Genomic DNA, 72,089 nt, shown 5'->3' on the forward strand with positions numbered 1-72,089 from the left:
GAGCCATCTTTTCGTACTAGGAGCTTCACCGGGAACCCCCATCTATACTGGATGTCGTTATCCCGAAGCGCCTTCGTAAGAGGTTGGAATGTCCTCCGTGTATTTATAGTATGAATCGAGAAATCAGGAAACAACTGTAGGTTATTAAGGACTTCCACATCTGTCGAATCACGTGCCGCCCTGAGTATCTCTTCTTTGATGTGAAAGAAGTGAAGTCGCAGGAGAACGTCTCTGGGAGAACCTGCTGGAGCTGAGCGGGGCTTAGGTAGGCGATGAATGCGGTCGATCAATAAGTCCCGAACTTCTACAGATGGCAATAGCTTCTGAAAGATATTTAAAGCAAAGGACTGGAGTTCTGAATTTGATACCGATTCCGGGACGCCTCTAATTTTAACGTTGTTCCTCCGGGATCTATCTTCTAAATCTGCCAATTTGTTTTTGACCGCCGTCAACTCCGTAAGGACCGAATTGTGAGAGGTTAGAAGGTCATTATGCGAGGAGACTAGTTCTTGCATCTTAGTCTCCAAGTTATTCGTGCGGTCTCCAATACCTGTCACTTCAGTAGTGAGTTGCTTAATAGACACTTGAAAGTCAGAGGTAAGGTCCGTGCGGAATGCCTGAAGCATTTGGTGAAGAGTGCGGACAGTAAGCGGAGCATAAGCAGAAATATCAAGGTTGACGTCAGGGACAGGAGAAGGAACAGCCTTAGTTGTCAGCGGAGATTTCCCAGTAGAGGAAGAATCGGTGGTTCTCTGTGCTACAAATTTAATAGGAGGCGCGAGAGTAGACAACTTGCCTCTTTTGTTGGGCATACTGGCGTCTTCGTATAGCAAATATGAGAAGATAGATGGTTACTGTTACTAACAGTGTAGTATTAGGTAAATATGGGCTGTGGAGGTCTCATAGGGATGAGAAAGTAAATCACTGAAAAAACATGACAGCAATGTATGCTATTATCCTGGTATGAGGAAGATATAGAGGAATGCAATGTTCATCCAATAGGGGGATTGTAGTATTGGAATGGATAGGGCATACAGAAAGTTGATAAGTGCAGAACCAGCAAGAAGCAAGTATGTTATGGGCATGTAGCCCTGATCCAAAATGGCGCCCTCGGCCTCCTCAGAGGCGTCTAATGGAGTCTGGTTATCAGCAGCCCTGGGAGAGGAGAGAACCGGCACAGCTGAGGAAAGCAAGGGCCAGGGGACGCACTCACCGCGACCAGGAGCGCCGGGCAGCGCCCGTTACAGCAGCGCCACGCGGGACCCCGCCGGAGCTCCAGGCCACGATCCGCGGCACCCGGATGGTAAGTAGATCCACTCAGAGGAATAAGGTCGGCCGGCAGGGGGACAGCGGCTAGTAGAAGGCGACCCGGCATCCACGGCAGCCGCAGGGCAGCTCCGTGTGGAGTTTCGTCAAGCCGCGCGGCACTCCACGATCCGCCGCGGGCAGATGACCCAAAATTTAGGCCGCGGCTTCTGGCGCGAGAAGGCCTCTGGTCTCCCGCCTCCGCACCAACGATTCCGGGAAGGCTAATTTCACTTCCCCTGCACCTAGCTCCACCACAGCCAGTATGTGGGGAAAAAAAAAAGTCCCTTTATATGCTGAGGAAGGGGTTTACAGGCTTCCTCGGACGGAGCTCCCGTACAGTGCTGCCACTCAGGTCTGCAGTCAGGCCACACCCCCCGTGCCTCCCACTTTTTAAGGGGCCAGAAGTAATGGGACTATCAACTCAAAAGCTATTTCATGGACAGGTGTGGGGTATTCCCTCGTTATTTCATTATCAATTAAGCAGGTAAAAGGTCTGGAGTTGATTCTAGGTGTGACATTTGCATTTGGAATCAGTTACTGTCGACTCTCAATATGAGATCCAAAGAGCTGTCACTATCAATGAAGCAAGCCATCATTAGGCTGAAAAATCAAAACAAACCCATTAGAGAGATAGCAAAAACATTAGGTGTGGCCAAATCAACTGTTTGGAACATTCTCAAAAAGAAAGAACGCACTGGAGAGCTCAGCAACACCAAAAGACCTGGAAGACCACGGAAAACAACTGTGGTGGATGACAGAAGAATTATTTCCCTGGTGAAGAAAAACCCCTTCACAACAGTTGGCCAAATCAAGAACACTCTCCAGGAGGTAGGTGTATATGTGTCAAAGTCAACAATCAAGAGAAGACTTCACAAGAGTGAATATAGAGGGTTCACCACAAGATGTAAACCATTGGTGGGCCACAAAAACAGGAAGACCAGATTAGAGTTTGCCAAACAACATCTAAAAAAGCAATTACAGTTCTGAAACATCCTATGGACAGATGAGACAAAGATCAACTTGCACCAGAGTGATGGGAAGAGAAGAGTATGGAGAAGGAAAGGAACTGCTCATCATCCAAAACATACCACCTCATCAGTGAAGCGTGGTGGTAGTGTCATGGCGTGGGCATGTATGGCTGCCAATGGAACTGGTTTCCTTGTATTTATTGATGATGTGACTGCTGACAAAAGCAGCAGAATGAATTCTGAAGTGTTTCGGGCAATATTATATACTCATATTCAGTCAAATGCTTCAGAACTCATTGGCCGGCGCTTCACAGTGCAGATGGACAATAACCTGAAGCATACTGCAAAAGCAACCAAAAAGTTTTTTAAGGCTAAAAAGTGGGATGTTATGCAATGGCCAAGTCAATCCCCTGACCTGAATCCGATTGAGCATGCATTTCACTTGATGAAGACAAAACTGAAGGGAAAATGCCCCAAGAACAAGCAGGAACTGAAGACATTTGCAGTAGAGGCCTGGCAGAGCATCACCAGGGATGAAACCCAGCGTCTGGTGATGTCTATGTGTTCCAGACTTCAGGCTGTAATTGCCTGCAAAGGATTTGCAACAAAGTATTAAAAAGTGAAAGTTAGATTTAGGATTGTTTAGTTTGTCCCATTACTTTTGGCCCCTTAAAAAGTGGGAGGCACATATAGAAACCATTGTAATTCCTACACCGTTCACCTGATTTGGATGTAATTACCCTCAAATTAAATCTGAAAGTCTGCAGTTAAAGCACATCTTGTTTGTTTCATTTCAAAGCCATTGTGGTGGTGAATAGAGGCCAAAATATGAAAATCCTGTCAATGTCCCAATATTTATGCACCTGACTGTATATAGCAGGTTTGTCCAGTGGTTCCCAAACCCAGTCCTTCTGGCACTCTAACAGCCTAAGTTTTAAGGATATCCATGGTTGAGCACACGTTAAATCAAATTGCTGAGGTACTAATTAAGTCACCTGTGCTCGCATGGATAGACTTAGAACCTAGACTATTATGGTGCCTTGAGTACCGAGTTTGGGAACCTCTGGGTTAAGTACCCAACACCCGGAGCAATATAGCAGGCGATACGATGGATTGGAACGATATCGCCGCTATATCGTTCCGTTTGTGGGTATGATATCGGCAAGTGCACGCTCCCGTGGGGTTGTCCGTCGCTCCCCCAGATCTATGTCTGCACGAGAATGCAGATTGGATGATGAAGTCAGAATGAGTGCAGTCACACAGTCTATGTAGCAGGTTATGGAGCATACACACGGTCAGATTTGTCAGATGAACGATTTTACCAAAGATTTGAACAATTTTTGACAGCATTAAAATGAATGGAATCGTCCAAGTCTGACTGCAAACACATCAGATGTCAGATATCGTTATCTGACCATTGGGAACGCGCATCGTCCATCGTTCAGGCATGTCAGATTTTCCTTCAGATCTGAACGATTGTTTAAATTGTTATCGTTCAGATCTGAAGAAAAATCTGACCGTGTGTATGCACCATTAGTCTGCGATTGCAGTGCAGTCACACAGTCTGTGTAGCAGGTTAGTCTGCGATTGCAGTACAGTCACACAGTCTGTGTAGCAGGTTAGTCTGCGATTGCAGGGCAGTCACACAGTCTGTGTAGCAGGTTAGTCTGCGATTGCAGTGCAGTCACACAGTCTTTGTAGCAGGTTAGTCTGCGATTGCAGGGCAGTCACACAGTCTTTGTAGCAGGTTAGTCTGCGATTGCAGGGCAGTCACACAGTCTGTGTAGCAGGTTAGTCTGCGATTGCAGTACAGTCACACAGTCTGTGTAGCAGGTTAGTCTGCGATTGCAGGGCAGTCACACAGTCTGTGTAGCAGGTTAGTCTGCGATTGCAGTGCAGTCACACAGTCTTTGTAGCAGGTTAGTCTGCGATTGCAGGGCAGTCACACAGTCTTTGTAGCAGGTTAGTCTGCGATTGCAGGGCAGTCACACAGTCTTTGTAGCAGGTTAATCTGCGATTGCAGGGCAGTCACACAGTCTATGTAGCAGGTTAATCTGCGATTGCAGTACAGTCACAGTCTGTGTAGCAGGTTAATCTGCGATTGCAGTGCAGTCACACAGTCTATGTAGCAGGTTAATCTGCGATTGCAGTACAGTCACAGTCTGTGTAGCAGGTTAATCTGCGATTGCAGGGCAGTCACAGTCTGTGTAGCAGGTTAGTCTGCGATTGCAGGGCAGTCACACAGTCTATGTAGCAGGTTAATCTGCGATTGCAGTGCAGTCACACAGTCTATGTAGCAGGTTAATCTGCGATTGCAGTGCAGTCACACAGTCTATGTAGCAGGTTAATCTGCGATTGCAGTGCAGTCACACAGTCTATGTAGCAGGTTAGTCTGTGATTGCAGTACAGTCACACAGTCTATGTAGCAGGTTAATCTGCGATTGCAGTACAGTCACAGTCTGTGTAGCAGGTTAATCTGCGATTGCAGGGCAGTCACAGTCTGTGTAGCAGGTTAGTCTGCGATTGCAGGGCAGTCACACAGTCTATGTAGCAGGTTAATCTGCGATTGCAGTGCAGTCACACAGTCTATGTAGCAGGTTAATCTGCGATTGCAGTGCAGTCACACAGTCTATGTAGCAGGTTAATCTGCGATTGCAGTGCAGTCACACAGTCTATGTAGCAGGTTAGTCTGTGATTGCAGTACAGTCACACAGTCTATGTAGCAGGTTAATCTGCGATTGCAGGGCAGTCTCACAGTCTGTGTAGCAGGTTAGTCTGCGATTGCAGGGCAGTCACACAGTCTTTGTAGCAGGTTAGTCTGCGATTGCAGTGCAGTCACACAGTCTATGTAGCAGGTTAGTCTGTGATTACAGTGCACTCACTCTACTATCACCCTCCAATTACAGACTGTGCTACACGCACTGACCTCATTCAGTCCATGTTCGTCTCTAATGGGATGGGGTCAGCCTACATCCTTTTTTATCACCTAAGGTCCCACTTATTGAATTTATTTCTGCGCTGTTTGATCTCTCACTAAGTATCGACGTATATATAAGTATATTTCTGCATAGAAATATTTTCAGAACACTTAAGAAAATAAACAGCAAAACATAAATCTGGGGTAAATACACTTTATTAAGGCACAGATACAGATCTTACAATCGTACGGTCAGGTATAGGCACAAGGTGTAGTAGATAGCATTGTGCTTTGCGGTATATAGAATACAGAACTCCGTAGACAAATATAATAAGAATCTTTGCCTTTTCTGCACTTACATCAACTCACTAATACAAATGACACTTGAACGTTGCTGTGAGACAGGGTGATTGTTCCCTTGGTCCAGGCACATAAGGATTACAATACATCTCAATCACCTTCATTACACAAAGCCGATTACCCCTGTGGATTGTCTCTGTGAGCCCTGCAGCCAGACTCTTATCCAACCCAGGGATAACAGCAAGAGACACTTAACATGAGAACTGTGCATATGTTATACTGACACCTCAGCCTAGATTTAAGGGAGGGTGGAGCTGCCATTGTCATCATTATCACTTTTCTCCCTGGGTGGCTGCATGGTGACAGGTGGCTGGGTCATCTAATTAGCCACTGGTACCTGTATCACTAGGTGTTTGTGGTATTCAGAGCTTGTAATATGACCCTGTCCTGCTGTGCGAGATGCTCTATATCAGGGATGGGGAACCTCCTGCCCGGGGTCCATATCAGGCCCTCGGAATCATTTTGGTCTGGCCCTCTCAGCTTTTTTTCTGCTGTCCTAATCTGGCTAGCATGGTGTCCAGAATGCCCTGCAGCCAGAATCTGTGCAGCAGTGCTGCCCGGAGCGTCCTTAGGATGCTTCAGACGGTCACACCGCTGCCCTCACAGCTCCCTGGAGCATCCTCGGGATGCTCCTGGCATTGCTGTAATCACTGGAAATCGTGGCCCTACCCCCGTGTGATATCACACGGAGGGGTGGGCCTGCACCGGACTTGCGAATAATGTTATATATCTCAAAATGGCCCTCGGCAGAAAAAAGGTTCCCCACCCCTGCTCTAGATCCTTTCACTAATAATTTTACTGACTGATGCAGAGATTTCCATTTTATAAACACTGATTACGGGGACACCCCCTAATAGTAAACGGGTGTAGAACACACACAATATGTAAAAAGAAATAGTTTCCCAGATGTTGCCCTTTACCTGTACAGTAATTAAGCGCTTCAGTCTTCCAGTGACCTTGATTATATTAATTTATATCTATAAAGTGCCACGAAGTGTACTCAGCGCTGTACAGGGTAAACAAACATTTCACAGTACCAAGCATTACAAAAACAGCAACGACTGGGAGAAGAATAGCAATTCAAGAGGAGGTTGGTACGCTTTTATGGGCGCATTGAAAGCTGGCGAGAGTTGCAAGGGCACAAGTACCAGAGAATGAGGGTAACCACAAGAAAAAACAGGGCCCTTCTCTGTGTGTTTGAAAGAGGGTTCTGTTACTAAGGCTAATTCCACGCTGTGCTGTAAATAAAAGTACAGTTACAACCCAGACTGTAATATAACATAGTGATGACCACTTTGGCTAATCTATTAGTATGTAATACATAGCAGCAGCGAGGACAGCTCACCGAATCTCAGCTGGAAGAGAATCCGTCAGCAGAGGCAGCCACTTCCTGAGGAACGGATGGCATCGCTGGGGTATGACAAACGCTGGTTCTGCCGGTGTCTGGTTAACAAGGCGATCTAAAGCTGCATACACACACAACGATTTTTTGAACGATTATCGTTAAATCGTTCACTTTCTGAGTCAAATGATGAACGATCATCGTTCATGCATGTTCACGTTTGTAGTTCAGTCAGACTTGTCAACTGAACGATTTTCATTAAGGGAATATGCAAAAATCGTTCTTTACACTTTAAAAAAATCTGACAGAAAATCGTTCATAAAAATCGTTGGTAACAAAATCGTTGTGTGTGTATGCAGCTTAAGACTTTCATACGGGATGTACTCAGGAAGCCGACGGTCTAAATACCGACCGCTGGCTTCCCAACTGTCAAATCCCGGCAAGGTACAAATGACAGGCATCGAAATCCTGACGCCTGTCATTAGACCTACGCCGGGAGCCCGATGCCCGGCATACCGAACGATGGTAAGCTGGGCGCGGACAGAGGGGAGGGTTAGGTATTAGAGCTTCTGGGGGGACATGGGGTTAGGCAATCCCCCCCCCTGTGAGGGATAGGTTTAGGCTGGGGGAAGGGGGAAATGGGGTTAGGCACTTAGAGAGGGGTTAGGTACTTGGGGGGGGGGGAGGTTAGAGGTAGGGGGCAAAATAGGGTTAGTTATACATACCTAATTAGCGATCAGTATCTTCACCTCTGCCAGGCTTCCGCTGTCGGGATTTGAACCGCCAGACCACTTTCATACAGAAAGAATTATTAGAAGACTTGTTACGTGTGAGATCTGGCGCTCTCCTGTATACATACTCCTTGACTGCGGAGGCACATAGGTAAAGGCCGTCACAACATACATGAGACCGAATGACCGCTTTCTACATGCTGATTCTATTCACAGAGGAGGAAACCTCTATCCTGGTACACATATATCACAGCAGTACTTGATATGCAGAGATATTATTTTGGATAAGGCATTGTATTTCGGCACATATGGTAAAAAGCTTCTATAAATTGGTCTACAAGAACATGGTGGAGGCAGTCTGTTGAATCATCCAGCTGTACGTTATCCAGGAGCGGAGTCGTTGATTTAAGTGCTCCAAAGGGCGTTTTGGTCATTCAAACAATGCTGGACGATTCTCGCGATTCCTTGCTGGGAAGCCGGCTGGTAACGTTTCTACACTTGTCCTTCTTCTCCCACCCTCTGCGGATCTTCTGTAGTTTCGTGTTAATACACGGGAGAAGGAAGACGATTCTCGCCATTATAATGATGAAAGGCACCACCAGCGTGAGGGTGAAGGTGGGCGGCAGGTAAAACTTATAGTTGACTCCTTCAAACGCTCGTCCCCACCCAAACGTCAGAGTGTGGAGGGTGCTGATCACCAGGGCGGCAAATCCCAGCGTAGACTGCAAATAAAAAGAACAGATTTAAGGCTCAGAAAAATAGATAGAGACTTTCACTGTCAGCATTAAAGCAACTTCCTTTACTGTCTTCATTAAGCGGCAGAAATCTCTGATAAAATACAGATTGATGCAGAAATAAAATAAAGCAGCGGGTCCCCTGGCGACCAGCAAAGCCAGGAATTAAGCGGTAACAGGTTTTACATGGTTTGGCTTCTCTGTAGCCTTGGGACGAGTAAAACGCTAATTGGAGAAGAACTGAAGAAGAGTCGTTATCAGAACTATGAAACACAGCTCAGGACACATTATAAATTCTCCTTTAGTTTTCTATAACTTCTGCATATGGAACAAAGGGGGGTGTAAGTCACATCCATCTCTAGTGCCCTCGGCCAGCGTCACACTACAGACGGAGGGGAGGTGGGTAGTACTTTACACAACCAGCCAACTCTCCGATCCCAGATCTCAGCTTTGCATCCAGTTATACCTACTGCACCTTGATGACGAGGCTTCCTGAACAATACCCACTAAGCATCCGCTACAAATTGGTTTGTTGGGTGACATCTACACTAGTATTTTATAGCAGAGGCACTGCCACAAGATTTCCTTCATGGACAGACTACTCCAGAATCACATCGCTTTCGATAACCCCGCACGGTGATCCCCTTTTAGTCTCATCTGGGGAGTGTTCCATAAAAATAAAATATGATTTGCGAGCGAGACAGACTGGCAAAACGCGTCGTATGCAGCCAATCACGCACGGCCATCCAGCTCTCATTTCTGTTATTACTACATTTTTATTCAACTATACGTTTTTGCTTTTAAGCACTTGTTTTGATGCAGCTCCCTTTTTGGAGAACCTGTCAGACAACACTAAAGAGGATCTTAACACAGGGCAAGGGCTCCGCCAAAAAAATATTTAATTTCTTCAGAGTCCATAGGGGGTCCACAGGGTTGACCTTGGGGTTATAGGTTGGGAACCAGATCCGGGCACCACGCAGTTAAGCTTTTAGCTCCCAGGATGCACTGGATCCACTCTCCCTATAATCCCGCCCCCAAGCCAGAGGCACCTCAGTTTGCATAGGTGTCCGGCCGGAGTCGGATCACCGTTAGCGCAGGGGGGGCTGATTAGCAGCCCCTAAGTTTAATGTAGGAGTTTTAATTTAATTTAATTTTTAGAACTCTTCAGAGCGGCAGCGTCGGACTGTCCATTGGACGTCCTAGCTGCCGCTCCTCCACCCCAACAACGCCGCGACACCAGTACAGATCTGGGGATCGCGGCGGGACCTCAGAGTCTACTAGCCGGGCTCTGGGGGAATCCCAAGGCTGCAGCCGGATCGACGGGGATCAGGTAAGTCGCGGGTCACCGCGTGTGTAACATGCAGCCTCCGGTCTCTGGGGACAGACCGGAGGCGCGAGCGGTGGCGGCGGCGGGCTCCCCCTCTGTAGAGGCAAACCCCGTGTGACCGCTAGACCACCAGCAACTTGAAGTTCGGCAGCGGGAGCCGGCGTCCCGGGGGTTAATTGCTAGCCAGGGGAGGCAGCCCCCCCTCAGCTGCGCCTTTCCTGTGTGTGGTCTGGCGTCCCTGAGCTGCATTCCTCCGCGGGCCACGCTTCCGCTGAGGTCTCCAGGCGGCCATTTTCTCTATGGTGCAGCAGCAGAACTCCTAGGATAACAGTGAGCCCAGTCCCCCTGCCTACCTGGACATTTGGGTGAGTGTACACAGCACTATAGCCTTCCCAGACACTGAATCTGGGCAGTTGAATGTAGCGACAGTTGCAGTATATTGTATGTAATGTTTATGTATGTATGTATGTGTATATATATATATGTCTGCATTGTATGGGACTTATGCTAGTGCTGACTGTCTGCTTTTTCTATCACCTGTCAGTATATATCTATTCCTTTTCTTTACAATCTGCCCTAATACAGGTGTACTTATGGTGGTTCTGAGAACTCACATGCATATACTTGTCAATATTTGTGAGGTTTGTCACATACTGTTGCGTGCTGCACGTTGCCATATTTTAGATGGAATTGTGTGTTGCATACACTGATAATAGGTCCCTGCAGCTAATCTTAGCGTCAGTCAGGACCAGTATAGCGCTGCTTGGTATTTCCACGTGGCTGGTCAGTCAGATAGGTCTGACCAGGAAATAGAGCATGATACTGCACCCATTTTTTTTGCTATCCTGTGAGTCATAGACTGCAGGTGTGAGTACGGAGGATTTTACTCGGGATGGGTTGTGTGTAAAGTGCCATCAGGCACCGGGCCCCTTAACGCACCCCCCCTTGGGCGGTTTGTTTTCTCAAGATCCAGGCCTCCATTGCGGATCGCCTGGTGGCCCCCATAGTTGTAACCCACTTGGGGTTACCTCAACATGCTACCCTTCCCTCTCAGGGTATCTTGCAGTTTACCCCTCTTGACACAGACTATCACTCCCTACCGGGGTTTTTCAAATTCCCTCAGGTTCCACAGCAGTATGTCATTTCCCTTGCAGGGATTACCACGACAGCCACCCTGGGTGGTCGTCGTTTCTAAGGAATACAAGATGACGTAGTAAAAACCCTGTGGTTATGATGTTTCGGACTCCTATCCCTTTCACACGAGGGGTGAGCCTAAAACAAGTATTATTATCCCTACTTGGGTGAGGGCGGTCGAGCCATCCTAGTTATAGAGGATGTCGAACCGGCACCTAAATCAAATCACCCTCAGTTTAAGCATTAAAGTGTCTTTGGCTGTTTTTCCCCCTCTCTGACCAGTGGGTGGATCACATGGCGGGGGTCTGGCGATCACCGGTTGGAAGGTATCCCCATTGCCTGAGGGTCATTGCAAGTCATAAGAATCACCTCATAGGGTGGATTCTCGTATTACTCGGCTGCTTAAAACCGCTGCTACGCCTCCTATCCCTGCTCTGACGGATACGTAGGTGGTAACTTTGCCTGAAATCAATATACTTGATTTCAGGGGCTGTTGCCTGTCCAACCATAGCTATCGCATGGGTGGCTGATGCTATTGAGTGCTGGGCTGATGCATTTGTAGAGCTTTTTCCCTCAAACACTTCTGGCGATTAGATGTCTTTTGTTGCTCACATAAAAACTGCAGTTTCATATGTTGGAGTAACACCATTGGATGCCAGTCTCCTAACCTTCAGGGTTTCGGCTGCGTCTGTATCTGCCGCCATACCTTATGGCTGCGCTCAGGGACGGCAGAAGTGGACTCCAAGATAGACCTTAAAAAGGGATACCCTATCTTGGGGAGATCTTGTTTGGTCCTGGCCTTGACAAGATTGTAGCACAGTATCACGAACGGCAAATTTCCGCCTTCAGCTACTCCCACTACAAGGCCTCAGACTAAATCTGTTTAGTCTTTTTGTCTTCAGGGACAGCCTAAAGGCCGGTCTTTTCCTAGGTTGTCGGCCTCCATGAGGGCCGCCATACCCGGTACCGAGCAGACCTGGACATCCAGACGCCCTGCTCCTAAACCTAAGGATGAACCTTCAGCCTGATGGGATAGGTCTTCATCTGGGGGATCCCAGAGTGACATACCGACTTTTTTTCAGTTCACCCAGTGCTGGTGTCAAGTCACCATGGATGCTTGGGTAAGAGTTGACCTCTCTCACGGGTACGCCCTCTGATTTATCAGACGGCCTCCCCACATGTTTTGCTACACAGGCCCTTCTTCGGATCCGAACAAGACCTTACAGATCCAGAAAGCTATACAGTTCTTGCGGTGAGCAGGCGTGTTTATGCCAACCCCACTAACTCAGCAAGGCACTGGTTATTCAACTTTCTTTCTGGTGCAGAGGCAGAATGGTCCTCATTGGCCTATCCTCTATCTCAAATCCCTAAACCAGTTCCTATAACGTGCCTAGGCTCAGGAGGAAACCCCTACGCTTCATCATCCGAGTTTTGGAACCTGGGGACTTTCTGGTATCGCTGAATGTTCAGGACGCGTACCTATAGAGCCCTCTCATCAGCGTTAGCTCAGGTTGGCTGTGCCACAGCAACACTTCCAATTTTCGGGCTCTGCCCTTTGGACTGTCCACAGCCCCACCAGGGTTTACCAGATTTGTGGCTTTCATAACAGCCCACCGGTTCAGGGTATTTGACTGCTCCTGTATCTGGACGGCATCCTGCTCTTGGCAGGATCACCAAGGTACTTTAAAGTCGTTTCAAGTTAACCATTGCTTTCCTTCACAAGCACAAATGGTTAATCAACTGGGAAAAAGTCCTCCCTGATTCCCTGACAAGGTATGATTCATCTGGGAGCCCTGCTGTATTCTCAGAATCTGAAAATTCTTCGGACGTAAGACAAGATCTCCACTCTTCAACTACGAGTGCACGGATGTCTAAACAGTTGACAAGTGTCATTACACTCTGTAATTCGCTTTCTGGAATCCAGAGTGTCTACCCTTGACAGGGTGGAATATGCTCAGTTCCATTCAAGGTCTTTGCACGATCTGATCCTCTTCCGATGGAACGGGTTTCTCCATCGGATCACTGTTCAGACCACGATGCTCTCTCCGAAGGTGCTTCGGTCTCTATCTGGGTGGCTATGGCCATCTCCTCCAGAGTTATCCTTACAACGGACGCCAGTCTCTGGGGTGCAGTGTCTGGTCCGCATTCTTTTTAGGGCAGTTGGACGTCTGTCGATTCCGCCCTGCCAATTAACTTGTTGGAACTTTAAGCTGTCTTGGGCCCTCACTCTGGCCTAACACATACTTCACGGTAAACCTGTAAAGGTTCAGTCCGACAATGTCACAACAGTGGCTTACATCTAGGAGACACTGGTCGTTGGGCAGCAATGACAAGAATGTCACGCATTCTGCAATAGTCCAATGGTCTCCTCCCGGCCATCTCTGCAGTGTTCATTCCGGGAGTTCTACATTGGGAAGTGGGCTTCCTCAGCCGTCACAACGTGCATCCCGAGGGCTGGTCTCTTCTCCAAGAGAGGTTTCAACTCCTAGTGAGCAGAGGGGGTCTCCCAGAGGTGATCCTCATAGCCTTCTGACTCTGTCACACACTGCTGGTGTTAGGATCCAGAACTAGAGGTGCTGTAGCATCCTTCAGGTGACGCGTTGTCGATGCAGTGGACCTTCCACTTTGTGTACATGTTTCCTCCAGCCTCCCTTCTTCCTCGAGGTCTTTGGGAGTTCAATCAAGACGGACGTGCTCTCCTGCTGGTGGCTCCAGATTGCCCCAGAGGTCACTGGTACTTCCATTTTCGGAGTCTCGCCATCGACACTCTGTTCCTGCTGCCTCCATATCCGGACCTGTTGTCTCAGGGTCCTCGCCTTTCCCTGGTCCGGGATCATTTGTCTTTGACTGCGTCCCTACTGTGGTCCTAAGGCTTCTCTGGCTCTGTCATCGTCGGGATGTTTCCAGCGCATAGGCCAACTTTTGCTGGGATCTACCACAGACTGTGGCATGCATAATTCTTATGGTACCTGTAGCTACGATCCTCAGGTGTTTAGGATTTCCAGAAGTTCTGGCATTCCTTCCAGCTGGTTTAGGTCTCGCCCTCCGCATGGCCTTCCTGAAAGTGCGGGTCTCTGCACTGTCAGTTTCGTTTAGATGTGGAATTGCTCCACTCTCGGGTATCCGAACCCTCCTTCAGAGTGTTTTCTTAATTCTACCGCCCTTTATCCCCCCTGGGGGCTCCTTGGGATTTGGCAGTGATTCTTCGTGTCCTCGTGTGGCCTACATTTGAACCACTAGCTTTAATAGCCCTTACTTGGTTTATGGCTTAGACTCTCTTTCGTTTGGCGTTTGCTTCTGCCAGGAGAGTGTCGGATTTGGGAGAGTTCTCATGTGGCTCCCTCTTCTAGATATTTCACCAAGACAGGGTTGTGAGGCGTACTTACCCTGTGTTTCTTCCTAAAGTGGTTTTTAAGTTCCATATTATTCTGGAACTTCTTGTACCGACATTTCAGTCTCCAGTCCTCTCGGCTGGGGTGGCCTTATTGACTGTGGTCCGGCCTCTCCGGATTTACGTGGTCCGTTCAAGTTCCTTCAGGACATCAGACTCCTTATTTATAGTCTATGAAGTTCACAGGAACGGATGGCCGGCCGATAAACGGAAATTGTCTAGATGGCAGGGGCCTACACATAGGACGGCCTTTCTGTTTCTGTTAATGCTTATTCTACTCGGGCTGTGGGCCCCTCGTGGGTAGCTCGCTGTGGCGCCTCGGCTGTTCTGCCTTGCAAGGTGGCCACGTCTTCTGTCCACACCTTTCTTAGGTTCTATGCATTGGATTCCTTTGCCTCTCAGGATGCTTCCTTTTGGGCGACTGATTCTCCTCTCATCACAGGAGCGTCCCCACCCTTATAAGGACTGCTTTGGGACATCCCCAAGGTCCACCCTGTGGACCCCCTATGGACTCTGAAGAAAATGAGAGATATGGTAAGAACTTACCCTTGTTATCTCTCTTTCTTCGAAGTTCATAGGGTCCACAGGGCACCCGCCCTGACGCACCTGGCTTCATATGGGCTGTGTTACTGGTCATCGGTTTCCCGCCTCCTTCTCTGTGAGTGTGGTTCTTGAGTGTTCCAGTCTTCTCTCTCTTTCTTTCCTCGTCCGGCCTTTGGCTACTTACAAACAGAGGGCCTGATTCAGACCCGCTCGCGAGCGCTATGCGCTCGCAAGCGGGTCGATGGTGGCCCAGTGCGCATGCGCGAGACCCAAATAGCGACGGGCAAGTCGTCGCTCCGGGTCTCGTACCAAAGTGGGCATGCTGTTGATGTTGAGTGACAGCACGCCCCCTTTGGTGGGCGGGCCGGGGGCGTGGCTGCCCAGACGGAGGCGTTCCCATGGGAACGCCTACCGTCTGGGGCTGGCCCCACTGACATCACAAGTGATGTCAGTGGGAGTGCTTTCGGCTCTGTTAGAGCCAAAAGCACTCTAGGGCTTGCGGCAACGAGACCCTACCGCAAGGGTCTCGTCGCAAGCCCGATGGTCTTGACCATCGCAACCATCATCATGGCCGCTCGCATAAGCTGTGGGTTGTAACCCACAGCTGTGCGAGCGGCCAAGAGGCCGCAAAAAAAAAAAAAAAATGCCCTGATTCAGAGCGGGCGCTCGTTCAGAGCGTCCGGCTCTGAATCAGGCCCAGAGGTGCCTCTGACTTGGGGGCGGGATTATAGGGAGAGTGGACCCAGTGCATCCTGGGAGCTAAAAGCTTAACTGCGTGTTGCCCGGATTTGGTTCCCAACCTCTAACCCCAAGGTCAACCCTGTGGACCCTATCGACTTCGAAGAAAGAGAGATAACAAGGGTAAGTTCTTACCATATCTCTCATTATCTTTCGAATTGTATAACCTTCTAAAGACGTAAGATAAGGTTTTGATTGTATGGGAAGAGATTTTAGTCTGCACACTTCCTGACAGTAATCCAATGGAAGGTCACCGCAGACAGGAGGCGGACGACAGAAGTTTACATTGAACTGCACAGCATATGTAGATACAAAATATAACAACTAACATTTCTGTTAATGGTACTTGTAGTGCTTCTATGAAGCCACAGGTTTAAATTAACCTATTCTGTGGAATAACCATTTTTCCGTGAATAAAGTTACAGGGTGTCCTATGGATACCAAGCAGTGTCCGTTCTCTGGATGTCACAATGCTTGTAGCACAGCTATCCTATTTGTCATATTCTCATACAGCCCTCTCCAATTCTATAGTGATCTCCATCGTTCCCGTCTTCTCATAATCTCTCCCCGGGCATCTTCAGGAGTCTTCTCCTGCGCTGCACCAGTCTATGGAACTACAATATACGGTGCTCTCTCAGCCTCCAAACTTATAGAGGCTTCTGCTCAAACTCCCTGCTCCAGCCAAGCCTGTTAGCAAATTAAGGAATACGTGATGTTGAATAATAACCTATCTTCCCATAGCTATTATTTGGGGGGCAGAGACCCCCTGTCCCAGTCTATTACTTACTGGTGTCTTGTCTGAATGTTCCATTCCTAAAGTTATCCTGCACAAAGCTAAAGAAGAGGTTAGCACTGTATAAATAAAGAAAATCGCTTTGTGAAATAAAAGTCTGCAAAGAACTGTGACCGCCTGGATCCCGACCGTCGGTATTTCAGACCGATCCCATCTGGGGTCGGTCAGTATCCTGGCGCCAGCATCCCTACCGTCGGGGTGCTGAAGGTAAGTAGCGGGGTTGGGGGAAGGGTTAGGTTTAAGCACTAGGGGGAGGGTTAGGCACTAAGGGGGGAGGGTTAGCATACCGACCAACAATGGTCGGTATGTTATCCCTGTCAGGATCCCGAATTTCATACTGATCCTGTTACAGTAGCATCTGATCCCTATCTTCTAAGGCAGTGGTTCTCAAACTCGGTCCTCAGGACCCCACACAGTTCACATTTTCCAGGTCACCCAGCAGCTACACAGGTGTATTCATTACTAATTGACACATTTTAAAAGAGCTACAGGTGGAGATAATTATTTCACTTGTGATTCTGTGAGGAGACCTGGAAAACATGCACTGTTAGGGGTCCTGAGGACCGAGTTTGAGATCCTGTGTTCTAAGGTTTAAATGAGATCAGTTGGATACAAATTAAATATTATATCTATATTTTAAAGAAAATTTCCACCTTGTGCTGGTTTAACCCTTGTGCCCCATAATATACTCAATGCAGCAGGGTCCCATTACCTGATTACTACTGTTGGGCCTCTACTGGTCAGCTTCTGTAACAATCTACAAGTGCCACAGTATGGAGGGATCTGAAGCTCAGCTTAAAATGTTAACCTGCTTCTGATTGGATGGTGGCTGCCCTCATCCAATCAGAAGCTGGCTAACTTCTATGCGCGAGTCAAATTTTACTGTACTCAGTCACAGTACAGATGCTGATCAGCAGAAAGCGGTGGGTCCCTACTACTTTGAGACAATGGCAGTGGTCCTACTGACGGGTGACTTACACAACATAAGCCTCCAAACCTTGATTGCACTCAGCTGTTATTTATCATCAGATTTTGGTTTTCAGGTAAGTCACACAGATCTCCAATGGAGCGTTAATATATTCCCGATAGACCAGGGCTTGAGCCAGGAGATGGGCACAGGCTGGTTACCCTGCCCTTCAGCTACCGTAGCATTCCGACGAGGACTAACCTGGATGAACGTGAACTCTCTCCAGTTCAGGGAATTTCCGACAGATGGTAAGGAAGAAACCGCCAAGAGGGAGAGAATTCCCAGGGCCATAATCCCAACTGAGACGTAAATCTCCATTCTCCAGACCTGCTCTTCCACCCAGAGATTGGTCACATTCTGCTTTACCTGAGGAAAAGAAAAAAAAAACAGAACACCATGAAAATATCTGGGTCTACGAAAAGTATTGGAGTGTAGGAGTTGACCTCTGAATTCGGGACACACGAGTCCCTATCATTACAATGCACTCATAAAACAGACTAGGCTGTACCTGCTTGATGGCCTCGTTGATAATCTGGTATCGGGCGGACCTACGCATGGGCAGACACAGGCTGTACACCCCATGTAGAGCCGCAAAGAAAAAGCTGACCAGGCCAATCTGCTTCCTGTGTAGCATCCACTCGTCCAACCAGTCTGGGAATCGCCTGTACTTGGTGCCATAATGCAGCTGGTAAAACGTGGCCAGGATTCCCGGCATGTAAACCAAAGACAGCAAGACGTAGGCCACACAGGGTAACGTAACATTCATCACGTCTATGGGCATCTTGTAGAACACGTTCTTCTTCTCCATCAGATAAGGGTGCAAGACCACACGCACAAAGTTGTAGAGGTAGAAGAAAACGAAGAGGCAGAGAGCGAGCACCAAAGGGATCTTCCAGAATGGCAGCAGCCGCAGGGGGATGTTCTCAATTTCACGAGCTGCGCAGAGGGATCCCATATCCACCGGGATGAATCCCATGCTGCGGGCGATGGAGGCTACGCGGCTTCTGGCCTCTGGGCTGTTGGAGCAGATCAAGACCTGAGGTAGAACAGACAGGGCAGCATCAGTAGCCACAACCTTCCCGACCATTGCTGTAAAACGCTGCTTATTATTCATTATGTAAATGACATTTCCTGTGAGTTTGGTGTGTACCTCCCGACTCTTTGTATTTTGAAATCAGGACAGTATGTGTATGGTCACACTACATGGGAGCGCAGGCTAGTCAGGCTGAGGATTGCCACATCCCCCCCAGGGGCAAATCCAGCTCCAGTCAATCCCCACACCCCTTCAATCAGTGCCGGATTACTGGCAGGGGGCTCCATCACAGGGTCAGGCATCTAGAATGTGGGGGCTGTAGTGCACTCTTACTGCTGCAGTGTGCTCTTATTTACACACAGCAGCACAGCCTTTTGTGGTGTCCCCACCTCTGCTTCCCATCAGCTCCTCTTCCCCCAGCTTCTAAGTGGGCCACGGGCCTATAGTGGATGATTAAGGGAGCGGAGAGCTGCTCTGCATACAGCGAGCGGTGCATGAACGCAAAACAGCCAAGTCAGCAGGAGCCTACCATGCGCATGATGAGTAGCAGTGGGGATGCATAATGTGACCTGGGGTCGCCATAGTGTGACCTGGGGCCGCTACAGTGTGGCATAGTGTGACTTGGGGTGCTATAGTGTGACCTGGGGCCGCTACAGTGTGGCATAGTGTGACCTGGGGCCGCGACAGTGTGGCATAGAGTGACCTGGTGCCCCTACAGTGTGGCATAGTGTGACCTGGGGCCGCTACAGTGTTTATAGTGTGACCTGGGGCCGCTACAGTGTGGCACAGAGTGACCTGGTGCCCCTACAGTGTGGCACAGAGTGACCTGGGGCCGCTACAGTGTGGCATAGTGTGACCTGGGGCCGCTACAGTGTGGCATAGTGTGACCTGGGGCCGCTACAGTGTGGCATAGAGTGACCTGGTGCCCCTACAGTGTGGCATAGTGTGACCTGGGGCCGCTACAGTGTGGCATAGTGTGACCTGGTGCCCCTAAAACAGACAAGTCAGCAGGAGCCTGCCACGCGCATGATGAGTAGCAGTGGGGATGCATAATGTGAGCTGGGGCCGCTACAGTGTGGCATAGAGTGAGCTGGGGCCGCTACAGTGTGGCATAGTGTGACCTGGTGCCCCTAAAACAGACAAGTCAGCAGGAGCCTGCCACGCGCATGATGAGTAGCAGTGGGGATGCATAATGTGAGCTGGGGCCGCTACAGTGTGGCATAGTGTGAGCTGGGGCCGCTACAGTGTGGCATAGTGTGAGCTGGGGCCGCTACAGTGTGGCATAGTGTGAGCTGGGGCCGCTACAGTGTGGCATAGTGTGACCTGGGGCCGCTGCAGTGTGGCATAGTGTGACCTGGGGCCGCTGCAGTGTGGATAGTGTACCTGGTGCCCCTACAGTGTGGCACAGAGTGACCTGGTGCCCCTACAGTGTGGCACAGAGTGACCTGGGACCGCTACAGTGTGGCACAGTGTGAGCTGGGGCCGCTACAGTGTGGCACAGTGTGACCTGGGGCCGCTACAGTGTGGCACAGTGTGACCTGGGGCCACTACAGTGTGGCACAGTGTGACCTGGGGCCGCTACAGTGTGGCACAGTGTGACCTGGGGCCGCTACAGTGTGGCACAGTGTGACCTGGGGCCGCTACAGTGTGGCACAGTGTGAGCTGGGGCCGCTACAGTGTGGCACAGTGTGACCTGGGGCCGCTACAGTGTGGCACAGTGTGACCTGGGGCCGCTACAGTGTGGCACAGTGTGACCTGTGGCCGCTACAGTGTGGCACAGTGTGACCTGGGGCCGTTACAGTTTGGCATAGAGTGACCTGGTGCCCCTACAGTGTGGCATAGTGTGACCTGGGGCCGCTACAGTGTGGCATAGAGTGAGCTGGGGCCGCTACAGTGTGGGATAGTGTGAGCTGGGGCCGCTACAGTGTGGCACAGTGTGACCTGGGGCCGCTACAGTGTGGCACAGTGTGACCTGGGGCCGCTACAGTGTGGCACAGTGTGACCTGGGGCCGCTACAGTGTGGCACAGTGTGACCTGGGGCCGCTACAGTGTGGCACAGTGTGACCTGGGGCCGCTACAGTGTGGCACAGTGTGAGCTGGGGCCGCTACAGTGTGGCATAGTGTGACCTGGGGCCGCTACAGTGTGGCATAGTGTGAGCTGGGGCCGCTACAGTGTGGCATAGTGTGACCTGGGGCCGCTACAGTGTGGCATAGAGTGAGCTGGAGCCGCTACAGTGTGGGATAGTGTGAGCTGGGGCTGCTACAGTGTAGGATAGTGTGACCTGGGGCCCCTACAGTGTGGCATAGAGTGAGCTGGGGCCGCTACAGTGTAGGATAGTGTGACCTGGGGCCCCTACAGTGTGGCACGGTGTGACCTGGTAGGTACTTCAGTCTAGCTTAATGTGAACTGGTAGGTTTTTTGACAATTTTACTGGTCGGAGCACCCACAAATCTTAGTACAAGGTCAGTCTACAATGCTGCCTGCACCTGCTGCTTGTTTCTGCAATCCCTATTATTTTGTGTTGCTGTGATCCCTGACGGGAAGTCTTAATTTCATTTTTATTACCTGTTTCTAACGGTCCCCATACATCTGCGACGGATCGTCACGATGTAGCGATGGGATCGGAAACGCCGATCCGATGGTCGGAAATGCCGACCATCGATGTTCCGCGATCCGTCGCAGATGTATGGGGACCTTAAGAGATAACATACAACTGTAAGCAGATGCAATGATATTTGACAGCATTTACGGCTCACATTGATGTTTTTTGTAACACAAGCTTATGTATGTTGTATGCGGGTGTGCTCAGCACTGACTGACACGGAAATGTATAGTTTATATAGAAATTATAGTTATAGCTGCCAGACTGATTATTGAAATCCTGATTAATTGTGATATTGTTGTGTTTATATCTTCGCAGTTGCTTCGGACTATATCTGTGGCACATAAATGATAAGTTATAAACACTACACTGTCGATCTTAAGATTGTTATTACTGACCACATCCCCCGAGATATTTTGAATATTTTCAATTTTTTTGTGTATTGTATGTCTATGTCTGGTTCACAATGCTGAACATTTTAATAGATTTATTAGAAGTGAAGTTTTAAACAATTTGTTTCTGAAGAGTGCCCCCAACAAAACGAGAGTCCCTTTCCTTCTCCTTTTTGGAGCTTTAATAGGTGCTGGCATACAAGTTTTGGAGTTGTTAATTCAGATGGTGCCACTTCGCTTTCTGGCCCTGATTCAGAGTCGGACACTCTGACAGAGCGCTCGCTCTGAATCAGGGCCGTCCTTCTGGTTTTTTTTTTAGAACGGCCTCCTGGTCGCTCGTATAGCTGTGGGTGCCACCCACAGCTATAGCGAGCGGCCAGGAAGATGGTCGCCATGGTCAAGACCATGGCGACCATCGGGCTTGCGATGAGACCCTTGTGGTAGGGTCTCGTAGCCGCAAGCCCCAGAGAGATTTCGGCTCTAACAGAGCCAAAATCTCTCCCACTGACATCACTCGTGATGTCAGTGGGGCCGCCCCCAAAAGGTGTTCACATGGGAACGCCTCAGTTTGGGCAGCCACTCCCCCAGCCCGCCCACCAAAGGGGGCGTGTTGTCACTCAACATTGACAGCACGCCCCCTTTGGTACGAGACCCGGAGCGATGGTTTGCCCGTCGCTATCCGGGTCTCGCGCATACGCACGACGGAGCCGGCTCCGTCGTGCGCATGCGCACTGGGCCACCATCGACCCGCTTGCAAGCGCACAGCGCTCGCGAGCGGGTCTGAATCAGGCCCTCTGTCCAGTACAGTTTCCACTGTTTGGCTTCCCTTCCCCATAAACACTTTACTTCCTCCCACAGCTCTCCTGTCAATCCTATTTGTATTGATTATCCTGTCACTGTATAATAGGTCAGTGGCAGCACTTCCTACGTATTACATTATGGGGACATGGTCAGATCTAGGAAGCTGATTGGCAGACACAGCTTCCCCGAGTTTGCATATATGATCACTGGTTTCAGAGCGTGTTATGCGACACGTTACACGTCCCTCTCACCTGTTTGTTACCATCCTTGGGTCCAGACTGCAGAGCCCAGGCCGAGACCACATTAAATGCTTTCACAACAGTGCACTGAGGGAAGAGACTGGCCAGGTATTCCGCATTGGACTGTCCGTGAACGTTGATCTCCAGGTTATTACTGACGTCGATCAGTATTTTCCCAGACAAGCCCTCTGACAATGAGTTTAATGTCGAATAATGTTCCCTGAAAACCGACACAAACAGCAGCTCAGTGCGTTTCATGGCATCTTCCTGTAACGTCACCTCAACGTCACCTGGGAAGAGGCAGGCATTGCGTTTTGGGTTCCTGCTTCCCACCACGACCTTGAATCCCGAATACAGCAGACGTGTCACCAGGGATCGCGCAAAATTCCCGGTTCCCAGAATCCCGATGGTATCGCCATACGACATTATGCACGGGGAGGCGGAGTCACCGTCGTGTTTGTTGCCCAGCAAAGGTTGCGCCATGTCTGATTTCACCATGCCTTAGTAAGATATACAAGAGGTTTGGGTTAGTGTGAACAGTTCTACATACTGTAATAATTTTCTAATGCACAAGTCACACTAATGTATATAAATGATATCTATACACATGGGGAGATTCAATCACTTAATTCCATTGTTTTATTGGAGAGAAAAGGTTATATGAGAAATAAAGCAACCCTAACATAATTGGTTTTCAGGTTCCTTGATGACTTGTAATCCTATACAGTACTATAGAGACAGGGAGCATTAGTCTATATTGAATGGTCAGTTAATAAGTTAGAATAGAACAATAGGGATATTTGTATTCTTAGGCTATAGGAAGTGGGAGAGGGCCAGCAATTGTCACTTTAGGCCATTTGAGACCCTCGTCATATTGCTATATCTTGTCCTCCATTATAGTCTACACCAGGAGAGAACAGTAGTATATGTGCCTGGGTTACACCAGGAGAGAACAGTAGTGTATGTGCCTGGGTTACACCAGGAGAGAACAGTAGTGTATGGGCCTGGGTTACACCAGGAGAGAGCAGTAGTATATGTGCCTGGGTTACACCAGGAGAGAGCAGTAGTATATGTGCCTGGGTTATACCGGGAGAGAACAGTAGTATATGTGCCTGGGTTATACCAGGAGAGAACAGTAGTGTATGTGCCTGGGTTACACCAGGAGAGAACAGTAATATATGTGCCTGGGTTACACCAGAAGAGAGCAGTAGTATATGTGCCTGGGTTACACCAGGAGAGAGCAGTAGTATATGTGCCTGGGTTACATCGGGAGAGAACAGTAGTATATGTGCCTGGGTTACACCAGGAGAGAGCAGCAATATATGTGCCTTGGTTATACCGGGAGAGAACAGTAGTATATGTGCCTGGGTTATACCAGGAGAGAACAGTAGTGTATGTGCCTGAGTTACACCAGGAGAGAACAGTAGTATATGTGCCTGTGTTACACCAGGAGAGTACAGTAGTATATGTGCCTGGGTTACACCAGGAGAGAACAGTAGTGTATGTGCCTGGGTTACACCAGGAGAGAGCAGTAGTGTATGTGCCTGGGTTACACCAGGAGAGAACAGTAGTGTATGTGCCTGGGTTACACCAGGAGAGAACAGTAGTATATGTGCCTGGGTTACACCAGGAGAGAACAGTAGTATATGTGCCTGGGTTACACCAGGAGAGAGCAGTAGTATATGTGCCTGGGTTACACCGGGAGAGAACAGTAGTGTATGTGCCTGGGTTACACCGGGAGAGAACAGTAGTATATGGGCCTGGGTTATACCGGGAGAGAACAGTAGTATATGTGCCTGGGTTACACCAGGAGAGAACAGTAGTATATGTGCCTGGGTTACACAGGAGAGAGCAGTAGTATATGTGCCTGGGTTACACCAGGAGAGAACAGTAGTATATGTGCCTGGGTTACACCAGGAGAGAACAGTAGTATATGTGCCTGGGTTACACCAGGAGAGAGCAGTAGTATATGTGCCTGGGTTACACCAGGAGAGAACAGTAGTATATGTGCCTGGGTTACACCAGGAGAGAACAGTAGTGTATGTGCCTGGGTTACACCAGGAGAGAACAGTAGTGTATGTGCCTGGGTTACACCAGGAGAGAACAGTAGTATATGCGCCTGGGTTACACCAGGAGATGTGGCTGCAGAGTGCTCGTAGTAAATGCTAAATTTACACAATATAGTCTTATAGTGAAAGATCATATACATATACATAAGACTGACTGGACAGTGGGGCTGATTCAGCAGTGGATGGAATTGCAATGCCGCTCACAAGGAGCTTCGCAATTCCCTCTTTCTAAAAATCTAACGCTGCAGGAGGAGTCTGAAGTGAAGATATCCTGTGCAGACTCCTAACGATCGAACAATAATAAATACTAAATGCAATTAAATACAAAATAAAATAGTAATTAAACGTAATTAAGTGCAAACATCCGCTGTCTTCCCCTTTAAAAAAGAAAATGAAACTGCTTTCCTGCCACCGACTGGATTGCAAATGTCACATAAATAATGACAATACATTGCAGTAGCCACAGTCAACCAATCAGGAGCAGCTTCCGATTATGATCATTGGGCACCAGACTGGGGCACCTGCCAGCTATCCCCGTCCTGACGGGTGTAGAAATTTGTTAAAAAAAAAAAAAAAAAAAAACTAAACTTGCGCAAAATACAAAAACTTGCACCAAACTAGATCATCCCCAGGAGAGAGATGTGATACTGTGCGTCAGTACATACAAAGCTCAACAGGCAGACAACAATTGACATCAAGCATAGAGGAAAGAGAAGTGTTACTGTGCATCCGTCTCCTTACATACAGAATAAGAACAAATACTCAGAATAAGTACATCTGGGACCCAGAAATGAGAAGTGATACTGTGCACGTCTCTATACACATATACTGAGGAGCACTAGGCATCCTGTGTATACAGACAGCAGTACTGTGCCTGGGGTCAGATTGATGCCAGATACAGAAACTTCCAGGGACACAGTTGCAGGAACCTGGATCTTACCTACGGATAAGGGGCAGGAGACATTGCACACTCACCTCCCGCACAAGTGCAATATACTCACAATGTCACCTACGGATAAGGGTCAGGAGACATTGCACACTCACCTCCCGCACAAGTGCAATATACTCACAATGTCACCTACGGATAAGGGGCAGGAGACATTGCACACTCACCTCCCGCACAAGTGCAATATACTCACAATGTCACCTACGGATAAGGGGCAGGAGACATTGCACACTCACCTCCCGCACAAGTGCAATATACTCACAATGTCACCTACGGATAAGGGGCAGGAGACATTGCACTCACCTCCCGCACAAGTGCAATATACTCACAATGTCACCTACGGATAAGGGGCAGCAGACATTGCACACTCACCTCCCACACAGGCACAAGTGCAACACACTCACAATGTCACCTACAGATAAGGGGCAGGAGACATTGCACACTCACCTCCCGCACAAGATATACTCACAATGTCACCTACGGATAAGGGGCAGGAGACATTGCACACTCACCTCCCGCACAAGTGCAATATACTCACAATGTCACCTACGGATAAGGGGCAGGAGACATTGCACTCACCTCCCGCACAAGTGCAATATACTCACAATGTCACCTACGGATAAGGGGCAGCAGACATTGCACACTCACCTCCCACACAGGCACAAGTGCAACACACTCACAATGTCACCTACAGATAAGGGGCAGGAGACATTGCACACTCACCTCCCGCACAAGTGCGATATACTCACAATGTTACCTACGGATAAGGGGCAGGAGACATTGCACACTCACCTCCAGCACAAGTGCAATATACTCACAATGTCACCTACGGATAAGGGGCAGGAGACATTGCACACACCTCCAGCACAAGTGCGATATACTCACAATGTCACCTACGGATAAGGGGCAGGAGACATTGCACACTCACCTCCCGCACAAGTGCAATACACTCACAATGTCACCTACGGATAAGGGGCAGGAGACATTGCACTCACCTCCCGCACAGGTGCGATATACTCACAATGTCACCTACGGATAAGGGGCAGGAGACATTGCACACACACCTCCCGCACAAGTGCAATATACTCACAATGTCACCTACAGATAAGGGGCAGGAGACATTGCACACTCACCTCCAGCACAAGTGCAATATACTCACAATGTCACCTACGGATAAGGGGCAGGAGACATTGTACACTCACCTCCCGCACAAGTGCAATATACTCACAATGTCACCTACGGATAAGGGGCAGGAGACATTGCACACACCTCCAGCACAAGTGCAATATACTCACAATGTCACCTACGAATAAGGGTCAGGAGACATTGCACACTCACCTCCCGCACAAGTGCAATATACTCACAATGTCACCTACGGATAAGGGGCAGGAGACATTGCACTCACCTCCCGCACAGGTGCGATATACTCACAATGTCTCCTACGGATAAGGGGCAGGAGACATTGCACACTCACCTCCCGCACAAGTGCAATATACTCACAATGTCACCTACAGATAAGGGGCAGGAGACATTGCACACTCACCTCCAGCACAAGTGCAATATACTCACAATGTCACCTACGGATAAGGGGCAGGAGACATTGCACACTCACCTCCCGCACAAGTGCAATATACTCACAATGTCACCTACGGATAAGGGGCAGGAGACATTGCACACACCTCCAGCACAAGTGCAATATACTCACAATGTCACCTACGAATAAGGGTCAGGAGACATTGCACACTCACCTCCCGCACAAGTGCAATATACTCACAATGTCACCTACAGATAAGGGGCAGGTGACATTGCACACACCTCCAGCACAAGTGCAATATACTCACAATGTCACCTACGGATAAGGGTCAGGAGACATTGCACACTCACCTCCCGCACAAGTGCAATATACTCACAATGTCACCTACGGATAAGGGGCAGGTGACATTGCACACACCTCCAGCACAAGTGCAATATACTCACAATGTCACCTACGGATAAGGGTCAGGAGACATTGCACACACCTCCAGCACAAGTGCAATATACTCACAATGTCACCTACAGATAAGGGGCAGGAGACATTGCACACTCACCTCCCGCACAAGTGCAATATACTCACAATGTCACCTACAGATAAGGGGCAGGTGACATTGCACACACCTCCAGCACAAGTGCAATATACTCACAATGTCACCTACGGATAAGGGTCAGGAGACATTGCACACACCTCCAGCACAAGTGCAATATACTCACAATGTCACCTACAGATAAGGGGCAGGAGACATTGCACACTCACCTCCCGCACAAGTGCAATATACTCACAATGTCACCTACGGATAAGGGGCAGGAGACATTGCACTCACCTCCCGCACAAGTGCAATATACTCACAATGTAACCTACGGATAAGGGGCAGGAGACATTGCACACTCACCTCCAGCACAAGTGCAATATACTCACAATGTCACCTACGAATAAGGGTCAGGAGACATTGCACACTCACCTCCCGCACAAGTGCAATATACTCACAATGTCACCTACGAATAAGGGTCAGGAGACATTGCACACACCTCCCGCACAAGTGCAATATACTCACAGTGTCACCTACGGATAATAAGGGTCAGGAGACATTGCACACTCACCTCCCGCACAAGTGCAATATACTCACAGTGTCACCTACTGATAATAAGGGTCAGGAGACATTGCACACACCTCCAGCACAAGTGCAATATACTCACAATGTCACCTACGGATAAGGGGCAGGTGACATTGCACACACCTCCAGCACAAGTGCAATATACTCACAATGTCACCTACGGATAAGGGGCAGGAGACATTGCACACACCTCCCGCACAAGTGCAATATACTCACAATGTCACCTACCGATAAGGGGCAGGAGACATTGCACACTCACCTCCCGCACAGGTGCAATATACTCACAATGTCACCTACGGATAAGGGGCAGGAGACATTGCACACTCACCTCCCGCACAAGTGCAATATACTCACAATGTCACCTACGGATAAGGGGCAGGTGACATTGCACACTCACCTCCCGCACAAGTGCAATATACTCACAATGTCACCTACGGATAAGGGGCAGGAGACATTGCACACTCACCTCCCGCACAAGTGCAATATACTCACAATGTCACCTACAGATAAGGGGCAGGAGACATTGCACAAACCCCTCCCGCACAAGTGCAATATACTCACAATGTCACCTACGGATAAGGGGCAGGAGACATTGCACACTCACCTCCAGCACAAGTGCAATATACTCACAATGTCACCTACGGATAAGGGGCAGGAGACATTGCACACACCTCCAGCACAAGTGCGATATACTCACAATGTCACCTACGGATAAGGGGCAGGAGACATTGCACACTCACCTCCCGCACAAGTGCAATATACTCACAATGTCACCTACAGATAAGGGGCAGGAGACATTGCACACTCACCTCCAGCACAAGTGCAATATACTCACAATGTCACCTACAGATAAGGGGCAGGAGACATTGCACACTCACCTCCAGCACAAGTGCAATATACTCACAATGTCACCTACGGATAAGGGGCAGGAGACATTGCACACACACCTCCCACACAAGTGCAATATACTCACAATGTCACCTACGGATAAAGGGCAGGAGACATTGCACACACACCTCCAGCACAAGTGCAATATACTCACAATGTCACCTACAGATAAGGGGCAGGAGACAATTTCCATGTCGCACAATTACTCCGCACCAGCACCTCCAGGTCCTCACTTTTATCCCATCCCAGAGAGTCTCCAGTCAGTCCCAGCAGCTGGTCCCAGTCAGACCTGACCAGCTCCTCATTTCTCCCTTTATCTCTGCCGCTTAACCCCTTCCCTGCCACACACGGTCTTGCTGACACACGGTTTTGGGCGTGGCCGAGCTCAGATAGTCTGTGACTCTGAATGTAGAATAGGCTGTACTGTATGCCTGTACCCCTCCCTAATCTGCACCTCTGGGGCCAAGTGATAACCCTCCTCGTTCACGGAACCTTGTTTGGATGGAAATTGCTTTGCAGTGGGATTTACTCCTCTTATCTAATGCTGCCATTCATAAAGAACAGACACTGGGAATAAACAGCTTACACGACATGGCTGCACCATCAACTACATCAGGCTATTAAGCGTGCAACGTGTGTGCGGTAGCAGATATAGCCACCCAAGTTATTCACCCGAATTCAATGCTCCATCATGTACCTACACAATATCCGCCTGTGCTTCGTTCATTTTCCTGCGCAATTCTACGGGGTGCAAAGTGACATTTATAAGTGCAACATATTATCAACATTTATAGAGCGCCGGCATATCTCGCTGCACCCGAGTGGCGCTGTACATAAAAGGGATCATGATATAAATAAAGAACATACGATAACAGGAAATAGAAGCACGTTATCTGCATTTTTATTCTATAGTATATATTTTTGTTTGCAGGTGCACTTCAGGTCCCAGCAGACCCTGGATAACAGAGCATTTGCATCTGCAGCTGTCTTGACCGTATGCAAACACGCCGCAATAAAAGTGGCAATTTATGTAAAGGCAAACTCAGTTATTTGGGTTCATCTTTAAAAAAATGGAGCTTCCAATACATTTACCCCTATATGTCAGTGGGCCCATTTATACCCCTTTTCCACCAAAGTTCTGGGTCTGACCCGGAGTTGGAACAAAGGCCCTCATTCAGAGCCGTTCGCTATTTGCGGTCGTTCGTTTAAAAACAAGGGGTGGCTATTCAAATGATCCGTACGCACATTGCAGTCTGTTCACACCTCTAAGTCTGAACGAACGAGCAAAACTTACGCTCGTTTATTTGTTAAAAACGCCCCCTGGCCGCTCGCATCCTACGTCATGTCCGCTATTTATTAGATTAATCGAGTACATCGACAAGGGTATGAACTGCTCGCTATTCTTGTGGTTGGTGTTTGCTACCACAAATTTGCGAGCAGTTCTGGCTCTAAAATAACCCAGTGACGTGATCAATGACGCTGCTGTTTTAAATATACACACCCATAAAACGCCCGTTTTGACCTTTAAGCACGCCTGCGTTCGGATCTCCACTCCCCATTTTCAAGCACCTTCCCCTGTTACCACCCACATACGCCTCATTCTGTCACTCAAAATAGCAGGCACTCGCTATATAGCGTACAAACGATTTTCGGCCGCACTGACTGGTTCGCGCATGCGTACTAAAAAGCGTACGCATGCGCAGATGTGCAAACATCGCTCCGAACGAGCGTACTGCCGCTAACGAGCGGCTCTGAATGAGGGCCAAAGTTCCTATGCAGATTAGACCCGGAATTTAGCCGGCGCCGACTCGGGATATTCCCGAGTCGGCGCCGCTCACACCAGAGTCGGGTCTGCATAGACCCGGCTTTCCCGGCGTGAAAGTGGACGCTTGGAGATGACGTCATCTCCAAGCGCCACTGAAGCCGGACCAATCGGCCGGCTAGCAGCGCACTCCAGGTCATCGTGACCCGGAGCACGCTGTTCTCACAGCAGGGTTACATGGGCTGCGCCCATGTTGAACCCTGCTAGTTACCTGGGTTGGATTGCCGGGTCACTCGACCCGGCGATCCAACCCTCTCCCCTTTTACACCAGGGAGCTGCCCGGGTTAACACTTCAAAAACCCGCGTTTTAGCTCCGGTGTAAAAGGGGTATAAGTGTCCTATTTATCAATTCATATTTGTGGAGTATCCACCAAAAAGACCCCAAATAATAAGTACCCCCAAGATGTATGTATGTACAGGGATCTCAGATATCTGCATAAGAAGCCCCCATAGAAATTTGATATGGGGGCTGCTTATGTGCAAAGTGTAAGCTATTGTACCCTATGGCCTACACTTAACAGAAATTACCGGGAGAGGGTTTCGTAGGATCCCTCCCCGGCGATTCCTGCCCGCACATTCATGGTCAACTTACTGCGCATGCGTAATAACGCGCTGGGGTCCTGAAGTTAAATTATTGCATTAGCGATCACTGCGCAGGGATGGGCTCCTGTCCCTGCATACGTTTATTTATACATCCGGGCGATCCTTAATTTGTTATAATCAGAGATAAGAAATGATATAGTAATTATCAGGTCTCAAAACCAGTAATGAATAAATATGCCCCTTAGAGTTCAATAAATATGCCCCAAGACTGTTTCATGGACGGATCTAGCGGGATTTTGCACCGCGCCTGCTACGGAATCATACGCAACTCAGTCACATTTCCACTTGCAGCTGAAGCAACGTAACTGGGTGGTAACGGGGTGTTTGCACATGGGCTAGGTATGGTAAGGGCTTGTAGACGCGAGGAATACTGGGTACTTCATGGATGGCTGGTATGATGCAGAGATCCATAACTCTGCGGACGCTATGTGGGTGTTTATGGCTGACTTGAATGCAACTAACGGAACCCAAAGGGTGCAAATATACACATGGATGTGGCAGATTACGATGCAAGGGGGCGCAAATAATAATGTAACAAAAATAACGTTTTTTCTTTCTACGTGGCGGGAAGATACCGGCAGCTTTATTACTATAATCCGTCTGCACATTTTACCTTTGCCTCTCCACAGACATAGATAATATAGGTACCCTAGATTAGAAAGACTATGGGCCCATTTATTAATAATCGCATTAGCAATGTGATCTGGGCATGACGTTACCGCATTGCACAATGCGATCATAGCGCCGGGAAGTATCATCCGGTACATGCAGGGACACGGGCTCCAAAAGGCGCTGTCACTGCGATGTGGCCGGGTGCTGTCCTATGGAGCCTTCTCCCGGTAAGTTCTGCGATATGTAGCCCATCCTCAGATGGCGTTAGCTGTTGGGGCCGATATCAGGAATGCATCGAATTTCGAATGTTGGTAAATATGGCAGCATCGCATCCCATCCCGTATAGAAACCTATAGGAGATGCGGCTACCTGCGGGAATGGAGGGAATCGCAGCAGGTATCGGAGTTGCGGTCCCTCCTTCTTACATGGGGGTGATACTAAATATTTGCGGTTACCCCCCTGAAAAAAGGAGGGGAATAAGCCACAAATATTTCATGATAAATGGGCCCCTATATCTACTTTGTATAGGTCTCATATATGGGAGAATAATAATTATACGAAAGGTGGGAGACTGACTAAATAGAGTAAGGACATACAGGACGGGTAGCGAGTGTGGGGTACAGAGGACATACAGGATGGGTAGCGAGTGTGGGGTACAGAGGACATACAGGACGGGTAGCGAGTGTGGGGTACAGAGTACATACAGGACAGGTAGCGAGTGTGGGGTACAGAGGACATACAGGATACAGGACGGGTAGCGAGTGTGGGGTACAGAGTACATACAGGACAGGTAGCGAGTGTGGGGTACAGAGGACATACAGGACGGGTAGCGAGTGTGGGGTACAGAGGACATACAGGATGGGTAGCGAGTGTGGGGTACAGAGGACATACAGGACGGGTAGCGAGTGTGGGGTACAGAGGACATACAGGATGGGTAGCGAGTGTGGGGTACAGAGTACATACAGGTTGGGTAGTGAGTGTGGGGTACAGAGGACATACAGGATGGGTAGCGAGTGTGGGGTACAGAGGACATACAGGACGGGTAGCGAGTGTGGGGTACAGAGGACATACAGGATGGGTAGCGAGTGTGGGGTACAGAGTACATACAGGATGGGTAGCGAGTGTGGGGTACAGAGTACATACAGGACGGGTAGCGAGTGTGGGGTACAGAGGACATACAGGATGGGTAGCGAGTGTGGGGTACAGAGTACATACAGGATGGGTAGCGAGTGTGGGGTACAGAGTACATACAGGACGGGTAGCGAATGTGGGGTACAGAGTAAGGACATACAGGATGGCTAGCGAGTGTGGGGTACAGAGGACATACAGGTTGGGTAGCGAGTGTGGGGTACAGAGGACATACAGGACGGGTAGCGAGTGTGGGGTACAGAGGACATACAGGATACAGGACGGGTAGCGAGTGTGGGGTACAGAGTACATACAGGATGGCTCGCGAGTGCGTGATACATAGTACACAGTAGGGATTAGGAGTACAGTGTACAGAGGACATACAGTAGGGATTAGGAGTACGGTGTACAGATTACACACAGTAGGGATTAGGAGTATGGTGTACAGATTACACACAGTAGGGATCAGGAGTACACTGTACAGAGGACATATAGTAGGGATTAGGAGTACGGTGTACAGAGGGCATACAGTAGGGATTAGGAGTACGGTGTACAGGTGACATACAGTAGGGATTAGGAGTACGGTGTACAGGTGACATACAGTAGGTATTAGGAGTACAGTGTACTGGGGACATACAGTAGGGATTAGGATTACAGTGTACAGGGGACATACAGTTGGGATTAGGAGTACGGTGTAAGGGGACAGAGTACAGGACATACAGTAGGTATCAGGAGTACGGTGTACAGAGGACATACAGTAGGGATTAGAAGTACGGTGTACAGGGGACATACAGTAGGGATTAGAAGTACGGTGTACAGGGGACATACAGTAGGGATCAGGAGTACACTGTACAGAGGACATATAGTAGGGATTAGTACGGTGTACAGAGGGCATACAGTAGGGATTAGGAGTACGGTGTACAGGTGACATACAGTAGGGATTAGGAGTACGGTGTACAGGTGACATACAGTAGGTATTAGGAGTACAGTGTACAGGGGACATACAGTAGGGATTAGGATTACAGTGTACAGGGGACATACAGTAGGGATTAGGATTACAGTGTACAGGGGACATACAGTTGGGATTAGGAGTACGGTGTACAGGGACAGAGTACAGGACATACAGTAGGGATCAGGAGTATGGTGTACATAGGACATACAGTAGGGATTAGTATTACAGTGTACAGGGACATACAGTTGGGATTAGGAGTACGGTGTACAGGGGACAGAGTACAGGACATACAGTAGGGATCAGGAGTACGGTGTACATAGGACATACAGTAGGGATTAGTATTACAGTGTACAGGGACATACAGTTGGGATTAGGAGTACGGTGTAAAGGGGACAGAGTACAGGACATATAGTAGCGAACAGGAGTACGGTGTACAGGGGACATACAGTAGGGATTAGGAGTAGTGTACAGAGGACATACAGTAGGGATTAGAAGTACGGTGTACAGGGGACAGAGTACAGAACATACAGTAGGGATTAGGAGTATGGTGTACATAGGACATACAGTAGGGATTAGGATTACAGTGTACAGGGGACATACAGTAGGGATTAGGATTACAGTGTACAGGGGACATACAGTAGGGATTAGGATTACAGTGTACAGGGGACATACAGTAGGGATTAGGAGTAGTGTACAGAGGACGTAGAGTAGGGATGAGGTACAGAAGTAGGGATCAGGTGTGTGATACGCAGCCCTGTGTTTGGGCACAATGATATTTCCTGGGTGAGGCAGGGCCAGGGCGGCTCTCCATGCTGCACAGCGCCGTGTAACAGTAATGTGCGATCCCCGGAAAAAACAGACAGACATGATGCATGGCATGTGTAACGTGTGTCACATGCGGGCACAGGATGGGTGGTGGCTGGGGGAGGGTACAGGAATGCCCGCCGGGGTACACCGGACTGCGTGGGGACCTGAGCGCAGTACTTCCGGCACACGTGACTCACCTAAGTCCCCATCTGAACCCCACATTACCGGCGCTACACCCCCCTCTCACCTTCAGTCTGTCCGTCACCGGGAGCCGCCTCCTGTCCTGACCCAGAGAGGGCGGGACCCTCACTTACATACAGAGGATCATCAGCCTAAGCCTAACCTGCCTGTGTACATACCAACCATAATGTATCTACCCTGCCTGTGTACATACCAACCATAATGTATCTACCCTGCCTGTGTACATACCAACCATTCATGTATCGAACCTGTCTGTGTACATACCAACCATTCATGTATCTAACCTGCCTGTGTACATACCAACCATAATGTATCTACCCTGCCTGTGTACATTCCAACCATTCATGTATCTAACCTGCCTGTGTACATACCAACCATTCATGTATCTACCCTGCCTGTGTATATATACCAACCATAATGTATCTACCCTGCCTGTGTACATACCAACCATAATGTATCTACCCTGCCTGTGTACATACCAACCATTCATGTATCGAACCTGTCTGTGTACATACCAACCATTCATGTATCTAACCTGCCTGTGTACATACCAACCATAATGTATCTACCCTGCCTGTGTACATTCCAACCATTCATGTATCTAACCTGCCTGTGTACATACCAACCATTCATGTATCTAACCTGCCTGTGTACATACCAACCATAATGTATCTACCCTGCCTGTGTACATACCAACCATAATGTATCTACCCTGCCTGTGTACATACCAACCATTCATGTATCGAACCTGTCTGTGTACATACCAACCATTCATGTATCTAACCTGCCTGTGTACATACCAACCATAATGTATCTACCCTGCCTGTGTACATTCCAACCATTCATGTATCTAACCTGCCTGTGTACATACCAACCATTCATGTATCTACCCTGCCTGTGTATATATACCAACCATAATGTATCTACCCTGCCTGTGTACATACCAACCATAATGTATCTACCCTGCCTGTGTACATACCAACCATTCATGTATCGAACCTGTCTGTGTACATACCAACCATTCATGTATCTAACCTGCCTGTGTACATACCAACCATAATGTATCTACCCTGCCTGTGTACATTCCAACCATTCATGTATCTAACCTGCCTGTGTACATACCAACCATTCATGTATCTAACCTGCCTGTGTACATACCAACCATAATGTATCTACCCTGCCTGTGTACATACCAACCATAATGTATCTACCCTGCCTGTGTACATACCAACCATAATGTATCTACCCTGCCTGTGTACATTCCAACCATTCATGTATCCAACCTGTCTGTGTACATACCAACCATAATGTATCTACCCTGCCTGTGTACATACCAACCATTCATGTATCTAACCTGCCTGTGTACATACCAACCATTCATGTATCGAACCTGCCTGTGTACATACCAACCATTCATGTATCTAACCTGCCTGTGTACATACCAACCATAATGTATCTACCCTGCCTGTGTACATTCCAACCATTCATGTATCTACCCTGCCTGTGTACATACCAACCATTCATGTATCTAACCTGCCTGTGTACATACCAACCATTCATGTATCTAACCTGCCTGTGTACATACCAACCATAATGTATCTACCCTGCCTGTGTACATACCAACCATAATGTATCTACCCTGCCTGTGTACATTCCAACCATTCATGTATCCAACCTGTCTGTGTACATACCAACCATAATGTATCTACCCTGCCTGTGTACATACCAACCATTCATGTATCTAACCTGCCTGTGTACATACCAACCATAATGTATCTACCCATAAATGTATCTAACCTACCTGTGTACATACCAACCATAATGTATCTACCCTGCCTGTGTACATACCAACCATTCATGTATCTACCCTGCCTGTGTACATACCAACCATTCATGTATCGAACCTGCCTGTGTACATACCAACCATAATGTATCTACCCTGCCTGTGTACATACCAACCATAAATGTATCTTCCCTGCCTGTGTACATACCAACCATAAATGTATCTAACCTACCTGTGTACATACCAACCATAATGTATCTACCCTGCCTGTGTACATACCAACCATTCATGTCTCTACCCTGCCTGTGTACATGCCAACCATAATGTATCTACCCTGCCTGTGTACATACCAACCATTCATGTATCTAACCTGCCTGTGTACATACCAACCATTCATGTATCTAACCTGCCTGTGTACATACCAACCATTCATGTATCTAACCTGCCTGTGTACATACCAACCATAATGTATCTACCCTGCCTGTGTACATACCAACCATAATGTATCTACCCTGCCTGTGTACATTCCAACCATTCATGTATCCAACCTGTCTGTGTACATACCAACCATAATGTATCTACCCTGCCTGTGTACATACCAACCATTCATGTATCTAACCTGCCTGTGTACATACCAACCATAATGTATCTACCCATAAATGTATCTAACCTACCTGTGTACATACCAACCATAATGTATCTACCCTGCCTGTGTACATACCAACCATTCATGTATCTACCCTGCCTGTGTACATACCAACCATTCATGTATCGAACCTGCCTGTGTACATACCAACCATAATGTATCTACCCTGCCTGTGTACATACCAACCATAAATGTATCTTCCCTGCCTGTGTACATACCAACCATAAATGTATCTAACCTACCTGTGTACATACCAACCATAATGTATCTACCCTGCCTGTGTACATACCAACCATTCATGTCTCTACCCTGCCTGTGTACATGCCAACCATAATGTATCTACCCTGCCTGTGTACATACCAACCATTCATGTATCTAACCTGCCTGTGTACATGCCAACCATTCATGTATCGAACCTGCCTGTGTACATACCAACCATAATGTATCTACCCTGCCTGTGTACATACCAACCATTCATGTATCTAACCTGCCTGTGTACATACCAACCATAATGTATCTACCCTGCCTATTTACATACCAACCATTCATGTATCTACCCTGCCTGTGTACATACCAACCATTCATGTATCTAACCTACCTGTGTACATACCAACCATAAATGTATCTTCCCTGCCTGTGTACATACCAACCATTCATGTATCTACCCTGCCTGTGTACATACCAACCATAAATGTATCTAACCTGCCTGTGTACATACCAACCATAAATGTATCTAACCTGCCTGTGTACATACCAACCATTCATGTATCTACCCTGCCTGTGTACATACCAACCATTCATGTATCTAACCTGCCTGTGTACATACCAACCATAATGTATCTAACCTGCCTGTGTACATACCAACCATAAATGTATCTACCCTGCCTGTGTACATGCCAACCATAATGTATCTACCCTGCCTGTGTACATACCAACCATAATCTATCTACCCTGCCTGTGTACATACCAACCATTCATGTATCTAACCTGCCTGTGTACATACAAACCATTCATGTATCTAACCTACCTGTGTACATGCCAACCATAATGTATCTACCCTGCCTGTGTACATACCAACCATTCATGTATCTAACCTACCTGTGTACATACCAACCATAATGTATCTACCCTGCCTGTGTACATACCAACCATTCATGTATCTACCGTGCCTGTGTACATACCAACCATTCATGTATCTAACCTACCTGTGTACATACCAACCATAATGTATCTACCCTGCCTGTGTACATACCAACCATAATGTATCTACCCTGCCTGTGTACATACCAACCATTCATGTATCTACCCTGCCTGTGTACATACCAACCATTCATGTATCTAACCTGCCTGTGTACAAACCAACCATTCATGTATCGAACCTGCCTGTGTACATACCAACCATAATGTATCTACCCTGCCTGTGTACATACCAACCATTCATGTCTCTACCCTGCCTGTGTACATACCAACCATAATGTATCTAACCTGCCTGTGTACATACCAACCATTCATGTATCTAACCTGCCTGTGTACATACCAACCATTCATGTATCTAACCTGCCTGTGTACATACCAACCATAAATGTATCTTCCCTGCCTGTGTACATACCAACCATAATGTATCTACCCTGCCTGTGTACATACCAACCATTCATGTATCTACCCTGCCTGTGTACATACCAACCATTCATGTATCTAACCTACCTGTGTACATACCAACCATAAATGTATCTTCCCTGCCTGTGTACATACCAACCATTCATGTATCTACCCTGCCTGTGTACATACCAACCATAAATGTATCTAACCTGCCTGTGTACATACCAACCATAAATGTATCTAACCTGCCTGTGTACATACCAACCATTCATGTATCTACCCTGCCTGTGTACATACCAACCATTCATGTATCTAACCTGCCTGTGTACATACCAACCATAAATGTATCTAACCTGCCTGTGTACATACCAACCATAAATGTATCTACCCTACCTGTGTACATGCCAACCATAATGTATCTACCCTGCCTGTGTACATACCAACCATAATGTATCTAACCTGCCTGTGTACATACCAACCATAAATGTATCTAACCTGCCTGTGTACATACCAACCATAAATGTATCTACCCTACCTGTGTACATGCCAACCATAATGTATCTACCCTGCCTGTGTACATACCAACCATAATGTATCTAACCTGCCTGTGTACATACCAACCATTCATGTATCTAACCTGCCTGTGTACATACCAACCATTCATGTATCTAACCTACCTGTGTACATGCCAACCATAATGTATCTACCCTTCCTGTGTACATACCAACCATTCATGTATCTAACCTACCTGTGTACATACCAACCATAATGTATCTACCCTGCCTGTGTACATACCAACCATTCATGTATCTACCGTGCCTGTGTACATACCAACCATTCATGTATCTAACCTACCTGTGTACATACCAACCATAATGTATCTACCCTGCCTGTGTACATACCAACCATAATGTATCTACCCTGCCTGTGTACATACCAACCATTCATGTATCTACCCTGCCTGTGTACATACCAACCATTCATGTATCTAACCTGCCTGTGTACAAACCAACCATTCATGTATCGAACCTGCCTGTGTACATACCAACCATAATGTATCTACCCTGCCTGTGTACATACCAACCATTCATGTCTCTACCCTGCCTGTGTACATACCAACCATAATGTATCTACCCTGCCTGTGTACATACCAACCATTCATGTATCTAACCTGCCTGTGTACATACCAACCATTCATGTATCTAACCTGCCTGTGTACATACCAACCATAAATGTATCTTCCCTGCCTGTGTACATACCAACCATAATGTATCTACCCTGCCTGTGTACATACCAACCATTCATGTATCTACCCTGCCTGTGTACATACCAACCATTCATGTATCTAACCTACCTGTGTACATACCAACCATAAATGTATCTTCCCTGCCTGTGTACATACCAACCATTCATGTATCTACCCTGCCTGTGTACATACCAACCATAAATGTATCTAACCTGCCTGTGTACATACCAACCATAAATGTATCTAACCTGCCTGTGTACATACCAACCATTCATGTATCTACCCTGCCTGTGTACATCCCAACCATTCATGTATCTAACCTGCCTGTGTACATACCAACCATAAATGTATCTAACCTGCCTGTGTACATACCAACCATAAATGTATCTACCCTACCTGTGTACATGCCAACCATAATGTATCTACCCTGCCTGTGTACATACCAACCATAATGTATCTAACCTGCCTGTGTACATACCAACCATTCATGTATCTAACCTGCCTGTGTACATACCAACCATTCATGTATCTAACCTACCTGTGTACATGCCAACCATAATGTATCTACCCTTCCTGTGTACATACCAACCATTCATGTATCTAACCTACCTGTGTACATACCAACCATAATGTATCTACCCTGCCTGTGTACATACCAACCATTCATGTATCTACCGTGCCTGTGTACATACCAACCATTCATGTATCTAACCTACCTGTGTACATACCAACCATAATGTATCTACCCTGCCTGTGTACATACCAACCATAATGTATCTACCCTGCCTGTGTACATACCAACCATTCATGTATCTACCCTGCCTGTGTACATACCAACCATTCATGTATCTAACCTGCCTGTGTACATACCAACCATACTGTATCTAACCTGCCTGTGTACATACCAACCATAAATGTATCTACCCTGCCTGTGTACATGCCAACCATAATGTATCTACCCTGCCTGTGTACATACCAACCATTCATGTATCTAACCTGCCTGTGTACATACCAACCATTCATGTATCTACCCTACCTGTGTACATGCCAACCATAATGTATCTACCCTGCCTGTGTACATACCAACCATTCATGTATCTAACCTACCTGTGTACATACCAACCATAATGTATCTACCCTGCCTGTGTACATACCAACCATTCATGTATCTACCGTGCCTGTGTACATACCAACCATTCATGTATCTAACCTACCTGTGTACATACCAACCATAATGTATCTACCCTGCCTGTGTACATACCAACCATAATGTATCTACCCTGCCTGTGTACATACCAACCATTCATGTATCTACCCTGCCTGTGTACATACCAACCATTCATGTATCTAACCTGCCTGTGTACAAACCAACCATTCATGTATCGAACCTGCCTGTGTACATACCAACCATAATGTATCTACCCTGCCTGTGTACATACCAACCATTCATGTCTCTACCCTGCCTGTGTACATACCAACCATAATGTATCTACCCTGCCTGTGTACATACCAACCATTCATGTATCTACCCTGCCTGTGTACATACCAACCATTCATGTATCTAACCTGCCTGTGTACATACCAACCATAAATGTATCTTCCCTGCCTGTGTACATACCAACCATTCATGTATCTACCCTGCCTATGTACATACCAACCATAAATGTATCTAACCTGCCTGTGTACATACCAACCATAAATGTATCTAACCTGCCTGTGTACATACCAACCATTCATGTATCTACCCTGCCTGTGTACATACCAACCATAAATGTATCTTCCCTGCCTGTGTACATACCAACCATTCCTGTATCTACCCTGCCTGTGTACATACCAACCATAAATGTATCTAACCTGCCTGTGTACATACCAACCATAAATGTATCTAACCTGCCTGTGTACATACCAACCATTCATGTATCTACCCTGCCTGTGTACATACCAACCATTCATGTATCTAACCTGCCTGTGTACATACCAACCATAAATGTATCTACCCTGCCTGTGTACATGCCAACCATAATGTATCTACCCTGCCTGTGTACATACCAACCATTCATGTATCTACCCTGCCTGTGTACATACCAACCATAAATGTATCTACCCTGCCTGTGTACATTCCAACCATTAATGTATCTAACCTGTCTGTGTACATACCAACCCTTCATGTATCTAACCTGCCTGTGTACATACCAACCATAATGTATCTAACCTGCCTGTGTACATTCCAACCATTCATGTATCCAACCTGTCTGTGTACATACCAACCATTCATGTATCTAACCTGCCTGTGTACATACCAACCATAATGTATCTACCCTGCCTGTGTACATACCAACCATTCATGTATCTAACCTGCCTGTGTACATACCAACCATTCATGTATCTACCCTGCCTGTGTACATAACAACCATTCATGTATCTAACCTGCCTGTGTACATACCAACCATAAATGTATCTAACCTGCCTGTGTACATACCAACCATTCATGTATCTAACCTGCCTGTGTACATACCAACCATAAATGTATCTACCCTGCCTGTGTACATACCAACCATTCATGTATCTAACCTGCCTGTGTACATACCAACCATTCATGTATCTACCCTGCCTGTGTACATACCAACCATTCATGTGTCTACCCTGCCTGTGTACATACCAACCATTCATGTGTCTAACCTGCCTGTGTACATACCAACCATTCATGTGTCTAACCTGCCTGTCTACATACCAACCATTCATGTGTCTAACCTGCCTGTGTACATACCAACCATAAATGTATCTACCCTGCCTGTGCACATACCAACCATTAATGTATCTAACCTGTCTGTGTACATACCAACCATAATGTATCTAACCTGTCTGTGTACATACCAACCATAATGTATCTAACCTGCCTGTGTACATACCAACCATTCATGTATCTACCCTGCCTGTGTACATACCAACCATTCATGTATCTAACCTGCCTGTGTACAAACCAACCATTCATGTATCGAACCTGCCTGTGTACATACCAACCATAATGTATCTACCCTGCCTGTGTACATACCAACCATTCATGTCTCTACCCTGCCTGTGTACATACCAACCATAATGTATCTAACCTGCCTGTGTACATACCAACCATTCATGTATCTAACCTGCCTGTGTACATACCAACCATTCATGTATCTAACCTGCCTGTGTACATACCAACCATAAATGTATCTTCCCTGCCTGTGTACATACCAACCATAATGTATCTACCCTGCCTGTGTACATACCAACCATTCATGTATCTACCCTGCCTGTGTACATACCAACCATTCATGTATCTAACCTACCTGTGTACATACCAACCATAAATGTATCTTCCCTGCCTGTGTACATACCAACCATTCATGTATCTACCCTGCCTGTGTACATACCAACCATAAATGTATCTAACCTGCCTGTGTACATACCAACCATAAATGTATCTAACCTGCCTGTGTACATACCAACCATTCATGTATCTACCCTGCCTGTGTACATACCAACCATTCATGTATCTAACCTGCCTGTGTACATACCAACCATAAATGTATCTAACCTGCCTGTGTACATACCAACCATAAATGTATCTACCCTACCTGTGTACATGCCAACCATAATGTATCTACCCTGCCTGTGTACATACCAACCATAATGTATCTAACCTGCCTGTGTACATACCAACCATAAATGTATCTAACCTGCCTGTGTACATACCAACCATAAATGTATCTACCCTACCTGTGTACATGCCAACCATAATGTATCTACCCTGCCTGTGTACATACCAACCATAATGTATCTAACCTGCCTGTGTACATACCAACCATTCATGTATCTAACCTGCCTGTGTACATACCAACCATTCATGTATCTAACCTACCTGTGTACATGCCAACCATAATGTATCTACCCTTCCTGTGTACATACCAACCATTCATGTATCTAACCTACCTGTGTACATACCAACCATAATGTATCTACCCTGCCTGTGTACATACCAACCATTCATGTATCTACCGTGCCTGTGTACATACCAACCATTCATGTATCTAACCTACCTGTGTACATACCAACCATAATGTATCTACCCTGCCTGTGTACATACCAACCATAATGTATCTACCCTGCCTGTGTACATACCAACCATTCATGTATCTACCCTGCCTGTGTACATACCAACCATTCATGTATCTAACCTGCCTGTGTACAAACCAACCATTCATGTATCGAACCTGCCTGTGTACATACCAACCATAATGTATCTACCCTGCCTGTGTACATACCAACCATTCATGTCTCTACCCTGCCTGTGTACATACCAACCATAATGTATCTACCCTGCCTGTGTACATACCAACCATTCATGTATCTAACCTGCCTGTGTACATACCAACCATTCATGTATCTAACCTGCCTGTGTACATACCAACCATAAATGTATCTTCCCTGCCTGTGTACATACCAACCATAATGTATCTACCCTGCCTGTGTACATACCAACCATTCATGTATCTACCCTGCCTGTGTACATACCAACCATTCATGTATCTAACCTACCTGTGTACATACCAACCATAAATGTATCTTCCCTGCCTGTGTACATACCAACCATTCATGTATCTACCCTGCCTGTGTACATACCAACCATAAATGTATCTAACCTGCCTGTGTACATACCAACCATAAATGTATCTAACCTGCCTGTGTACATACCAACCATTCATGTATCTACCCTGCCTGTGTACATCCCAACCATTCATGTATCTAACCTGCCTGTGTACATACCAACCATAAATGTATCTAACCTGCCTGTGTACATACCAACCATAAATGTATCTACCCTACCTGTGTACATGCCAACCATAATGTATCTACCCTGCCTGTGTACATACCAACCATAATGTATCTAACCTGCCTGTGTACATACCAACCATTCATGTATCTAACCTGCCTGTGTACATACCAACCATTCATGTATCTAACCTACCTGTGTACATGCCAACCATAATGTATCTACCCTTCCTGTGTACATACCAACCATTCATGTATCTAACCTACCTGTGTACATACCAACCATAATGTATCTACCCTGCCTGTGTACATACCAACCATTCATGTATCTACCGTGCCTGTGTACATACCAACCATTCATGTATCTAACCTACCTGTGTACATACCAACCATAATGTATCTACCCTGCCTGTGTACATACCAACCATAATGTATCTACCCTGCCTGTGTACATACCAACCATTCACGTATCTACCCTGCCTGTGTACATACCAACCATTCATGTATCTAACCTGCCTGTGTACATACCAACCATACTGTATCTAACCTGCCTGTGTACATACCAACCATAAATGTATCTACCCTGCCTGTGTACATGCCAACCATAATGTATCTACCCTGCCTGTGTACATACCAACCATTCATGTATCTAACCTGCCTGTGTACATACCAACCATTCATGTATCTACCCTACCTGTGTACATGCCAACCATAATGTATCTACCCTGCCTGTGTACATACCAACCATTCATGTATCTAACCTACCTGTGTACATACCAACCATAATGTATCTACCCTGCCTGTGTACATACCAACCATTCATGTATCTACCGTGCCTGTGTACATACCAACCATTCATGTATCTAACCTACCTGTGTACATACCAACCATAATGTATCTACCCTGCCTGTGTACATACCAACCATAATGTATCTACCCTGCCTGTGTACATACCAACCATTCATGTATCTACCCTGCCTGTGTACATACCAACCATTCATGTATCTAACCTGCCTGTGTACAAACCAACCATTCATGTATCGAACCTGCCTGTGTACATACCAACCATAATGTATCTACCCTGCCTGTGTACATACCAACCATTCATGTCTCTACCCTGCCTGTGTACATACCAACCATAATGTATCTACCCTGCCTGTGTACATACCAACCATTCATGTATCTACCCTGCCTGTGTACATACCAACCATTCATGTATCTAACCTGCCTGTGTACATACCAACCATAAATGTATCTTCCCTGCCTGTGTACATACCAACCATTCATGTATCTACCCTGCCTATGTACATACCAACCATAAATGTATCTAACCTGCCTGTGTACATACCAACCATAAATGTATCTAACCTGCCTGTGTACATACCAACCATTCATGTATCTACCCTGCCTGTGTACATACCAACCATAAATGTATCTTCCCTGCCTGTGTACATACCAACCATTCCTGTATCTACCCTGCCTGTGTACATACCAACCATAAATGTATCTAACCTGCCTGTGTACATACCAACCATAAATGTATCTAACCTGCCTGTGTACATACCAACCATTCATGTATCTACCCTGCCTGTGTACATACCAACCATTCATGTATCTAACCTGCCTGTGTACATACCAACCATAAATGTATCTACCCTGCCTGTGTACATGCCAACCATAATGTATCTACCCTGCCTGTGTACATACCAACCATTCATGTATCTACCCTGCCTGTGTACATACCAACCATAAATGTATCTACCCTGCCTGTGTACATTCCAACCATTAATGTATCTAACCTGTCTGTGTACATACCAACCCTTCATGTATCTAACCTGCCTGTGTACATACCAACCATAATGTATCTAACCTGCCTGTGTACATTCCAACCATTCATGTATCCAACCTGTCTGTGTACATACCAACCATTCATGTATCTAACCTGCCTGTGTACATACCAACCATAATGTATCTACCCTGCCTGTGTACATACCAACCATTCATGTATCTAACCTGCCTGTGTACATACCAACCATTCATGTATCTACCCTGCCTGTGTACATAACAACCATTCATGTATCTAACCTGCCTGTGTACATACCAACCATAAATGTATCTAACCTGCCTGTGTACATACCAACCATTCATGTATCTAACCTGCCTGTGTACATACCAACCATAAATGTATCTACCCTGCCTGTGTACATACCAACCATTCATGTATCTAACCTGCCTGTGTACATACCAACCATTCATGTATCTACCCTGCCTGTGTACATACCAACCATTCATGTGTCTACCCTGCCTGTGTACATACCAACCATTCATGTGTCTAACCTGCCTGTGTACATACCAACCATTCATGTGTCTAACCTGCCTGTCTACATACCAACCATTCATGTGTCTAACCTGCCTGTGTACATACCAACCATAAATGTATCTACCCTGCCTGTGCACATACCAACCATTAATGTATCTAACCTGTCTGTGTACATACCAACCATAATGTATCTAACCTGTCTGTGTACATACCAACCATAATGTATCTAACCTGCCTGTGTACATACCAACCATTCATGTATCCAACCTGCCTGTGTACATACCAACCATAATGTATCTAGCCTGCCTGTGTACATACCAACCATTCATGTATCTACCCTGCCTGTGTACATACCAACCATAATGTATCTAACCTACCTGTGTACATACCAACCATAATATATCTAACCTGCCTGTGTACATACCAACCATAAATGTATCTACCCTGCCTGTGTACATACCAACCATAATGTATCTACCCTGCCTGTGTACATACCAACCATGAATGTATCTAACCTGCCTGTGTACATACCAACCATGAATGTATCTAACCTGCCTGTGTACATACCAACCATTCATGTATCTAACCTGCCTGTGTACATACCAACCATTCATGTATCTAACCTGCCTGTGTACATACCAACCATTCATGTATCTAACCTGCCTGTGTACATACCAACCATTCATGTATCTACACTGCCTGTGTACATACCAACCATAATGTATCTAACCTACCTGTGTACATACCAACCATAATATATCTAACCTGCCTGTGTACATACCAACCATAAATGTATCTACCCTGCCTGTGTACATACCAACCATAATGTATCAACCCTGCCTGTGTACATACCAACCATGAATGTATCTAACCTGCCTGTGTACATACCAACCATTCATGCATCTAACCTGCCTGTGTACATACCAACCATTCATGTATCTAACCTGCCTGTGTACATACCAACCATTCATGTATCTAACCTACCTGTGTACATACCAACCATTCATGTATCTAACCTGCCTGTGTACATACCAACCATTTATGTATCTAACCTGCCTGTGTACATACCAACCATTCATGTATCTACCCTGCCTGTGTACATACCAACCATAATGTATCTACCCTGCCTATTTACATACCAACCATAAATGTATCTACCCTGCCTGTGTACATACCAACCATAATGTATCTACCCTGCCTGTGTACATACCAACCATAATGTATCTACCCTGCCTGTGTACATACCAACCATAATGTATCTACCCTGCCTGTGTACATACCAACCATAATGTATCTACCCTGCCTGTGTATATATACCAACCATAAATGTATCTAACCTGCCTGTGTATATATACCAACCATAATGTATCTACCCTGCCTATGTACATACCAACCATAATGTATCTAACCTGCCTGTGTACATACCAACCATTCATGTATCTAACCTGCCTGTGTACATACCAACCATTCATGTATCTACCCTGTCTGTGTACATACCAACCATAATGGATCTACTTTGCCTGTGTACATACCAACCATTCATGTATCTACCCTGCCTGTGTACATACCAACCATTCATGTATCTACCCTGCCTGTGTACATACCAACCATAATGTATCTACCCTGCCTGTGTGCATACCAACCATAATGTATCTACCCTGCCTGTGTATATATACCAACCATAAATGTATCTAACCTGCCTGTGTATATATACCAACCATAATGTATCTACCCTGCCTATGTACATACCAACCATAATGTATCTAACCTGCCTGTGTACATACCAACCCTTCATGTATCTAACCTGCCTGTGTACATACCAACCATTCATGTATCTAACCTGTCTGTGTACATACCAACCATTCATGTATCTACCCTGCCTGTGTACATACCAACCATTTATGTATCTAACCTACCTGTGTACATACCAACCATAATGTATCTACCCTGCCTGTGTACATACCAACCATTCATGTATCTACCCTGCCTGTGTACATACCAACCATAATGTATCTACCCTGCCTGTGTACATACCAACCATTCATGTATCTACCCTGCCTGTGTACATACCAACCATTCATGTATCTAACTGCCTGTGTACAAACCAACCATTCATGTATCGAACCTGCCTGTGTACATACCAACCATAATGTATCTACCCTGCCAGTGTACATACCAACCATTCATGTCTCTACCCTGCCTGTGTACATACCAACCATAATGTATCTACCCTGCCTGTGTACATACCAACCATTCATGTATCTACCCTGCCTGTGTACATACCAACCATTCATGTATCTAACCTGCCTGTGTACATACCAACCATAAATGTATCTTCCCTGCCTGTGTACATACCAACCATTCATGTATCTACCCTGCCTGTGTACATACCAACCATAAATGTATCTAACCTGCCTGTGTTCATACCAACCATAAATGTATCTAACCTGCCTGTGTACATACCAACCATTCATGTATCTACCTTGCCTGTGTACATACCAACCATTCATGTATCTACCCTGCCTGTGTACATACCAACCATAATGTATCTAACCTGCCTGTGTACATACCAACCATAAATGTATCTACCCTGCCTGTGTACATGCCAACCATAATGTATCTACCCTGCCTGTGTACATGCCAACCATAATGAATCTACCCTGCCTGTGTACATACCAACCATGAATGTATCTAACCTGCCTGTGTACATACCAACCATTCATGTATCTAACCTGCCTGTGTACATACCAACCATTCATGTATCTAAGCTGCCTGTGTACATACCAACCATTCATGTATCTAAGCTGCCTGTGTACATACCAACCATTCATGTATCTAACCTGCCTGTGTACATACCAACCATTCATGTATCTACCCTGCCTGTGTACATACCAACCATAATGTATCTACCCTGCCTGTGTACATACCAACCATTCATGTATCTACCCTGCCTGTGTACATACCAACCATAATGTATCTACCCTGCCTGTGTATATATACCAACCATAAATGTATTTAACCTGCCTGTGTATATATACCAACCATAATGTATCTACCCTGCCTATGTACATACCATCCATAATGTATCTAACCTGCCTGTGTACATACCAACCATTCATTTATCTAACCTGTCTGTGTACATACCATCCATTCATGTATCTAACCTGCCTGTGTACATACCAACCATAATGTATCTACCCTGCCTGTGTACATACCAACCATTCATGTATCTAACCTGCCTGTGTACATACCAACCATTCATGTATCTACCCTGCCTGTGTAGATACCAACCACTCATGTATCTAACCTGCCTGTGTACATACCAACCATAAATGTATCTAACCTACCTGTGTACATACCAACCATTCATGTATCTAACCTGCCTGTGTACATACCAACCATAAATGTATCTACCCTGCCTGTGTACATACCAACCCTTCATGTATCTAACCTGCCTGTGTACATACCAACCATTCATGTATCTACCCTACCTGTGTACATACCAACCATTCATGTATCTAACCTGCCTTTGTACATACCAACAATTCATGTATCTACCCTGCCTGTGTACATACCAACCATGCTTGTATCTAACCTGCCTGTGTACATACCAACCATTCATGTATCTAACCTGCCTGTGTACATACCAACCATAATGTATCTACCCTGTCTGTGTACATACCAACCATTAACGTATCTAACCTGTCTGTGTACATACCAACCATAATGTATCTAACCTGCTGTGTACATACCAACCATAATGTATCTAACCTGCCTGTGTACATACCAACCATTAATGTATCCAACCTGCCTGTGTACATACCAACCATATTGTATCTAACCTGCCTGTGTACATACCAACCATAATGTATCTAACCTACCTGTGTACATACCAACCATAATGTATCTACCCTACCTGTGTACATACCAACCATTCATGTATCTACCCTGCCTGTGTACATATCAACCATTCATGTATCTACCCTGCCTGTGTACATACCAACCATTCATGTATCTAACCTGCCTGTGTACATACCAACCATAAATGTATCTAACCTGCCTGTGTACATACCAGCAATTCATGTATCTAACCTGCCTGTGTATATACCAACCATAAATGTATCTACCCTGCCTGTGTACATACCAAACATTCATGTATCTAACCTGCCTGTGTACATACCAACCATTCATGTATCTACCCTGCCTGTGTACATACCAACCATTCATGTATCTACCCTGCCTGTGTACATACCAACCATAAATGTATCTACCCTGCCTGTGTACATACCAACCATTCATGTATCTACCCTGCCTGTGTACATACCAACCATTCATGTATCTAACCTGCCTGTGTACATAGCAACCATAATGTATCTACCCTGCCTGTGTACATAGCAACCATAATGTATCTACCCTGCCTGTGTACATACCAACCATTCATGTATCTACCCTGCCTGTGTACATACCAACCATTCATGTATCTACCCTGCCTGTGTACATACCAACCATTCATGTATCTAACCTGCCTGTGTACAAACCAACCATTCATGTATCTAACCTGCCTGTGTACTTACCAACCATAAATGTATCTACCCTGCCTGTGTACATACCAACCATTCATGTATCTACCCTGCCTGTGTACATACCAACCATTTATGTATCTAACCTGCCTGTGTACATACCAACCATAAATGTATCTACCCTGCCTGTGTACATACCAACCATAATGTATCTAACCTGCCTGTGTACATACCAACCATAAATGTATCTACCCTGCCTGTGTACATGCCAACATAATGTATCTACCCTGCCTGTGTACATGCCAACCATAATGTATCTACCCTTCCTGTGTACATACCAACCATGAATGTATCTAAACTGCCTGTGTACATACCAACCATGAATGTATCTAACCTGCCTGTGTACTTACCAACCATTCATGTATGTAACCTGCCTGTGTACTTACCAACCATTCATGTATGTAACCTGCCTGTGTACATACCAACCATTCATGTATCTAACCTGCCTGTGTACATACCAACCATTCATGTATCTAACCTGCCTGTGCACATACCAACCATTCATGTATCTAACCTGCCTGTGTACATACCAACCATTCATGTATCTAACCTGCCTGTGTACATACCAACCATTTATGTATCTAACCTGCCTGTGTACATACCAACCATTCATGTATCTACCCTGCCTATTTACATACCAACCATAAATGTATCTACCCTGCCTGTGTACATACCAACCATTCATGTATCTACCCTGCCTGTCTACATACCAACCATTCATGTATCTACCCTGCCTGTGTTCATACCAACCATAATGTATCTACCCTGCCTTTGTACATACCAACCAAAATGTATCTACCCTGCCTGTGTACATAACAACCATAATGTATCTACCCTGCCTGTGAATATATACCAACCATAAATTTATCTAACCTGCCTGTGTATAGATACCAACCATAATGTATCTACCCTGCCTATGTACATACCAACCATAATGTATCTAACCTGCCTGTGTACATACCAACCATTCATGTATCTAACCTGCCTGTGTACATACCAAACATTCATGTATCTAACCTGCCTGTGTACATACCAACCATAATGTATCTACCCTGCCTGTGTACATACCAACCATTCATGTATCTAACCTGTCTGTGTACATACCAACCATTCATGTATCTAACCTGCCTGTGTACATACCAACCATAATGTATCTACCCTGCCTGTGTACATACCAACCATTCATGTATCTAACCTGCCTGTGTACATACCAACCATTCATGTATCTAAACTGCCTGTGTACATACCAACCATAAATGTATCTAACCTACCTGTGTACATACCAACCATTCATGTATCTAACCTGCCTGTGTACATACCAACCATAAATGTATCTACCGTTCCTGTGTACATACCAACCATTCATGTATCTAACCTGCCTGTGTACATACCCACCATTCATGTGTCTACCCTGCCTGTGTACATACCCACCATTCATGTATCTAACCTGCCTGTGTACATACCCACCATTCATGTATCTACCCTGCCTGTGTACATACCCACTATTCATGTATCTAACCTGCCTGTGTACATACCAACCATTCATGTATCTAACCTGCCTGTGTACATACCAACCATTCATGTATCTACCCTGCCTGTGTACATACCAACCATTCATGTATCTAACCTGTCTGTGTACATACCAACCATAATGTATCTACCCAGCCTGTGTACATACCAACCATTAATGTATCTAACCTGTCTGTGTACATACCAACCATAATGTATCTAACCTGCCTGTGTACATAACAACCATAATGTATCTACCCTGCCTGTGTATATATACCAACCATAAATGTATCTAACCTGCCTGTGTATATATACCAACCATAATGTATCTACCCTGCCTAAGTACATACCAACCATAATGTATCTACCCTGCCTGTGTACATACCAACCATTCATGTATCTAACGTGTCTGTGTACATACCAACCATTCATGTATCTAACCTGCCTGTGTACATACCAACCATTCATGTATCTACCCTGCCTGTGTACATACCAACCATAAATGTATCTACCCTGCCTGTGTACATGCCAACCATAATGTATCTACCCTGCCTGTGTACATGCCAACCATAATGAATCTACCCTGCCTGTGTACATACCAACCATGAATGTATCTAACCTGCCTGTGTACATACCAACCATTCATGTATCTAACCTGCCTGTGTACATACCAACCATTCATGTATCTAAGCTGCCTGTGTACATACCAACCATTCATGTATCTAAGCTGCCTGTGTACATACCAACCATTCATGTATCTAACCTGCCTGTGTACATACCAACCATTCATGTATCTACCCTGCCTGTGTACATACCAACCATAATGTATCTACCCTGCCTGTGTACATACCAACCATTCATGTATCTACCCTGCCTGTGTACATACCAACCATAATGTATCTACCCTGCCTGTGTATATATACCAACCATAAATGTATTTAACCTGCCTGTGTATATATACCAACCATAATGTATCTACCCTGCCTATGTACATACCATCCATAATGTATCTAACCTGCCTGTGTACATACCAACCATTCATTTATCTAACCTGTCTGTGTACATACCATCCATTCATGTATCTAACCTGCCTGTGTACATACCAACCATAATGTATCTACCCTGCCTGTGTACATACTAACCATTCATGTATCTAACCTGCCTGTGTACATACCAACCATTCATGTATCTACCCTGCCTGAGTAGATACCAACCACTCATGTATCTAACCTGCCTGTGTACATACCAACCATAAATGTATCTAACCTACCTGTGTACATACCAACCATTCATGTATCTAACCTGCCTGTGTACATACCAACCATAAATGTATCTACCCTGCCTGTGTACATACCAACCCTTCATGTATCTAACCTGCCTGTGTACATACCAACCATTCATGTATCTACCCTACCTGTGTACATACCAACCATTCATGTATCTAACCTGCCTTTGTACATACCAACAATTCATGTATCTACCCTGCCTGTGTACATACCAACCATGCTTGTATCTAACCTGCCTGTGTACATACCAACCATTCATGTATCTAACCTGCCTGTGTACATACCAACCATAATGTATCTACCCTGTCTGTGTACATACCAACCATTAACGTATCTAACCTGTCTGTGTACATACCAACCATAATGTATCTAACCTGCTGTGTACATACCAACCATAATGTATCTAACCTGCCTGTGTACATACCAACCATTCATGTATCCAACCTGCCTGTGTACATACCAACCATATTGTATCTAACCTGCCTGTGTACATACCAACCATAATGTATCTAACCTACCTGTGTACATACCAACCATAATGTATCTACCCTACCTGTGTACATACCAACCATTCATGTATCTACCCTGCCTGTGTACATATCAACCATTCATGTATCTACCCTGCCTGTGTACATACCAACCATTCATGTATCTAACCTGCCTGTGTACATACCAACCATAAATGTATCTAACCTGCCTGTGTACATACCAGCAATTCATGTATCTAACCTGCCTGTGTATATACCAACCATAAATGTATCTACCCTGCCTGTGTACATACCAAACATTCATGTATCTAACCTGCTTGTGTACATACCAACCATTCATGTATCTACCCTGCCTGTGTACATACCAACCATTCATGTATCTACCCTGCCTGTGTACATACCAACCATAAATGTATCTACCCTGCCTGTGTACATACCAACCATTCATGTATCTACCCTGCCTGTGTACATACCAACCATTCATGTATCTAACCTGCCTGTGTACATAGCAACCATAATGTATCTACCCTGCCTGTGTACATAGCAACCATAATGTATCTACCCTGCCTGTGTACATACCAACCATTCATGTATCTACCCTGCCTGTGTACATACCAACCATTCATGTATCTACCCTGCCTGTGTACATACCAACCATTCATGTATCTAACCTGCCTGTGTACAAACCAACCATTCATGTATCTAACCTGCCTGTGTACTTACCAACCATAAATGTATCTACCCTGCCTGTGTACATACCAACCATTCATGTATCTACCCTGCCTGTGTACATACCAACCATTTATGTATCTAACCTGCCTGTGTACATACCAACCATAAATGTATCTACCCTGCCTGTGTACATACCAACCATAATGTATCTAACCTGCCTGTGTACATACCAACCATAAATGTATCTACCCTGCCTGTGTACATGCCAACATAATGTATCTACCCTGCCTGTGTACATGCCAACCATAATGTATCTACCCTTCCTGTGTACATACCAAATATGAATGTATCTAAACTGCCTGTGTACATACCAACCATGAATGTATCTAACCTGCCTGTGTACTTACCAACCATTCATGTATGTAACCTGCCTGTGTACTTACCAACCATTCATGTATGTAACCTGCCTGTGTACATACCAACCATTCATGTATCTAACCTGCCTGTGTACATACCAACCATTCATGTATCTAACCTGCCTGTGCACATACCAACCATTCATGTATCTAACCTGCCTGTGTACATACCAACCATTCATGTATCTAACCTGCCTGTGTACATACCAACCATTTATGTATCTAACCTGCCTGTGTACATACCAACCATTCATGTATCTACCCTGCCTATTTACATACCAACCATAAATGTATCTACCCTGCCTGTGTACATACCAACCATTCATGTATCTACCCTGCCTGTGTACATACCAACCATTCATGTATCTACCCTGCCTGTGTTCATACCAACCATAATGTATCTACCCTGCCTTTGTACATACCAACCAAAATGTATCTACCCTGCCTGTGTACATAACAACCATAATGTATCTACCCTGCCTGTGAATATATACCAACCATAAATTTATCTAACCTGCCTGTGTATAGATACCAACCATAATGTATCTAACCTGCCTATGTACATACCAACCATAATGTATCTAACCTGCCTGTGTACATACCAACCATTCATGTATCTAACCTGCCTGTGTACATACCAAACATTCATGTATCTAACCTGCCTGTGTACATACCAACCATAATGTATCTACCCTGCCTGTGTACATACCAACCATTCATGTATCTAACCTGTCTGTGTACATACCAACCATTCATGTATCTAACCTGCCTGTGTACATACCAACCATAATGTATCTACCCTGCCTGTGTACATACCAACCATTCATGTATCTAACCTGCCTGTGTACATACCAACCATTCATGTATCTAAACTGCCTGTGTACATACCAACCATAAATGTATCTAACCTACCTGTGTACATACCAACCATTCATGTATCTAACCTGCCTGTGTACATACCAACCATAAATGTATCTACCGTTCCTGTGTACATACCCACCATTCATGTATCTAACCTGCCTGTGTACATACCCACCATTCATGTGTCTACCCTGCCTGTGTACATACCCACCATTCATGTATCTAACCTGCCTGTGTACATACCCACCATTCATGTATCTACCCTGCCTGTGTACATACCCACTATTCATGTATCTAACCTGCCTGTGTACATACCAACCATTCATGTATCTAACCTGCCTGTGTACATACCAACCATTCATGTATCTACCCTGCCTGTGTACATACCAACCATTCATGTATCTAACCTGTCTGTGTACATACCAACCATAATGTATCTACCCAGCCTGTGTACATACCAACCATTAATGTATCTAACCTGTCTGTGTACATACCAACCATAATGTATCTAACCTGCCTGTGTACATAACAACCATAATGTATCTACCCTGCCTGTGTATATATACCAACCATAAATGTATCTAACCTGCCTGTGTATATATACCAACCATAATGTATCTACCCTGCCTAAGTACATACCAACCATAATGTATCTACCCTGCCTGTGTACATACCAACCATTCATGTATCTAACGTGTCTGTGTACATACCAACCATTCATGTATCTAACCTGCCTGTGTACATACCAACCATAATGTATCTCCCCTGCCTGTGTACATACCAACCATTCATGTATCTAACCTGCCTGTGTACATACCAACCATAATGTATCTACCCTGCCTGTGTACATACCAACCATTCATGTATCTAACCTGCCTGTGTACATACCAACCATAATGTATCTACCCTGCCTTTGTACATACCAACCATAATGTATCTACCCTGCCTGTGTACATACCAACCATTCATGTATCTAACCTGCCTGTGCACATACCAACCATTCATGTATCTACCCTGCCTGTGCACATACCAACCATTCATGTATCTAACCTGCCTGTGTACATACCATCCATTCATGTATCTAACCTGCCTTTGTACATACCAACCATAAATGTATCTACCCTGCCTGTGTACATACCAACCATTCATGTATCTAACCTGCCTGTGTACATACCAACCATTCATGTATCTACCCTGCCTGTGTACATACCAACCATTCATGTATCTACCCTGCCTGTGTACATACCAACCATTCATGTATCTAACCTGCCTGTGTACATACCAACCATTCATGTATTTACCCTGCCTGTGTACATACCAACCATTCATGTATCTAACCTGCCTGTGTACATACCAACCATTCATGTATCTAACCTGCCTGTGTACATACCAACCATAATGTATCTACCCTGCCTGTGTACATACCAACCATTAATTTATCTAACCTGTCTGTGTACATACCAACCATAATGTATCCAACCTGCCTGTGTACATACCAACCATAATGTATCCAACCTGCCTGTGTACATACCAACCATAATGTATCTAACCTACCTGTGTACATACCAACCATAATGTATCTAACCTACCTGTGTACATACCAACCATAATGTATCTAACCTGCCTCTGTACATACCAACCATTCAAGTGTCTAACCTGCCTGTGTACATACCAACCATTCATGTATCTAACCTGCCTGTGTGCATACCAACCATTCATGTATCTAACCTGCCTGTGTGCATACCAACCATAATGTATCTACCCTGCCTGTGTGCATACCAACCATTAATGTATCTAACCTGCCTGTGTACATACCAACCATAATGTACCTAACCTGCCTGTGTACAGACCAACCATAATGTACCTAACCTGCCTGTGTACATACCAACCATTCATGTATCTAAGCTGCCTGTGTACATACCAACCATTCATGTATCTAACCTGCCTGTGTACATACCAACCATTCATGTATCTAACCTGCCTGTGTACATACCAACCATTCATGTATCTACCCTGCCTGTGTACATACCAACCATAATGTATCTACCCTGCCTGTGTACATACCAACCATTCATGTATCTACCTTGCCTGTGTACATACCAACCATAATGTATCTACCCTGCCTGTGTATATATACCAACCATAAATGTATCTAACCTGCCTGTGTATATATACCAACCATAATGTATCTACCCTGCCTATGTACATACCATCCAAAATGTATCTAACCTGCCTGTGTACATACCAACCATTCATGTATCTAACCTGCCTGTGTACATACCAACCATAATGTATCTAACCTGCCTGTGTACATACCAACCCTTCATGTATCTAACCTGCCTGTGTACATACCAACCCTTCATGTATCTAACCTGCCTGTGTACATACCAACCATAATGTATCTACCCTGCCTGTGTACATACCAACCATTCATGTATCTAACCTGCCTGTGTACATACCAACCATAATGTATCTACCCTGCCTGTGTAGATACCAACCATTCATGTATCTAACCTGCCTGTGTACATACCAACCATAAATGTATCTAACCTACCTGTGTACATACCAACCATTCATGTATCTAACCTGCCTGTGTACATACCAACCATAAATGTATCTACCCTGCCAGTGTACATACCAACCATTCATGTATCTAACCTGCCTGTGTACATACCAACCATTCCTGTATCTACACTGCCTGTGTACATACCAACCATTCATGTATCTACCCTACCTGTGTACATACCAACCATTCATGTATCTAACCTGCCTTTGTACATACCAACCATTCATGTATCTAACCTGCCTGTGTACATACCAACCATTCATGTATCTAACCTGCCTGTGTACATACCAACCATAAATGTATCTAACCTACCTGTGTACATACCAACCATTCATGTATCTAACCTGCCTGTGTACATACCAACCATTCATGTATCTAAGCTGCCTGTGTACATACCAACCATTCATGTATCTAACCTGCCTGTGTACATACCAACCATTCATGTATCTAACCTGCCTGTGTACATACCAACCATTCATGTATCTACCCTGCCTGTGTACATACCAACCATAATGTATCTACCCTGCCTGTGTACATACCAACCATTCATGTATCTACCTTGCCTGTGTACATACCAACCATAATGTATCTACCCTGCCTGTGTATATATACCAACCATAAATGTATCTAACCTGCCTGTGTATATATACCAACCATAATGTATCTACCCTGCCTATGTACATACCATCCAAAATGTATCTAACCTGCCTGTGTACATACCAACCATTCATGTATCTAACCTGCCTGTGTACATACCAACCATAATGTATCTAACCTGCCTGTGTACATACCAACCCTTCATGTATCTAACCTGCCTGTGTACATACCAACCCTTCATGTATCTAACCTGCCTGTGTACATACCAACCATAATGTATCTACCCTGCCTGTGTACATACCAACCATTCATGTATCTAACCTGCCTGTGTACATACCAACCATAATGTATCTACCCTGCCTGTGTAGATACCAACCATTCATGTATCTAACCTGCCTGTGTACATACCAACCATAAATGTATCTAACCTACCTGTGTACATACCAACCATTCATGTATCTAACCTGCTTGTGTACATACCAACCATAAATGTATCTACCCTGCCTGTGTACATACCAACCATTCATGTATCTAACCTGCCTGTGTACATACCAACCATTCCTGTATCTACACTGCCTGTGTACATACCAACCATTCATGTATCTACCCTACCTGTGTACATACCAACCATTCACGTATCTAACCTGCCTTTGTACATACCAACCATTCATGTATCTACCCTGCCTGTGTACACACCAACCATGCATGTATCTAACTTGCCTGTGTGCACACCAACCATTCACGTATCTAACCTGCCTGTGTACATACCAACCATTCACGTATCTAACCTGCCTGTGTACATACCAACCATAATGTATCTACCCTGCCTGTGTACATACCAACCATTAATGTATATAACCTGTCTGTGTACATACCAACCATAATTTATCTAACCTGCTGTGTACATACCAACCATGAATGTATCTATCCTGCCTGTGTACTTACCAACCATTCATGTATCTAACCTGCCTGTGTACATACCAACCATTCATGTATGTAACCTGCCTGTGTACATACCAACCATTCATGTATCTAACCTGCCTGTGTACATACCAACCATTCGTGTATCTAACCTGCCTGTGTACATACCAACCATTCGTGTATCTAACCTGCCTGTGTACATGCCAACGATTCGTGTATCTAACCTGCCTGTGTACATGCCAACCATTTTTGTATCTAACCTGCCTGTGTACATACCAACCATAATGTATCTACCCTGCCTATTTACATACCATCCATAAATGTATCTACCCTGCCTGTGTACATACCAACCATTCATGTATCTACCCTGCCTGTGTACATACCAACCATTCATGTATCTACCCTGCCTGTGTACATACCAACCATAATGTATCTACCCTGCCTTTGTACATACCAACCATAATGTTTCTACCCTGCCTGTGTACATAACAACCATAATGTATCTACCCTGCCTGTGTATATATACCAACCATAAATGTATCTAACCTGCCGGTGTATATATACCAACCATAATGTATCTACCCTGCCTATGTACATACCAACCATAATGTATCTACCCTGCCTGTGTACATACCAACCATTCATGTATCTAACGTGTCTGTGTACATACCAACCATTCATGTATCTATCCTGCCTGTGTACATACCAACCATAATGTATCTACCCTGCCTTTGTACATACCAACCATAATGTATCTACCCTGCCTGTGTACATACCAAACATTCATGTATCTAACCTGCCTGTGTACATACCAACCATTCATGTATCTACCCTGCCTGTGCACATACCAACCATTCATGTATCTAACCTGCCTGTGTACATACCATCCATTCATGTATCTAACCTGCCTGTGTACATACCAACCATAAATGTATCTACCCTGCCTGTGTACATACCAACCATTCATGTATCTAACCTGCCTGTGTACATACCAACCATTCATGTATCTACCCTGCCTGTGTACATACCAACCATTCATGTATCTACCCTGCCTGTGTACATACCAACCATTCATGTATCTAACCTGCCTGTGTACATACCAACCATTCATGTATCTACCCTGCCTGTGTACATACCAACCATTCATGTATCTAACCTGCCTGTGTACATACCAACCATTCATGTATCTAACCTGCCTGTATACATACCAACCATAATGTATCTACCCTGCCTGTGTACATACCAACCATAATGTATCTACCCTGCCTGTGTATATATACCAACCATAAATGTATCTAACCTCCCTGTGTATATATACCAACCATAATGTATCTACCCTGCCTATGTACATACCAACCATAATGTATCTACCCTGCCTGTGTACATACCAACCATTCATGTATCTAACGTGTCTGTGTACATACCAACCATTCATGTATCTAACCTGCCTGTGTACATACCAACCATAATGTATCTACCCTGCCTGTGTACATACCAACCATTCATGTATCTAACCTGCCTGTGTACTTACCAACCATTCATGTATCTACCCTGCCTGTGTACATACCAACCATTCATGTATCTAACCTGTCTGTGAACATACCAACCATAATGTATCTACCCTGCCTTTGTACATACCAACCATAATGTATGTAACCTGCCTGTGTACATACCAACCATTCATGTATCTAACCTGCCTGTGTACATACCAACCATTCATGTATCTACCCTGCCTGTGCACATACCAACCATTCATGTATCTAAACTGCCTGTGTACATACCATCCATTCATGTATCTAACCTGCCTGTGTACATACCAACCATAAATGTATCTACCCTGCCTGTGTACATACCAACCATTCATGTATCTAACCTGCCTGTGTACATACCAACCATTCATGTATCTACCCTGCCTGTGTACATACCAACCATTCATGTATCTACCCTGCCTGTGTACATACCAACCATTCATGTATCTATCCTGCCTGTGTACAGACCAACCATTCATGTATCTACCCTGCCTGTGTACATACCAACCATTCATGTATCTAACCTGCCTGTGTACATACCAACCATTCATGTATCTAACCTGCCTGTGTACATACCAACCATAATGTATCTACCATGCCTGTGTACTTACCAACCATTAATGTATCTAACCTGTCTGTGTACATACCAACCATAATGTATCCAACCTGCCTGTGTACATACCAACCATAATGTATCCAACCTGCCTGTGTACATACCAACCATTCATGTATCCAACCTGCCTGTGTACATACCAACCATAATGTATCTAACCTGCCTGTGTACATACCAACCATTCATGTATCTACCCTGCCTGTGTACATACCAACCATAATGTATCTAACCTACCTGTGTACATACCAACCATAATGTATCTAACCTACCTGTGTACATAGCAATCATTCATGTATCTACCCTGCATGTGTACATATCAACCATTCATGTATCTAACCTGCCTGTGTACATACCAACCTTAAATGTATCTACCCTACCTGTGTGCATACCAACCATAATGTATCTAACCTGCCTGTGTGCATACCAACCATAAATGTATCTACCCTGCCTGTGTGCATACCAACCATTCATGTATATACCCTGCCTGTGTGCATACCAACCATAATGTATCTAACCTACCTGTGTACATACCAACCATAATGTATCTAACCTACCTGTGTACATACCAACCATTCATGTATCTAACCTGCCTGTGTACATAACAACCATTCATGTATCTAACCTGCCTGTGTGCATACCAACCATTCATGTATCTAACCTGCCTGTGTGCATACCAACCATAATGTATCTACCCTGCCTGTGTGCATACCAACCATTAATGTATCTAACCTGTCTGTGTACATACCAACCATAATGTATCTAACCTGCCTGTGTACAGACCAACCATAATGTATCTAACCTGCCTGTGTACAGACCAATCATTCATGTATCTAAGCTGCCTGTGTACATACCAACCATTCATGTATCTAACCTGCCTGTGTACATACCAACCATTCATGTATCTAACCTGCCTGTGTACATACCAACCATTCATGTATCTACCCTGCCTGTTTACATACCAACCATAATGTATCTACCCTGCCTGTGTACATACCAACCATTCATGTATCTACCTTGCCTGTGTACATACCAACCATAATGTATCTACCCTGCCTGTGTATATATACCAACCATAAATGTATCTAACCTGCCTGTGTATATATACCAACCATAATGTATCTACCCTGCCTATGTACATACCATCCATAATGTATCTAACCTGCCTGTGTACATACCAACCATTCATGTATCTAACCTGCCTGTGTACCTACCAACCATAATGTATCTAACCTGCCTGTGTACATACCAACCCTTCATGTATCTAACCTGCCTGTGTACATACCAACCCTTCATGTATCTAACCTGCCTGTTTACATACCAACCATAATGTATCTACCCTGCCTGTGTACATACCAACCATTCATGTATCTAACCTGCCTGTGTACATACCAACCATAATGTATCTACCCTGCCTGTGTAGATACCAACCATTCATGTATCTAACCTGCCTGTGTACATACCAACCATTCATGTATCTAACCTGCCTGTTTACATACCAACCATAAATGTATCTACCCTGCCTGTGTACATACCAACCATTCATGTATCTAACCTGCCTGTGTACATACCAACCATTCCTGTATCTACCCTGCCTGTGTACATACCAACCATTCATGTATCTACCCTACCTGTGTACATACCAACCATTCATGTATCTAACCTGCCTTTGTACACACCAACCATTCATGTATCTACCCTGCCTGTGTACACACCAACCATGCATGTATCTAACCTGCCTGTGTACAAACCAACAATTCATGTATCTAACCTGCCTGTGTACATACCAACCATTCATGTATCTAACCTGCCTGTGTACATACCAACCATAATGTATCTACCCTGCCTGTGTACATACCAACCATTAATGTATCTAACCTGTCTGTGTACATACCAACCATAATTTATCTAACCTGCTGTGTACATACCAACCATAATGTATCTAACCTGCCTGAGTACATACCAACCATTCATGTATCCAACCTGCCTGTGTACATACCAACCATAATGTATATAACCTGCCTGTGTACATACCAACCATAATGTATCTACCCTGCCTGTGTACATACCAACCATTCATGTATCTAACCTGCCTGTGTACATACCAACCCTTCATGTATCTAACCTGCCTGTGTACATACCAACCATAATGTATCTACCCTGCCTGTGTACATACCAACCATTCATGTATCTAACCTGTCTGTGTACATACCATCCATTCATGTATCTAACCTGCCTGTGTACATACCTACCATAATGTATCTACCCTGCCTGTGTACATACCAACCATTCATGTATCTACCCTGCCTGTGTACATACCAACCATTCATGTATCTACCCTGCCTAAGTAGATACCAACCATAAATGTATGTAACCTACCTGTGTACATACCAACCATTCATGTATCTAACCTACCTGTGTACATACCAACCATTCATGTATCTACCCTGCCTGTGTACATACCAACCATTCATGTATCTAACCTGCCTGTGTACATACCAACCATTCATGTATCTACCCTGCCTGTGTACATACCAACCATTCATGTATCTACCCTACCTGTGTACATACCAACCATTCATGTATCTAACCTGCCTTTGTACATACCAACCATTCATGTATCTACCCTGCCTGTGTACATACCAACCATGCTTGTATCTAACCTGCCTGTGTACATACCAACCATTCATGTATCTAACCTGCCTGTGTACATACCAACCATAATGTAGCTACCCTGTCTGTGTACATACCAACCATTAATGTATCTAACGTGTCTGTGTACATACCAACCATAAATGTATCTACCCTGCCTGTGTACATACCAAACATTCATGTATCTAACCTACCTGTGTACATACCAACCATTCATGTATCTACCCTGCCTGTGTACATACCAACCATTCATGTATCTACCCTGCCTGTGTACATACCAACCATTCATGTATCTACCCTGCCTGTGTACATACCAACCATAAATGTATCTACCCTGCCTGTGTACATACCAACCATAAATGTATCTACCCTGCCTGTGTACATACCAACCATAATGTATCTAACCTGCCTGTGTACATACCAACCATAAATGTATCTACCCTGCCTGTGTACATGCCAACCATAATGTATCTACCCTGCCTGTGTACATACCAACCATAATGTATCTACCCTGCCTGTGTACATACCAACCATGAATGTATCTAACCTGCCTGTGTACATACCAACCATGAATGTATCTAACCTGCCTGTGTACATACCAACCATTCATGTATCTACCCTGCCTGTGTACATACCAACCATTCATGTATCTAACCTGCCTGTGTACATAGCAACCATAATGTATCTACCCTGCCTGTGTACATAGCAACAATAATGTATCTACCCTGCCTGTGTACATACCAACCATTAATGTATCTACCCTGCCTGTGTACACACCAACCATGCATGTATCTAACTTGCCTGTGTACACACCAACCATTCACGTATCTAACCTGCCTGTGTACATACCAACCATTCACGTATCTAACCTGCCTGTGTACATACCAACCATAATGTATCTACCCTGCCTGTGTACATACCAACCATTAATGTATCTAACCTGTCTGTGTACATACCAACCATAATTTATCTAACCTGCTGTGTACATACCAACCATAATGTATCTAACCTGCCTGTGTACATACCAACCATTCATGTATCCAACCTGCCTGTGTACATACCAACCATAATGTATCTAACCTGCCTGTGTACATACCAACCATAATGTATCTAACCTGCCTGTGTACATACCAACCATAATGTATCTACCCTGCCTGTGTACATACCAACCATTCATGTATCTAACCTGTCTGTGTACATACCATCCATTCATGTATCTACCCTGCCTGTGTACATACCAACCATTCATGTATCTACCCTGCCTGTGTACATACCAACCATTCATGTATCTACCCTGCCTGTGTAGATACCAACCATAAATGTATGTAACCTACCTGTGTACATACCAACCATTCATGTATCTAACCTACCTGTGTACATACCAACCATTCATGTATCTACCCTGCCTGTGTACATACCAACCATTCATGTATCTACCCTGCCTGTGTACATACCAACCATTCATGTATCTACCCTGCCTGTGTACATACCAACCATTCATGTATCTAACCTGCCTATTTACATACCAACCATTCATGTATCTAACCTGCCTGTGTACATACCAACCATTCATGTATCTACCCTGCCTGTGTACATACCAACCATTAATGTATCTAACCTGTCTGTGTACATACCAACCATAATGTATCTAACCTGCCTGTGTACATACCAACCATTCATGTATCTACCCTGCCTGTGTACATACCATCCATTCATGTATCTAACCTGCCTGTGTACATACCTACCATAATGTATCTACCCTGCCTGTGTACATACCAACCATTCATGTATCTACTCTGCCTGTGTACATACCAACCATTCATGTATCTACCCTGCCTGTGTAGATACCAACCATAAATGTATGTAACCTACCTGTGTACATACCAACCATTCATGTATCTAACCTACCTGTGTACATACCAACCATTCATGTATCTACCCTGCCTGTGTACATACCAACCATTCATGTATCTAACCTGCCTGTGTACATACCAACCATTCATGTATCTACCCTGCCTGTGTACATACCAACCATTCATGTATCTACCCTACCTGTGTACATACCAACCATTCATGTATCTAGCCTGCCTTTGTACATACCAACCATTCATGTATCTACCCTGCCTGTGTACATACCAACCATGCTTGTATCTAACCTTCCTGTGTACATACCAACCATTCATGTATCTAACCTGCCTGTGTACATACCAACCATAATGTATCTACCCTGTCTGTGTACATACCAACCATTAATGTATCTAACGTGTCTGTGTACATACCAACCATAATGTATCTAACCTGCTGTGTACATACCAACCATAATGTATCTAACCTGCCTGTGTACATACCAACCATTCATGTATCCAACCTGCCTGTGTACATACCAACCATAATGTATCTAACCTGCCTGTGTACATACCAACCATAATGTATCTAACCTACCTGTGTACATACCAACCATAATGTATCTAACCTACCTGTGTACATACCAACCATTCATGTATCTACCCTGCCTGTGTACAAATCAACCATTCATGTATCTACCCTGCCTGTGTACATACCAACCATTCATGTATCTAACCTGCCTGTGTACATACCAACCATAAATGTATCTAACCTGCCAGTGTACATACCAACAATTCATGTATCTAACCTGCCTGTGTACATACCAACCATAAATGTATCTACCCTGCCTGTGTACATACCAAACATTCATGTATCTAACCTGCCTGTGTACATACCAACCATTCATGTATCTACCCTGCCTGTGTACATACCAACCATTCATGTATCTACCCTGCCTGTGTACATACCAACCATAAATGTATCTACCCTGCCTGTGTACATACCAACCATGCATGTATCTACCCTGCCTGTGTACATAGCAACCATAATGTATCTACCCTGCCTGTGTACATAGCAACCATAATGTATCTACCCTGCCTGTGTACATACCAACCATTCATGTATCTACCCTGCCTATGTACATACCAACCATTCATGTATCTAACCTGCCTGTGTACAAACCAACCATTCATGTATCTAACCTACCTGTGTACATACCCACCATAAAAGTATCTACCCTGCCTGTGTACATACCCACCATTCATGTATCTAACCTGCCTGTGTACATACCAACCATTCATGTATCTAACCTGCCTGTGTACATACCAACCATTCATGTATCTACCCTGCCTGTGTACATACCAACCATTAATGTATCTAACCTGTCTGTGTACATACCAACCATAATGTATCTACCCTGCCTGTGTACATACCAACCATTAATGTATCTAACCTGCCTGTGTACATACCAACCATAATGTATCTAACCTGCCTGTGTACATACCAACCATAATGTATCCAACCTGCCTGTGTACATACCAACCATTCATGTATCCAACCTGCCTGTGTACATACCAACCATAATGTTTCTAACCTGCCTGTGTACATACCAACCATTCATGTATCTACCCTGCTTGTGTACATACCAACCATAATGTATCTAACCTACCTGTGTACATACCAACCATAATGTATCTAACCTACCTGTGTACATACCAACCATTCATGTATCTACCCTGCATGTGTACATATCAACCATTCATGTATCTAACCTGCCTGTGTACATACCAACCTTAAATGTATCTAACCTGCCTGTATGCATACCAACCATAATGTATCTAACCTGCCTGTGTGCATACCAACCATAAATGTATCTACCCTGCCTGTGTGCATACCAACCATAATGTATCTACCCTGCCTGTGTATATAGCAACCATAATGTATCTACCCTGCCTGTGTACATACCAACCATTCATGTATCTACCCTGCCTGTGTACATACCAACCATTCATGTATCTACCCTGCCTGTGTACATACCAACCATTCATGTATCTAACCTGCCTGTGTACAAACCAACCATTCATGTATCTAACCTGCCTGTGTACATACCAACCATAAATGTATCTACCCTGCCTGTGTACATACCAACCATTCATGTATCTACCCTGCCTGTGTACATACCAACCATTCATGTATCTAACCTACCTGTGTACATACCAACCATAAATGTATCTACCCTGCCTGTGTACATACCAACCATAATGTATCTAACCTGCCTGTGTACATACCAACCATAAATGTATCTACCCTGCCTGTGTACATGCCAACCATGAATGTATCTAACCTGCCTGTGTACATACCAACCATGAATGTATCTATCCTGCCTGTGTACTTACCAACCATTCATGTATCTAACCTGCCTGTGTACATACCAACCATTCATGTATGTAACCTGCCTGTGTACATACCAACCATTCATGTATCTAACCTGCCTGTGTACATACCAACCATTCGTGTATCTAACCTGCCTGTGTACATGCCAACCATTCGTGTATCTAACCTGCCTGTGTACATGCCAACGATTCGTGTATCTAACCTGCCTGTGTACATGCCAACCATTTTTGTATCTAACCTGCCTGTGTACATACCAACCATAATGTATCTACCCTGCCTATTTACATACCATCCATAAATGTATCTACCCTGCCTGTGTACATACCAACCATTCATGTATCTACCCTGCCTGTGTACATACCAACCATTCATGTATCTAACCTGCCTGTGTACATATCAACCATAATGTATCTACCCTGCCTTTGTACATACCAACCATAATGTTTCTACCCTGCCTGTGTACATAACAACCATAATGTATCTACCCTGCCTGTGTATATATACCAACCATAAATGTATCTAACCTGCCGGTGTATATATACCAACCATAATGTATCTACCCTGCCTATGTACATACCAACCATAATGTATCTACCCTGCCTGTGTACATACCAACCATTCATGTATCTAACGTGTCTGTGTACATACCAACCATTCATGTATCTATCCTGCCTGTGTACATACCAACCATAATGTATCTACCCTGCCTGTGTACATACCAACCATTCATGTATCTAACCTGCCTGTGTACATACCAACCATTCATGTATCTACCCTGCCTGTGTACATACCAACCATTCATGTATCTAACCTGCCTGTGAACATACCAACCATAATGTATCTACCCTGCCTTTGTACATACCAACCATAATGTATCTACCCTGCCTGTGTACATACCAACCATTCATGTATCTAACCTGCCTGTGTACATACCAACCATTCATGTATCTACACTGCCTGTGCACATACCAACCATTCATGTATCTAACCTGCCTGTGTACATACCATCCATTCATGTATCTAACCTGCCTGTGTACATACCAACCATAAATGTATCTACCCTGCCTGTGTACATACCAACCATTCATGTATCTAACCTGCCTGTGTACATACCAACCATTCATGTATCTACCCTGCCTGTGTACATACCAACCATTCATGTATCTACCCTGCCTGTGTACATACCAACCATTCATGTATCTAACCTGCCTGTGTACATACCAACCATTCATGTATCTAACCTGCCTGTGTACATACCAACCATAATGTATCTAACCTGCCTGTGTACATACCAACCATAATGTATCTACCCTGCCTGTGTATATATACCAACCATAAATGTATCTAACCTGCCTGTGTATATATACCAACCATAATGTATCTACCCTGCCTATGTACATACCAACCATAATGTATCTACCCTGCCTGTGTACATACCAACCATTCATGTATCTAACGTGTCTGTGTACATACCAACCATTCATGTATCTAACCTGCCTGTGTACAAACCAACCATAATGTATCTACCCTGCCTGTGTACATACCAACCATTCATGTATCTAACCTGCCTGTGTACTTACCAACCATTCATGTATCTACCCTGCCTGTGTACATACCAACCATTCATGTATCTAACCTGTCTGTGAACATACCAACCATAATGTATCTACCCTGCCTTTGTACATACCAACCATAATGTATGTAACCTGCCTGTGTACATACCAACCATTCATGTATCTAACCTGCCTGTGTACATACCAACCA

General features: G+C 45.2%; 1 protein-coding gene across 5 annotated transcripts; it reads right to left on the minus strand.

Annotated features, from left to right (window-relative positions):
* Positions 1–5,398: 5,398 nt before the first annotated feature.
* STEAP3 (STEAP3 metalloreductase) lies at positions 5,399–35,120 on the minus strand. Of its 5 annotated transcripts, none has more exons than XM_088475486.1 (5): positions 35,043–35,120; positions 22,334–22,821; positions 17,762–18,289; positions 17,455–17,619; positions 5,399–8,348 (listed from the first exon to the last, which is right to left on the minus strand). In XM_088475486.1, the coding sequence occupies exons 2-5, from the start codon at positions 22,817–22,819 to the stop codon at positions 8,061–8,063; spliced, it is 1,467 nt and encodes a 488-aa protein (XP_088331612.1). In that variant the 5' UTR covers positions 22,820–22,821; positions 35,043–35,120; the 3' UTR covers positions 5,399–8,060. The 5 variants fall into 5 exon arrangements, with proteins under 5 accessions (XP_088331612.1, XP_088331615.1, XP_088331613.1 ...); XM_088475489.1 differs by lacking the exon at positions 35,043–35,120 and adding an exon at positions 34,993–35,030; XM_088475487.1 differs by lacking the exon at positions 35,043–35,120 and adding an exon at positions 29,039–29,167.
* Positions 35,121–72,089: the final 36,969 nt, after the last annotated feature.

This window comes from Taudactylus pleione, unplaced genomic scaffold, assembly GCF_031769625.1.
Source record: "Taudactylus pleione unplaced genomic scaffold, aTauple2 ptg000173l, whole genome shotgun sequence".
Classification (NCBI taxonomy): domain Eukaryota; kingdom Metazoa; phylum Chordata; class Amphibia; order Anura; family Myobatrachidae; genus Taudactylus; species Taudactylus pleione.

Bases quoted from the DNA above. Each gene is read 5' to 3' on its own strand.
- STEAP3 (XM_088475489.1), bottom strand. From the start codon at position 35,017: ATGTGGGGTTCAGATGGGGACTTAG. The intron at 18,290-22,333 runs GTGAGAGGGACG...GTTCTACCTCAG, and splicing joins CCAAGGATGGTAACAAACAG to GTCTTGATCTGCTCCAACAG. The intron at 17,620-17,761 runs GTACAGCCTAGT...TCTTTTCCTCAG, and splicing joins TCAACGAGGCCATCAAGCAG to GTAAAGCAGAATGTGACCAA.